The sequence below is a fragment of the Pelophylax lessonae genome (genome assembly GCF_965119305.1).
Source record: "Pelophylax lessonae genome assembly, chromosome: 7".
NCBI lineage: Eukaryota > Metazoa > Chordata > Amphibia > Anura > Ranidae > Pelophylax > Pelophylax lessonae.
This window is the reverse complement of record NC_138774.1, coordinates 115,041,724-115,113,812: the sequence shown is the minus strand read 5'-3', so window position 1 is coordinate 115,113,812 and position 72,089 is coordinate 115,041,724. Positions and strand designations below refer to the sequence as shown.

General features: G+C 45.3%; 1 pseudogene across 1 annotated transcript; it reads left to right on the top strand.

Moving 5' to 3' along the window:
• Positions 1-14,107: 14,107 nt before the first annotated feature.
• Positions 14,108-58,411, top strand: LOC309560527 (annotated as a pseudogene). Its single transcript has 3 exons — positions 14,108-14,164; positions 24,725-25,246; positions 58,302-58,411. The product of its transcript is annotated as an uncharacterized misc_RNA (transcript).
• The last annotated feature ends 13,678 nt before the right edge of the window (positions 58,412-72,089 follow it).

Genomic DNA, 72,089 nt, shown 5'->3' with positions numbered 1-72,089 from the left:
CATCAATGCACAGTGACCAGCATGTCCCCATTCAATGCACAGAGACCAGCATGATGTCCCCCATCAATGAACAGTGACCAGCATGTCCCCATTCAATGCACAGAGACCAGCATGATGTACCCCATCAATGCACAGTGTCCAGCATGTCCCCCATTCAATGCACAGTTACCAGCATGTCCCCCATCAATGCACAGTGACCAGCATGTCCCCATTCAATGCACAGTGTCCAGCATGTCCCCCATCAATGCACAGTGTCCAGCATGTCCCCCATCAATGCACAGTGACCAGCATGTCCCCCATCAATGCACAGTGTCCAGCATGCCCCCCATCAATGCACAGTGACCAGCATGTCCCCCATCAATGCACAGTGACCAGCATGTCCCCCATCAATGCACAGTGAGAAGCATGTCCCCATTCAATGCACAGTGAGCAGCATGCCCCCCATCAATGCACAGTGACCAGCATGTCCCCCATCAATGCACAGTGACCAGCATGTCCCCCATCAATGCACAGTGAGAAGCATGTCCCCATTCAATGCACAATGACCAGCATGTCCCCCATCAATGCACAGTGACCAGCATGTCCCCCAACAATGCACAGTGTCCAGCATGTCCCCATTCAATGCACAGTGACCTGACCAGTATGTCCCCCATCAATGCACAGTGACCTGACCAGCATGTCCCCCATCAATGCACAGTGACCTGACCAGCATGTCCCCATTCAATGCACAGTGACCTGACCAGCATGTCCCCCATCAATGCACAGTGACCTGACCAGCATGTCCCCCATCAATGCACAGAGACCTGACCAGCATGTCCCCCATCAATGCACAGTGACCTGACCAGCATGTCCATATTCAATGCACAGTGACTTGGCCAGCATGTCCCCCATCAATGCACAGTGTCCAGCATGTCCCTATCAATGCGTAGCCCCCCCCCCCCTGAGACTTCACTTACCTCTGGTGCCACTGACATCACCATGCCTGGCGTGCTGCACGGGACTCGGTCGGATGTCTTCTCCCTCCGAGTCCTCGTCTCGACCTGCATGCGTGCCGCCCGTCAACGTCCCGACTCCCTGGCGACTGTGCTGCTCGGGAGTCGACTTCTTCCTCCTCCATGGCGCCGCGACTCGGTCGGACCGGTGTCCTCTGACCGTACACCGGACTCTTCTTCCTCCATGCGCGCCGCCTGCTGCCTCTTCTCTGACGGCGGACGGGAAGATGACGTCAGGACGGTGCGTGACTAACGCACGCACCGCCCCCCACGCGACATTACCCGGGATGTCCGCTATGATTGGTCCAGGCTGGAGACTAGACCAATCACAGCCAGGACATCCTGAAATTGGGGAGTGTCGGGGCGCATTGCTATGCGCCCCAATGACCCCCAGGAGGCCGCCAATCAGCGGCTCTGCTGCCAACAACGTGGGGTGCATTTTTACCTAGGGATCCACTCACCAGAATCAAAAGGTTAGTGGGCCTGTAGAAATAGTTGGACTAATGATTCCTCAACGCAGTAGGTCCCCTTCTGGGGTTTAGCCAAAGGACAGATGGACCTCAAATATGAACCAATGGATCTCAAAACTTGTAACCCCTCGGGTATCACTCAAAGTAAGGAATGATGTAATATAGTGAATAACGTAAGATATCTTTATTACAATTATGGGATAAGAATACTCACAATACTGCTAAAAGACACAAGCATGTAGAAAACTTGGAAATCCACAGTAAAAGCCGATCACAAACCCCTTTCCGGGAACGCAGCAGGCATGCATTCCACGGGATACAGGAAGTGACATCGTGTGGTTGCCGTTAGGAAGTGCATCACTAACCTTTTGGTTCTGGTGAGTGGATCCCCAAAAGGGTTTTTTGAGGCACCTTCCACTGTGTGGAGCACCATAGCACTTTTTGGCTTCAGCACCTTGCCGAGTATGGCTGCACCTGATGTGGGACTGTTCACATAATTGGAATTACCATATCTTGGACATTTTTTCTATCACCTTTTGCACTTTAGCACCATTTATTGTATTTGGAAGAAGCACAATTGCACTTTATGCACTGAGTTTTTTAAGATTTGGTTCTAGCACATGTGCACTTTATGATTACCATTTTATTAATTGATGCTATTTATTTCTGAACTATTTAGTTTAGCACGATTGCACCTTATAGAGATTATTTCTTAATAATTGATGTGGTTTACACATACAGTCAGGTCCATAAATATTGGGACATCAACACAATTCTAATCTTTTTGGCTCCACACAGTGGATTTGAAATTAAACAAACACGATGTGTTTTAACTGCAGACTTTCAGCTTTAATTTGAGGGTATTTACATCCAAATCAGGTGAAAGGTGTAGGAATTACAACAGTTTGTATATGTGCCTCCCACTTTTTAAGGGACCAAAAGTAATGGGACAATTGGCTGCTCAGCTGTTCCGTGGCCAGGTGTGTGTTATTCCCTCATTATCCCATTTACAAGGAGCAGATAAAAGGTCCAGAGTTCATTTCAAGTGTGCTATTTGCATTTGGAATCTGTTGCTGTCAACTCTCAATATGATATCCAAAGAGCTGTCACTATCAGTGAAGCAAGCCATCATTAGGCTGAAAAAACAAAACAAACCCATCAGAAAGATAGCAAAAACATTAGGTGTGGCCAAATCAACTGTTTGGAACATCCTTAAAAAGAAAGAACGCATTGGTGAGCTCAGCAACACCAAAAGACCCGGAAGACCACGGAAAACAACTGGGGTGGATGACCGAAGAATTCTTTCCCTGGTGAAGAAAACACCCTTCACAACAGTTGGCCAGATCAAGAACACTCTCCAGGAGGTAGGTGTATGTGTGTCAAAGTCACCAATCAAGAGAAGACTTCACCAGAGTGAATACAGAGGGTTCACCAGAAGATATAAACCATTGGTGAGCCTCAAAAACAGGAAGGCCAGATTAGAGTTTGCCAAACAACATCTAAAAAAGCCTTCACAGTTCTGGAACAACATCCGATGGACAGATGAGACCAAGATCAACTTGTACCAGAGTGGTGGGAAGAAAAGAGTATGGAGAAGGAAAGGAACTGCTCATGATTCAAAGCATACCACCTCATCAGTGAAGCATGGTGGTGGTAGTGTCATGGTGTGGGCATGTATGGCTGCCAATAGAACTGGTTCTCTTGTATTTATTGATGATGTGACGGCTGACAAAAGCAGCAGGATGAATTCTGAAGTGTTTCGGGCAATATTATCTGCTCATATTCAGCCAAATGCTTCAGAACTCATTGGACGGCGCTTCATAGTGCAGATGGACAATGGCCCGAAGCATACTGCGAAAGCAACCAAAGAGTTTTTTAAGGGAAAGAAGTGGAATGTTATGAAATGGCCAAGTCAATCACCTGACCTGAATCCGATTGAGCTTGCATTTCACATGCTGAAGACAAAACTGAAGGGAAAATGCCCCAAGAACAAGCAGGAACTAAAGACAGTTGCAGTAGAGGCCTGGCAGAGCATCACCAGGGATAAAACTCAGCGCCTGGTGAGGTCTATGCGTTCCAGACTTCAGGCTGTAGACTGCAAAGGATTTGCAACCAAGTATTAAAAAGTGAAAGTTTGATTTATGATTGTTAATCTGTCCCATTACTTTTGGTCCCTTAAAAAGTGGGAAGCACATATACAAACTGTTGTAACTCATACACCGTTCTCCTCATTTGGATTAAGATGAAAGTCTTCAGTTAAAGCACATCTCGTTTGTTTCATTTCAAATCCATTGTGGTGGTGTATAGAGCCAAAAAGATTAGAATTGTGACGATGTCCCAATATTTATGGACCTGACTGTATTTAATTCAATTTGGATATTTGCACATTGCAAGCGCTGTTTTTTGGCATATTCTATTTTCTCTGATTTTTACCTAGTGAACAGCAGCTGCAAACACTTTTATTAACATTCATAGTTTTAATTTGAAAGCGCGGGTTATGATCTTTGCACACGGTTTGTGGATCTGACAGGCACAGTCAGATTTTTTTTTAGCAATGGTTCTTTGCAGGCAGGAACTCAAAGCCCCTTGTTGTGTAGAAATTACAGTGTTAAGCTTGCATTACTCCTCCTGTGACTAATGTTCCCAGCACAACCTCCTCATGCACTGCCAACCCACCTGACTGCAGCTGCCCCTTTCCTAGCCCTCCAGGCTAATATTCCTCCACATTCCTTCTGACTGTCTCCCACCAGCCCCCCCCGGCTGACTCTTCACCAGCCCACCCGGCTGACTCTTCACCAGCCCACCCGGCTGACTCTTCACCAGCCCACCCGGCTGACTCTCAGGAGATCTCCCAGGGAAGGGATTGAAGATTTGGCACAATATAGTCTTCAGTGAGAACTGGCTACATGTGGCAGTCTCCCCCCTTATAATTTCCCAGTAGTGCTGCTGTAATCATGCTGTCCTCACACCTGTTCCGGTGTCTCCAGGAAGGACTTCCTCCTTGTGCTATGGCTGGATCCTTCCAGCACCTAAGCCCCTGCCCAAGGTCACACCCCCCTCCCCATAAGAGGGGGAAATCTAAAGGGCCACAGCACTATATCTCTATCTTCCACTGACTGCCCCTGCTGGCATGGCTTATGCCTGTTTATGAGGCAAGCCTTGACCCCTGCCAACCCTTTACTGGGGATTGGCTGAGGCCCTCAAATATTCCAAACAGCCCCTCCTCACCTCCACCCACCAGCTGTAGAAGTTTTTACAACCTTCTTGACCAGGGGAAGCACCAGAGGAGCTCTCAGGATGAGTTATCCAACCCTGACTCATTGAACACTGACCCAGATTCACAGCTCAGGCTTAGTCCTGAGCCGAACTAAATTTTTCTATACCACAAAAAAACCCTATCCTACATCTAGAACTTACTAGAGGGTGCTAAATGTAGATAAAGTTTACCTGTTTACGGCTTTGACCAATGTTAAACAATTCCCTTGTTATAGGTATAGGCCTTTTACTTACCTTATAAAGCCTGATCGTTGCTCAGAGAGACCCAGCTGTTACTGTTCACCTTCACCATCACAGGAGTGATAAATCAGTGGTGCTCCAAATGAGTAGAGACAAGGTGGAAGACAAAAAAAGGGATTAAAAGCCACAAGAGATATCCCTCTATGGGTGGTATTCAGTTGAACGTATGGGAAAAGTAAGTCAAAATGTATAGTAAGCATATACTTACATTCAGTGGTGGCTGGTGCTCAAAATTTTTGGGTCGGCGCAAAAAGAAAAATTTGCGGCAAAAAACGTGGTAAAAAATTGCGTGACTTTGACGCCACACAAGTGTTAAAGGGGTCTTCAGTAATCAAGGAAGAGTGCCTTGATAAAGTACTAATGATCAGACATCAATGCAGACTGTGTGACCACCAGCTTGATGCTGTGCCCCCAATGATCAGACATCAATGCAGAGTACTGTGTGACCACCACCACCAGCTTGATGCTGTCCCCCCAATGATCAGACTGACATCAATGCAGAGTACTGTGTGATCACCACCACATGCTGTGCCCCTAATGATCAGACTGACATCAATGCAGAGTACTGTGTGACCACCAGTACATTCTGTGCCCCCAATGATCAGACTGACATCAATGCAGAGTACTGTGTGACCACCACCACATGCTGTGCCCCCAATGATCAGACTGACATCAATGCAGAGTACTGTGTGACCACCACCACATGCTGTGCCCCCAATGATCAGACTGACATCAATGCAGAGTACTGTGTGACCACCACCACATGCTGTGCCCCCAATGATCAGACTGACATCAATGCAGAGTACTGTGTGACCACCACCACATGCTGTGCCCCCAATGATCAGACTGACATCGATGCAGAGTACTGTGTGACCACCACCATGTGCTGTGCCCCCAATGATCAGACTGACATCAATGTAGAGTACTGTGTGACCACCACCACATGCTGTGCCCCCAATGATCAGACTGACATCAATGCAGAGTACTGTGTGACCACCACCACATGCTGTGCCCCCAATGATCAGACTGACATCAATGCAGAGTACTGTGTGACCACCACCACGTGCTGTGCCCCCAATGATCAGACTGACATCAATGCAGAGTACTGTGTGACCACCACCACGTGCTGTGCCCCCAATGATCAGACTGACATCAATGCAGAGTACTGTGTGACCACCACCACATGCTGTGCCCCCAATGATCAGACTAACATCAATGCAGAGTACTGTGTGACCACCACCACATGATGTGCCCCCAATGATCAGACTGACATCAATGCAGAGTACTGTGTGACCACCACCACATGCTGTGCCCCCAATGATCAGACTGACATCAATGCAGAGTACTGTGTGACCACCACCACATGCTGTGCCCCCAATGATCAGACTGACATCAATGCAGAGTACTGTGTGACCACCACCACATGCTGTGCCCCCAATGATCAGACTGACATCAATGCAGAGTACTGTGTGACCACCACCACATGATGTGCCCCCAATGATCAGACTGACATCAATGCAGAGTACTGTGTGACCAGCACCACATGCTGTGCCCCCAATGATCAGACTGACATCAATGCAGAGTACTGTGTGACCACCACCACATGCTGTGCCCCCAATGATCAGACTGACATCAATGCAGAGTACTGTGTGACCACCACCACATGCTGTGCCCCCAATGATCAGACTGACATCAATGCAGAGTACTGTGTGACCACCACCACATGATGTGCCCCCAATGATCAGACTGACATCAATGCAGAGTACTGTGTGACCAGCACCACATGCTGTGCCCCCAATGATCAGACTGACATCAATGCAGAGTACTGTGTGACCACCACCACGTGCTGTGCCCCCAATGATCAGACTGACTGACATCAATGCAGAATCATGCCCCCCCACCTTCCCTATCAATGCAGAGAGACTGAGACCTGAGAGGCATCATTATGAATTCAATCACATTCACAATAATCAGAATCACGAGTTGTCAGTGAGTCATCACTGACTGACACTTACCGCCGGGCCCGGGCTGCTGCTGCCTGCTGTGCAGTGCTGGACTGGACTGGTCTGACTCTGTGTGGTGGAGTGAAGACTCTGAGTGACCTCACGCTGCGGCCTGCGGGTGCGGAGTACTCTCTGCACGGCTGCGCTGCGCCTGTGGCCTGCCTGGGCCTGGCTGCGATGATGCGGGGAGAGGCTGAGCAACGGACTGGTCTGGTGGACTGACTCGGCTGTCTGGGAGTGACTCACCACCGCACTGATTACTGTAGTAATGTCACTGTTAGGGGTCCGATCTGTCTGCTGCAATGTCGCAGTCCCGGAAAAAATTGCAGATCGCCGCCATTTCTAGTAAAAAGAAAAACAATAAAAATTACATAAATCTTTCCCGTAGTTAGTAGACGCGATAACTTTTGCGCAAACCAATCAAAATATGCTTATTGCGATTTTTTTTACCAAAAATATGTAGTAGAAAACAAATTGGCCTAAGATGTTAAAAAAAATTGATTGTTAATTTTTTTTTTTTTGGGAATGTCCTATAGCAGAATGTGAAAAATATTGTTTTTTTTTTCAAAATTGTCGCTCTTTTTTTATTTATAGCGCAAAAAATAAAAATCGCACAGGTGATCAAATACCACCAAAAGAAAGCCCTATTTGTGCGGGAGTGAGGTCATTGTGACTCCGGCCACTCACAGAGCTGGAGCCCACAAACCCGGAAGTAACACCTGGGAAGATGTCAGCTGTCTCAGCAGTGTACAGGCACCGTTGAGACAGCTTCACTCTACGGTAAGTATTTTATAATAAGCTAGTATGCGATGCATACTAGCTTATTATGCCTTTTTCTTACAGGGTTTTTTTTTTTCCACCCAGGTTTACAACCTCTTTAACCACTTAAGGATAAAGCTTATTTCTGACACATGTTGTTTACAAGATAAAATCTGTATTTTTTGCTAGAAAATTACTTATAACCCCCAAAAATGATATATATATATATATATATATATACAGTAAAACCTTGGATTGCAAGCATAATTCGTTCCGGAAGCATGCCTGTAATCCAAAGCACTCTTATATCAAAGCAAATTTCCCCATAAGAAATAATGGAAACTCAGACGATTCGTTCCACAACCATTTATTCATAAGTGCTTCAGTTTATAGTCCATATAAAAAGATAATAGCATTGCGATAGGTTATATAACCATAAAATGTCCATCGACAAATAGCCGCTTCCACAAGGGGATTAGAAGCAAAATCCAGCAGGAGCTACAGAGTATTAAAGGGAAGAGAGGCGCCTCTAAGTGTAGCAATATGGCTCCATTTAATGAAGGTACAACATTTAGCAACTCACATGGTTGATGAATAAAACAGGCACATCTAAGTATGCAGGCATCCAGGGTAAAGCTGTCCACATAGACTATCTTCTGCACCGCCGGCTGCCAGTCTGTAATCCTGACCGGGAAGACCACCCTGCAGTAAAGCGATCTGAAAGCGAGGGGCAGCATGGAAGGGATGATGTAGATGGCGGTGCGGAGGATGGACTATGTGGACAGCTTTAGCCTGGATGCCTGCATCCTTAGATGTGCCTGTTCCAATCATCAACCATGTGAGTTGCTAAGTGTTGTACCTTCACTAAATTTAACCATATTGCTACACTTAGAGGCCCCTGGAGAGGTTTTTTTTGGGTTGATCTCTGGAGAGTTTGTAGTTGTGTTTTGCCTCCGTCCCTTAGAGTCTGGTGTGGGGTATGGGTTGGTTTCTCAGGCCAAGAGGTGGGACTTTTACGGGCAAGTGAAGGATACACAGTTGTATAAAATAGATGATTGCAATTTATTGCGAATGCAATTGTATATTCAATAAAGATATTTTAAAAGACATTTGTGGTGATGTGAGGTGTTTGGGTTACAGACCCAAGGTGCATAGAAAAATGCTAGGTTTGGAAAAAGAGTTTCCGTGACAGTGGTGCAGTATGTGTGACTTTATTTTTGATGAAAGAGACTCTGTTTCTCCAGGCTGGATTGCTTGGATGTGTCACAGAGAATTCATCAAAAAGTTGACCCGACGCGTTTCGGCTAACAGAGTAGCCTTTGTCAAGGGTTTTGTGTCACCAAGTCTGTAGAAATAGTGACAGATTTAATTATCATCTGTATATATCATAAATATTCGCATATAATGGGTTACATAATGTCGGTAAGGAAAAACAACTGAAAGTACATACGTTTGACCTGTTTTGGTGATACTTATTCAAAGTCTTAGAAGATCCGCAGCGAGAACCAATTGTGAGCAACCTGCAGGTGCACACTTAGAGGCCCCTCTCTACTCAGCTGTGACTTGAGGCTACTTGTATATCAAGACATCGCTTGTATACAGAGATGTATAGTAACGAAGTAGAACTACTTAAGTACTGTACTTAAGTACCAAAATGCGGTATCTGTACTTTCCTAGAGTAGAATTTTTTTCTCCTACTTCTACTTTTACTTCACTACATTTTTTCGATGATTTCGATACTTCTACTCAAGTATTTTTTTTTTGTGCTGCATAGTTACTCGTTACTTTTAAAAAAATTACCACTGCCAGAACAGTAGATGGCAGGTTGCATAAAGCTCAAAAAAATGTGTATAATGTCATTTGTAAATCAGCGCATACGAAAATAAAGGCTGTGTATAATAAAAGCTGCTATACCAAATATTTCCAATAAAAAGAAAATATGAAACAAACAAATAAATGGTGCTACAGCGCTTAAAGTGCATTAAGAAACTACTAACAAACACAGGTTAATCATTTGAATAAATCATTTGAAATAATAAAAACCAATATGATGTTCAAACTTTTGACTTCTTTCTTTAATAACTACATAACACAGTACTTGTACTTCTACTTTCAGTACTTGAGTAGAAATTTTTTTTCAAAACTACTGGTACTTTTTACTTTTAGTACTTAAGTAGCAAATTTTTTGAAAAAACTACTTGCAATACTTAAGTAAAAAAAATGTTGAATACTTTAGTACTTCTACTTAAGTAACTTTTTCTGCGAGCACTTCCACTTCTACTCAAGTCACTTTTTGATCGAGCACTTGTACTTTTACTCAAGTAGAAATTTTGAGTACTTTATACAAGTCTGCTTGTATATCAAGTCAAAATTTATTTAAAAATTTTGCTTGTCTTGCAAAGCGCTCTTAAACCAAGTTACTCTCAAACCAAGGTTTTACTGTATATATATATATTTATTTTTTTTTTAGCAAAGACTCTGCAGAATAAAATGGGGGTTGTTGCAATGTTGCAATATTACATGTCACGCGATAATTGTGCAGTGGTCTTTCAAACGCAATTTTTTGGAAAAAATACACTTCACTGAATTTAAAAAGACTAAACAGTAAAACTAGCACAATTTTTATGTCATGCCAAGTAAATAGAAATAGATGTTACGGTTTAAAATTGCATTGTGGAATGGCGACAAATTGCGGTACATAAAAATCTCCATATGCGACGCTTTAAACAATTCTAACGGTTACCAGTTTAGAGTTACAGAGGAGGTCTTTTGCTAGAATTATTGCTCCCACTCTGACAATTGCGGCGATACCTCACATGTGTGATTTGAACACTGTGTACATTTGCGGGCGTGACTAACGTATGCACTTTCTTTGGTGCATGAGCACAGGGGGGCGCTTTAAAAACATTTTTTTCCCCTATTTTATATAAATATATATTTATTTTTCCTATCCTTTAAAAAAAAAAATCTGATCACTTATTGCTGTCACAAGGTGTCAGGAAAGAGCTCACCTGCTGGTGGCACTGTAGCTCCCAGATCCATAGGCTGCAGTTCCAGTGTCCACCAGCTGGTGTCTCCCAGCAGTCAGAGGCTGACCTCTAATGCAATCAGTCATCACCTGATACTGGTTGCAGGAAGTGTATTTAAACCCTGTGCATGGCTGCTCCTCCTCACTGCCTTGGTGTTGTCTCCATGTGCTCCTGACCTGGGTTTCTGTGACCCTGCAACCTGATCCTGGACTCTGATCTTGACCCTGCAGCCTGATTCCTTCCTTCCTGCTTGCTTATTCCGTCTCCTGTAACCCTCTCTCTGTTCTGTCTTGTTCCCAGCTCCCTCTGCTTGATCTCCCGTGTATGACCCTGGCTCTGTTACAATTACTATTCATTTATCCTGTTTTCTATATATATTTGGTTTGAGCAGTTGTTTGCTGTGTGTCACTATTGTTTGGTTATCTGGTTGGATTTACACAGTTGTAGTTTCAGACATCCCAACCTGCAAAAACTCATTTCAGGGAGGTGCCCCCCCCCCACGCACGCCGCCGCTGCCGCGCCCCCCACGCAAGCCGACGCCACCGCACCCCCCCCCCTTTTCCAATTTAATACAACCAGAGAATAATGAAATTAAATGAAATGTAATCAGTATACCTGGTCACTGATGCTGGTGCTGGTACTGGCCTGGTAACTGGTGCTGGTACTGGCCTGGTCACTGGTGCTGGTACTGGCCTGGTCACTGGGGCTGGTACTTGGCTGGTCACTGGTGCTGGTACTGGCCTGGTCACTGGTGCTGGTACTGGCCTGGTAACTGGTGCTGGTACTGGCCTGGTAACTGGTGCTGGTACTGGCCTGGTCACTGGTGCTGGTACTGGCTTTGTCACTGGTGCTGGTACTGGCCTGGTAACTGGTGCTGGCCTGGTCCCTGGTGCTGGTACTGGCCTGGTCCCTGGTGCTGGTACTGGCCTGGTAACTGGTGCTGGCCTGGTCCCTGGTGCTGGTACTGGCCTGGTCACTGGTGCTGGTACTGGCCTGGTAACTGGTGCTGGCCTGGTCCCTGGTGCTGGTACTGGCCTGGTCACTGGTGCTGGTACTGGCCTGGTCACTGGTGCTGGTACTGGCCTGGTCACTGGTGCTGGTGCTGGCCTGGTCACTATTGCTGGTACTGGCCTGGTAACTGATGCTGGTACTGGCTTTGTCACTGGTGCTGGTACTGGCCTGGTCACTGGTGCTGGTACTGGCCTGGTAACTGGTGCTGGCCTGGTCCCTGGTGCTGGTACTGGCCTGGTCACTGGTGCTGGTACTGGCCTGGTCACTGGTGCTGGTACTGGCCTGGTAACTGGTGCTGGCCTGGTCCCTGGTGCTGGTACTGGCCTGGTCACTGGTGCTGGTACTGGCCTGGTCACTGGTGCTGGTACTGACCTGGTCACTGGTGCTGGTGCTGGCCTGGTCACTGGTGCTGGTACTGGCCTGGTAACTGGTGCTGGTACTGGTTTTGTCACTGGTGCTGGTACTGGCCTGGTCGCTGGTGCTGGTACTGGCCTGGTAACTGGTGCTGGCCTAGTCCCTGGTGCTGGTACTGGCCTGGTCACTGGTGCTGGTACTGGCCTGGTCACTGGTGCTGGTACTGGCCTGGTCGCTGGTGCTGGCCTGGTCATTGGTGCTGGTACTGGCCTGGTAACTGGTGCTGGTACTGGCTTTGTCACTGGTGCTGGCCTGGTCCCTGGTGCTGGTACTGATCCTGGTGCTGGCTCTCTGGTGCTGCTCTCTAGTCTGTGCTGGCCTCTGGGCTTAGGTTAGGTCAGAGTTGGTCAATGTTGTGGCCGATGATCCAGCGCGCACCAAAATGCCTCTGAAGTGGAAGATGCGGCTGAAGTTGAGAGCAAAGCGGCTGCTTCCTCTCTGCCGCTCCTCCCACAGGCGGAGTGCATGTGATCATATCACTCCGCCTGTGAGCCGGATCTACAGCGGCTCCGCCGGCCGTTCTTACTGTAATACTCTCACTGCACAGGCGCTGACACTCTGCATCGACATCTCCTGACTGTGACCGGGATATTGGCCTGAGCTCGCGGGTGTCCGTGAGCTCAGGGTGGAAAGCGGGAGTCTCCCGTGACTTGCGGGAGACTTGAGATGTCTGTAGTTTTCTGGAGGTGCGTTTACATTTGTGTTATTCACTTATTTTTAAATAAATTATATTCTTTACACTTTCATCATGCCTGATATTCTCTGTGTCAGTCCACACATTTCTGGTCACACCTGTTGCTGACACAAGGAATGCAAACATCCCTTGCTACGGTAATAGGCAGTGACAGGTACTCATTATGGAGGGATCTGGGATCTAGTAGACCCCAAACCCTCCACTGCACTTAAAAGTAGTGATCGACCAATATCGTTTTTTTGATACCGATACCAATATTTTGGTCATCGGATATCGGTATCGGCCAATATTTTCGGACACTATTTTGGAAGAAAAAAAAACATTTTTTTTTTTAATTTTTTTTTTCTAAAGGTACTCCTTGTGGAGGGATCTGGGGGTCTAGAAGACCCCAATACCCTCCTCGGCACCGAAAAGCATTCAAAACGCCAAGTTTGGCTGTTTTGAATTCTGTCAGTTTTTTTAGTTCGGCGCCGAGTACCCAGAAGTGATGTCATGTTTTTTACATGGAGACCCGGGTCTTCTCTGCAGTGGCGTTGGAGGTAGGAGGCCCGGGTCTCCCGGGGGGACGGTAGACCCGGGCGAGCCGTGGAAGGCGGTGGGGGGCGTCCCCTCCCGCTCCTTGTAATGACAGCCGAGCTGCTTCTCAGCCGCATCGGTTGTCATTACAAGTCAGCCATCCGTAGGCTATGGACACCGGTACCGGGGTGATGCCTCTAGCTGCAGGCATCACCACGGTACAAGCACTTTCCCTAAATATTGGCCATATCGGTAACCTCAGGGGCTGATTCCGATATATCGGGGAAAGTGCATATCGGCCCCCCATATATCGGTGTTGCCAATAATCGGTCGATCCCTACTTAAAAGTATTCAAAACGCCAAAATTTGCATTTTTAAATACTGTAAATTTTTTAAAATCAGCGCCATTGGCAGCCGAGTAAACCGGAAGTGATGTTGTGACGTCTCTTCTGGGTTACTTCATTGGAGACCTGATCGAAGCTGAATCCGGTTTCATACAGGACTCTGACCAGCTGGCCAACGTGCTGGCTGGTCGCTCGGGTCTCCCGGTGGAATGGGAGAACCGGGTAGAGTGGTGGAAGGCGGCAGGAGGGGGGGGACGTCCCCTCCCGCTCCCTAGGATAATGGCTGAGCGGCTGCTGAGCCACATCAGTTGTTTTCATCAGAAAGCCGACCGCCGGCTCCAAAAAATGGTACCAGGGTGATGCTTCTAGCTGCAGGGATCACCCTGGTACAACAACTTCCTCAAGCTGACATACAGGTATGTCGGTTTGCGGGAAGTTAAAGTGGTTGCAAAGGCTAGAATATTTTTTTCAGAAAATAACAAACATATGCAATGGTGTTGCACAGAGCGGCCCCAAATCTTCTCTTCGGGAATCCCACACTGGCATGCTCGGATTCTCCTCTGCTGTGTCTGCCATCATAGCAAACCACTTGCTATGGGGGCAGATATGTGGGGCTCGCTCCTGTGCTGGCTTGTGTGTGTCCATAGACACACACTACGTAGTTCGGCTCCACCCCCGGCTCAGCAGGAGCCAATAACTCCCGCTGAAAATTTAATCCGCCCAAGTCATACTGCTTGAAGGAAACAGAACTTTTGATAGCTAGTAGAATGCCCTTTTTTTTCAGCCTCGTTAGCTAAGAATACGTGAGGATAGTCCTTGTTGGTGCATTTAGCCACCTTTTGAATATGAAAGTGGGTCCCCCATAGGGTTACACCAATACCGGTATCGGTATTTGCGTCGATACTAAGCATTTGTGTCAAGGTCTTACCTTGCCCTCCTGTGGGCAGCCATCTTGGACATGTGCAGACTGCTGCCTCTTATAGACTCTGATTGCATCATCACTTGCCTGCTGCCTGGGAGTCGCACAGTGATGATGCTGCACTCCTGACTATATCTATCACCTTATGGGTTTCAGTCCTTGCTCTTGCATTTGTACTCCAAGGTGCATCTCTGCTAGCAGTCTTCTGTTCTTCGTTTTCCTCTGTGTATGACCTGGCTTGGCTGACGACCCTCCTGGCTCTCGACCCCACATTGACAGACAACCTGGCATCGGTAGACTACCCGCTTCTGGATTTGACCAGTTGGGGTACACTCCCACATTCACAAGTCTACTTCTCCAGTGGGTGCCTGTTTTTTCTTTGTAAAGGAAAAGGGAGGTGAGTTTAGACCTTGCATTGATTATAGGGGCCCCAATCGCATCACGGTCAAGAATTCTGTTGATTACTGAATTGTTCGACCGCCTCAAGGGAGCAACAGTCTTTACCAAGCTTGACCTAAGGGCCGCGTATAACCTCGCAAGGATCAAGGAGGGCGACAAGTGGAAGAACCGATCATTACGAATCTTTGGTTATGCCTTTTGGCTTGTACAAATGCGCCCGCTGTCTTCCAGAAGTTAATCAATGATGTATTTCGTGATATGTTTTTCAGCAATGCGTGGTCGTCTATTTGGACGACATCTTGATTTACTCGCACTCCACTGAATCACACTGCCTGGATGTCAGACGGGTGTTGCAAGGGTTACGTGCGAATGGGCTTTTCTGTAAGCTTGAGAAATGTGAATTTCGCCTGTCTCAGTTTGCCTTCTTGGGCTACATCATTTCTGCTGAAGGGTTCTCCATGGACCCTCAGAAGGTTTCAGCTGCTCTACAATGGCCTCATCCCAGTGATCTCCATTCCATTCAGAGTTTCCTTGGGTTTGCCAACTACTATCGGAAATTTATCAGGAAGTTTTCCTCTTTGGCCAAACCTCAGATCTGACCAAGAGGGGTATCGTTTCCCACAATTGGACGCCTGCTGCCATCCAAACCTTTGAGGCCCTCAAGTCTGCTTTCGCTTCGGCCCCCATTCTGTCTCATCCCAACCCTGGTTTGCCCTTTGTTCTAGAGGTGGAGTCATCTGAGAAGGCGCCCTCCTGTCTCAGCGTTGGACACCTGATGGACTCTTACTTCCTTGTGGGTTCTACTCCAAGAAGCTGTCTCCAGCTGAATGCTACTACGAGATTGGAGACAGAGAGCTTTTGGCCATTATCCTGGCTTTCAAAGAGTAGAGACACTTGCTTGAAGGTTCTGTGGTTCCAGTTCTCATTCCCATCGATCATAAGAATCTGACGTATCTCTCAGAGGCCAAGAGGCTCACACCCCGTCAGGCCAGATGGGCCTTATTCTTGTCTCGTTTTAACTATGTGGTCTCCTATTTGCCCGGCTCCAAGAATGTTAAAGCTGATGCTTTGTCTCGCCAGTATTTTGAGTTGCCCAGGGAGGACTCCGTGCCGACACCAGTCATACCATCAGATCATATCCTGGCTGCCATCCGCACCAACTTAACTCTCCTCTTGGGGAACAGATCTTGGCTGCCCAACCTGTTGCTCCCACTGAGAGACCTGCTGGCAAATGTGTTGTACTTGAGGGGTTGTGCACGTACAACAATTCCAAGACTGCCGGTCATCCTGGTAAGAACCAGATGTCCTGGGCTATTTCCCATCAGTTCTGGTGGCCATCTCTCCACACTGATGTTTCTGCATTTGTGGCTGCTTGTTCGGTCTGTGCCCAGAACAAATCTCTGTGGCACCTTCCCTTGGGCCTACTGCTCTTCCCAGTGGGAAGCATCCCTGTTCTCACCTGGCCATGGATTTTATTGTGGAACTTCCCACGTCTTGAGGTTACACGGTTATCCTCATGGTTGTCGACCGGTTTTCCAAACTGTGTCACTGTTTTCCTTTTAAGCAACTGACTACGGCTCGGAGCTTGCCTCGGAGTTTGCCAGGGAGGTTTTTCGCCTACACGGGTTGCCTAAGGAGATTGTCTTGGACCATGGGAGTCAGTTTGTCTGCAGGTTCTGGCGTGCCTTTTGCTCTCTGTTGGGTATTCCACTCGAATCAAATGGTGCCGCTGAACGTTCCAACCAAGCTCTGGAGCAATTTCTCCACTGCTATATCTCTGACTATCAGGACAATTGGGTTGATCTGCTACCCTGGCAAGAGTTTGCCGGGAACTCTGTCGTCAACTCCTCCTCCGGAATGTCTCCATTCATGGCCAATTATGGGTTCCAACCGGTTGTGTTGCCCGAGTCGTTCTCGCCACAGGACATTCCTGCTGTGGAGGATCACCTTCATGCCCTCCGTTCCTCTTCAGTACAGATTCAAGAGTCTTTACGGGTCTCTGCACAGCATCAGAAGCTCCAGGCAGACCGGAGACATTTATCTGCTCCTTCGTACCAGGTTGGGGAGAGGGTGTGGTTGCCGGCCCGTAATCTCAACCTCATGGTGCCCACTCCAAAACTGGCACCTCATTTTGCTGGCCCTTTTCGTAAGGTGAATCTGGGGGCCTATGCCCTTGATCTTCCTTCTGGCATGTGTATCTCCAGTATCTTTCACGTGTTACTTTTGAAGCCACTGGTTTTCAATCGCTATACTTCTTTACTTTATCACCCTCATCCCGTTCCTGTGGGCAATCATGAGGAGTATGAGGCAGAGGCGTAACTAGAGCCTTCAGGGCCCCGATGCAAGAAACCATGAAGGGCCCCCCCAGATCCCTGGCCGGGGCCCTTCCCTTCAAGCCCAGGGCTCTTCCCACTAATCCTGGGGCTCTTTACTCTCGTTGCATGGCCTTTTATTACGGTCCCGCAGCAGGATCCTTTCACAAGTTCTGCAGTGGGCTCCCTTCCTGCAATCTTTGGGCCTCCCCACAGTGGTGCAATGCCAGGGCCCGGTCGCAAGTGTGACTTTTGCAATCCTGGAAGTTCACCCACTGGTTTGCTACTGGGCCCCCTGGAGCATGGGGCCCGGTAGCAATCGCAACCCCTACAACCCCTGTAGTTACGCCCCTGGTATGAGGCTAGCAACATCTTGGATTCTCGTTTGTTCCGAGGTCAGGTTCAATAACTGGTTCACTGGAAAGGTTATGGACCTGAGGAGCGCTCCTGGGTTCCCTCCACTGATGTTCATGCTCCCGCTCTTCTCTGCGCTTTCCATGCTTGCTTTCCTCAGAAACCGTTTTTTGCTCCGTGGAGGAGGGGCCGTTGAGGGGAGGGTACTGTCTTGGACATGTGCAGACTGCTGTCTCTTATAAACTCTGTTTGCATCATCACTTGTCTGCTGCCTGGGCGTCGCTCAGTGATGATGTTGCACACCTGACTATATATATATCACCTGATGGCTGTCAGACCTTGCCCTTGCGTTTGTGCTCCAAGGTGCATCACTGCTAGCAGTCCTCTGGTCTCTGTCGTTTCTCCATGCATGACTTGGCTTGGCTGATGACCTTCCTGGCTCTGGATTCCGCATCGGCAGACAACCCCCCATCAGTCGACGACCCGGCTTCGGCAGACTACCTGCTTCTGGACTCTATCTCGGCTTGGATGACTACCTGTTCCTGAACTCAATCCCAACTTGGATGACTACCCGCTTCCAAACTTGACCCCGGCTGTTCTTGATTTGTGCGATTATTATCGTTGCATAAATAAATCGCTTTATTTAACTTGCATCTTTGTGTGGTCTGGTTTCCTGGCACCCTGACACTTTTGGGCTTACCTACTCCTTTGTCATACCTTATTTTAAATGCATTTGCTGATGTCTGAAAATATATTGCGCTGCACTTATTTAAATTGTTGTATGTTAAGGCTGATGCCTTGTCTCGCCAGTATTCTGTGTTGTCCAGGGAGGACTCCGTGCCGACACAGGTCATACCTTCAGATCATATCCTGGCTGCCATCCGCACCAACTTAACCTCTCCTCTTGGGGAACAGATCATGCCCAACCTGATGTTCCCACAGGGAGACCTGCTGGCAAATGTTTTGTACCTGAGGGGTTGCGCATCAGACTGTTGCATACCACAATTCCAAGACTGCCGGTCATCCTGATAAGAACCAGATGTCCTGGGCTATTTTCTGTCAGTTCTGGTGCCCATCCCTCCACACTGATGTTGCTGCATATGTGGCTGCTTGTTCCGTCTGTACCAAGAACAAATCTCCTCGGCACGTTCCCTTGGGCCTACTGCATCCCATTCCCAATGGAGAGCATCCCTGGTCTCACCTGGCCATGGATTTTATTGTGGAACTTCCTGCATCTCGAGGTTACACGGTTAGCCTGATGGTTGTCGACCAGTTCTCCAAAATGTGCCACTGTGTTCTATTTTTAAGAGGCTGCCTAATTCTCAGGAGCGTGTCTCAGTGTTTGCCAGGGAGGTCTTCCGTTTACATGGGTTGCCTAAGGAGATTGTCTCGGACCATGGGAGCCAGTTTGTTCTGGCGCTCCTTTTGCTCCCAGTTGAGTATTCGACTCTTCTTCTCCTTGGCCTACCATCCTCAGTCCATTGCTGCTGCTGAGCGTTCCAACCAAGCTCTGGAGCAATTTCTCCGCTGCTATATCTCTAACCATCAGGACAATTGGGTTGATCTGTTACCCTGGGCGGAGTTTTCTAGGAACTCTGCCATCAACTTGTCTTCCAGAATGTCTCCATTCATGACCAATTATGGGTTCCAACCCGCTGTGTTGCCCGAGTCATTCTCGCCACAGGACATCTCGGCTGTGGAGGATCATCTTTGTGCCCTCTGTTCCTCTTGGGTGCAGATTCAAGAGTCTTTACGTGTCTCTGCACAGCGTCAGAAGCTCCAGGCAGACCGGAGACGTTTATCTGCTCCTTCGTACCAGGTCAGGGAGGGGGTGTGGTTGTCGAGCTGTAATCTCAACCTCAGGGTGCCCACTCCAAAGCTGGCACCCCATTTTGTTGGGTCTGTTCGTATCCTCTGTAAGGTGAACCCGGTGGTCTATGCCTTTGGTCTTCCCCCTGGCATGCGTATCTCCAATGTCTTTCACGTTTAACTTTTGAAGCAACTGGTTTGCAATCACTATACTACTTCACTTCCTCACCCTCGTCCTATTCCTGTGGGCAATCATGAGGAGTATGAGGTTAGCAGCATTTTGGATTCTGGTCTGTTCCGAGGTCAGGTTCAATACCTGGTGCACTGGAAAGGTCATGGTCCTGAAGAGCGCTCCTGTGTTCCCTCCGCTGATGTTCATGCTCCCAGCCTTCTCCATGCTTTTCATGCTCCCTTTCCTCAGAAACTGTTTTTGCTCCGCGGAGGAGGGGCCGTCGAGGGGAGGGTACTATCAAGGTCTTACCTCGCCCTCCTGTTGGCAGCCATCTTGGACATGTGCAGACTGCTGCCTCTTATAGACTCTGATTGCATCATCACTTGCCTACTTCCTGGGCGTCCCACAGTGATGATGCTGCACACCTGACCATATCTATCACCTAAAGGGTTGCAGTCCTTGCCCTTGCGTTTGTACTCCAAGGTGCATCTCTGCTAGCAGTCTTCTATTCTCTGTGTTCCACTGCGTATGACCTTGCTCGGAGGACTACTCTCCTAGCTCTCGACCCCGCAACGGCAGATGACCCAGCAACGGTAGATACCCGCTTTTGGACTCAACCCCGACTTGGATGACTACCCGCTTCTGGACTTGACCCTGGCTTGTTCCTGCTCTCACTTCCTCACTCTTGCTGTGCCTTTATTGTTGTTTGATCCAATAAACTGCTTTATTTTACCTGCATGCCCATGTGGTCTGGTATCCTGGCACCCTGACAATTTGCACGAGTACCAATACTTATGCAAATGCTTAGTATTAGCACAACTACCGGTACCGGTGCTCGTGCAAATGCACTGATACCTGAAACAAATACTTTCAGGCTCGGTTCTTTCAGCTGTCAGCGGGATTCCCCCACTGACAGCTGAAATATAAGAAAAATTTTTAAAAAGCTGGTAACTATCGGTTGTTAAGGAGCGAGTCTTCCTTGTCCTTAACAACCGATTACTCAGTCAGCTGTCAGTGGGGTTCCCCTGTTGACAGCATGAAGTGTTAAAGGAGTTGTAAAGTCAGAAGGTTTCTTATCTTAATGCATTTTACGCATTAGTATAAAAAGCCTTCTGTGTGCAAAAGCCTCCCCAGCACCCCTAATACTTACCTGATTCCCATCTCTGTCCGGCGATGTCCCCGAGTCCCTCGGTTGTCCGTTACTCTTGATTGGCTGAGACACAGCCGTGGCGCCATTGGCTCCCACAGCTGTCAATCAAAGCCAGTTAGCCAATCAGGACAGATAGGGGGCGGGGCCAAACCACAGCTCCGTGTCTGAATGGACACACGGAGCTGCAGCTCAGCTCGGGTGCCCCCATAGCAAGCTGCTTGCTGTGGGGGCACTTAACAGTAGGGAGGGGCCAGAACAGCGAAAAGGGACCTGAGAAGAGGAGAATCCAGGCAGCTCTGTGCAAAACCAACTTTTTTGTATATATTTGTTTCTTCATTTACAGATCAAAGGGATGAACTTCGATCTGCAGATGAAGTCAGTTTAAAGCAAACTGTCAAGTAAAAAAAAAAAAACAACTTTTTTGTGTTTTTATGAAATGGTTCTCTGTTTAACCCCTTATTAACCCTTAATTTAGTCTAATCAGCCTTAATTAACTCCCTATTCTTCTCCATTTAATTTTTATTTTATTGCTGATTTTTTTTTGTTTACTTCTATTTTATAAACTATTAATAATTAAAACTTTTTTTTTTGTTTGCTTTGTTCGTTAATATTTTTACACCTTTACCATATATTTACACATTTCACATGGAAAAAAGCGCGCAATTTAAAAAAAAAATGTATTTCATTTGTAAATAACTTTTCAATGCTTTGTGCCATTCCTGACAGCTGAAGTGTAAACAAACCAGTTGCGGTAGATATCAGTTATTCAACGTTAGCGAGTACTATGAAAAAAAGTAGCGGTACTCAAACGCGTTGTAAAAAAAATGGTATTGGTGCATCCCTAGTCCCCAGTATGCATAAGACATCTGCTTTTAAATGTTTAGTTTCAATCCACATCACTCTCCACTTATACAGACTGCCTAAACTGTGTACATTCAGTGATACAATCTGAAGAACCATGAAGATAACGAGAAAAGATAGGGAGTGGCAAACGAAGTGAGCACCACTTGAAGACTTGCCTGAGAGATCCTCAGCTGCCAGACTAAAATCCTGGGTGGCTACCTGGGTCTGCGAACCCCGTCAATGCAAATGGAAAACAAGAAGATAGTGGCAACTTCCAGAAGGTAAAAAACTGCTTCTTTGTTGAAAAATTTTAAAAATGAAAGAGATGCCACACACTCTCAACCCGTGGAGGGTCAGCAGACGCATTTCACACTTCTGTGCTTAATCATTGCTGATTGCTCAGAGTGTGGGTGCTTGCTTATGGCTTCTAAATAACATGTGAAACCAAATAGTCTAAAACTGATGGTCCATCAAACGTGACTACAAAGCCAGGAAAAATAACACACCGCATTACACTTTGCCATATACTGTACATCTATATAAAACAATGCACATACATTAGAAATAATTGTATCAAAGAAGTACTATAATGATCACTGAAAAAGAGTGCATCGAAAAGTACTGGACAAAAAAAACAAACAGATGAATTATAAATACATACAAAAAACACATTCTTCATAAAAAAATACAGTGGGTACGGAAAGTATTCAGACCCCCTTAAATTTTTCACTCTTTGTTATATTGCAGCCATTTGCTAAAATCATTTAAGTTCATTCTTCTTCCTCATGAATGTACACACAGCACCCCATACTGACAGAAAAACACAGAATTGTTGACATTGTTGCAGATTTATTAAAAAAGAAAAACTGAAATATCACATGGTCCTAAGTATTCAGACCCTTTGCTCAGTATTTAGTAGAAGCCCCCTTTTGATCTAATACAGCCAGGAGTCTTTTTGGGAAAGATGCAACAAGTCTTTCACACCTGGATTTGGGGATCCTCTGCCATTCCTCCTTGCAGATCCTCTCCAGTTCTGTCAGGTTGGATGGTAAACGTTGTTGGACAGCCATTTTAGGTCTCTCCAGAGATGCTCAATTGGGTTTAAGTCAGGGCTCTGGCTGGGCCATTCAAGAACAGTCACGGAGTTGTTGTGAAGCCACTCCTTCGTTATTTTAGCTGTGTGCTTAGGGTCATTGTCTTGTTGGAAGGTAAACCTTCGGCCCAGTCTGAGGTCCAGAGCACTCTGGAGAAGGTTTTTGTCCAGGATATCCCTGTACTTGGCCGCATTTATCTTTCCCTCGATTGCAACCAGTCGTCCTGTCCCTGCAGCTGAAAAACACCCCCACAGCATGATGCTGCCACCACCATGCTTCACTGTTGGGACTGTATTGGACAGGTGATGAGCAGTGCCTGGTTTTCTCCACACATACCGCTTAGAATTAAGGCCAAAAAGATCTATTTTGGTCTCATCAGACCAGAGAATCTTATTTCTCACCATCTTGGAGTCCTTCAGGTGTTTTTTAGCAAACTCCATGCGGGCTTTCATGTGTCTTACACTGAGGAGAGGCTTCCGTCGGGCCACTCTGCCATAAAGCCCCGACTGGTGGAGGGCTGCAGTGATGGTTGACTTTCTACAACTTTCTCCCATCTCCTGACTGCATCTCTGTAGCTCAGCCACAGTGATCTTTGGGTTCTTCTTTACCTCTCTCACGAAGGCTCTTCTCCCCCGATAGCTCAGTTTGGCCGGACGGCCAGCTCTAGGAAGGGTTCTGGTCGTCCCAAACGTCTTCCATTTGAGGATTATGGAGGCCACTGTGCTCTTAGGAACCTTAAGTGCAGCAGAAATCTTTTTGTAACCTTGGCCAGATCTGTGCCTTGCCACAATTCTGTCTCTGAGCTCTTCAGGCAGTTCCTTTGACCTCATGATTCTCATTTGCTCTGACATGCATTGTGATCTGGAAGGTCTTATATAGACAGGTGTGTGGCTTTCCTAATCAAGTCCAATTAGTATAATCAAACACAGCTGGACTCAAATGAAGGTGTAGAACCATCTCAAGGATGATCAGAAGAAATGGAAAGCACCTGAGTTAAATATATGAGTGTCACAGCAAAGGGTCTGAATACTTAGGACCATGTGATATTTCAGTTTTTCTTTTTTAATAAATCTGCAACAATGTCAACAATTCTGTGTTTTTCTGTCAGTATGGGGTGCTATGTGTACATTCATGAGGAAGAAGAATGAACTTAAATGATTTTAGCAAATGGCTGCAATATAACAAAGAGTGAAAAATTTAAGGGGGTCTGAATACTTTCCGTACCCACTGTATATATATATATATATATATATATATATATATATATATATATATATATATATATATATACACAGTATCTCACAAAAGTGAGTACACCCCTCACATTTTTGTAAAAATGTTATTATATCTTTTCATCTGACAACACTGAAGAAATGACACTTTGCTGCAATGTAAAGTAGTAATTGAGGAGATACTGAAAGAGATTGGCTTGGAGTTTGCAACCAACTCATCTGTGTTTCTTTTTGCTGACCATTGCTTGAGAAGAGGAAAGGAATTTGGTCAGGTGTCTGCTATTGTGCATTTGCTAATGAGACCAGCTCATTAAGGTGTTACATTTGTTGCTGGGGGAGGAGCTGTGAAGGAGTGAGTGTATATATATAGACATACTCATTAGCTGGCCTAATTCATTAGCTGCAAGTACTTCATTCAAGTACAACATTTTAAGTACAGTGAAGAGATATTGCAGGAGATAGTCAGGAGGTAGGCTGGAAGGTGGAAAAAAGAAAAAAAAAAAGGTAAGATTTGTTTGACTTAAATTTACAAATTTTCTTATTTTTTTTTCTCCTCTTTAAAATGGCAGACTTGGTTCAGAGCAGGAATTGTTGTGCATTTATTTCATGTTCCACTCTTTGGAGATTCGGATGCTGTCAGATCTGTAGACAATTTTCCTTACTGCAGCAGGAAATTGCATTTTTGAAATCAGATATATTTAAATTACATGTTAAACAAACTCCAGCTGGGACTGCTGCAATGCCACTGCCACAGAGGACCCCCAGAAATGGCAGATGGGTTACTGTAGGTTCTGGAAGACTTAAAGTGGTGGATAGAAGACATGTCCCACAGTCGGTGGTTCTCCATAATTCATTTGCAGCACTCTCAGAATGTAAGGACAACATGGATATGGACTCAAGCACAGAGGGTGAGAAACCATTGACTCCTATGTCTAATGTATGCAAGACTGCAGCCAAGGACAAAAAAGATAAAGTGAAGTCTCAAAGGAAGCAGCTGTTGCTGGGTGATTCAATCATAGGAAGTGTGGAGCTTAAAGAAAATGGTTTTGTGAGATGTCTCCCTGGTGCTACTGCTAGACGAGATAGAAGACGTATTATTAATATTGTTAAGCAAGCAAAGCAGGAAGGGGACGTGGATGTTCTTGTCCATCTAGGGACAAATGACCTGGCTTGCAATGAAGTGTCAGAGGTGAAAAAATCTTTTATCACACTTGGTAATGACGTACAGGATTTTGCATCCACCATTTCATTTTCTGAAGTTCTGCCTGTGCATAATGTTCAGAATGATAGGCAGAGGCGCATAAAGGAGTTCAACATATGGCTTAGTAAATGGTGTCAAGAGCAAGGATTTGGCTTTGTTTCTCATGATAGCTCTACTTGGAATAGAAAGGAACTGTACAAAAAAGATGGTTTGCATCTTTCTCTCAAAGGAACAAATTTACTTAGTGAACAACTCCAAGAATTTGCGAAAGAGTATTTAAACTAGGAGGGGGGGGGGGCAAAAGAGTGGAATTACAAGAGTCCAATTGCCCCCCGAAACAATGCCAGAACAGGTCAGAAGCACAGAGGTTAAGAAATGATAAGCTCAGAGTCCTGTCTACAAATGCTCGCAGTTTAGGTAAAAAAATCAATGAACTTGGGTCAATAATGGCATCTGAGAATGTAGATTTAGTGGCTGTTACGGAGACATGGTTTAATGAAAGAAATGACTGGGACATAACCATACCAGGGTACTCTTTATACAGAAGAGACAGAGAAGGCAAGAAGGAGGAGGAGTGGCCCTGTATGTGAAAGATAGCATTAAATCTAACTTAATACAAGTTGGTGAGGCCAACATAGAGTCAGTTTGGGTTACGTTGCAGTTTGCTAATCATGCAGTAACTCGTGTAGGTGTGATATATAGACCACCTGGTCAAGTCAAAGAACTAGATGATCTACTAGTTGAAGAAATAGCTAAAATGACAATGAAAGGAGAAGTTATCATTATGGGAGATTTCAATCTTCCAGATATAAGCTAGAAAACCAAAATAGCAAGTTCTACCAGGAGTACAGATATTCTAAATTCCCTACTGGGGTTGTCTCTGCAACAAGTGGTTGAGGAGCCAACCCGGAGGGAGGCCATTTTGGATTTGGTATTCACAAATGGGGATTCGGTATATGATGTCATTGTAGGCGAAACCTTGGGATCCAGTGATCACCAGTCAGTGTGGTTTAATATAAGAACAGTGAAAGAGTCACACCACACAAAAACAAAAGTTTTAGATTTTAGAAAAACAGACTTTTCAAAAATGAAATTAGTCATAAATGAGTCCTTATCAGACTGGTACGGATTACATGGAGTCCAGGAGAAATGGGACTACTTAAAAGGTGCATTATTGAAGGCAACAGAAAATTGCATTAGACTTGTCAGTAAAAGCAAAAAAAAGGAAGAGACCACTGTGGTACTCAGCAGAAGTGGCCCAAATCATAAAAATAAAAAGCTAGCATTTTGTAATTATAAAAAAACCCAGAGCAATGAAGATAAGGAAATCTACAAGATTAGGCAGAAAGAGGCCAAGCAAGTTATAAGAACTTCTAAAGCGCAGGCAGAAGAAAAACTAGCTCAGTCTATGAAAAAGGGGGATAAGACATTCTTCAGATATATAAATGAAAAAAGGAAATTAAAACAAGGAATAACTAAATTAAAAACAAAGGACGGAAGGTATGTAGAAGAGAATAAAGGGCTAGCCGACTGCCTTAATGAATACTTCTGTTCAGTTTTTACAGTAGAAAAAGAAGGAGAAGGACCTCCACTTGAAAGGATGACTAATGAATCATTTGATGCATGTGTCTTTACAGAGGAAGACGTTCTAAGATTGCTGTCTAAAGTGAAGACAAATAAGTCACAGGGTCCTGATGAGATACACCCAAAATTATTAAAAGAGCTTAGTGGTGAGCTGGCAAAACCATTAACAGATTTATTTAACCAATCATTAGTAACAGGAGTCATCCCGGAAGATTGGAAATTGGCAAATGTCGTGCCCATTCACAAGAAAGGTAGTAGGGAGGAATCGAGCAACTATAGACCAGTGAGTCTAACATCAATAGTAGGCAAATTAATGGAAACCCTATTAAAGGATAGGATTGTGGAACATCTTAAATCCCATGGATTGCAAGATGAAAAACAACATGGGTTTACTTCAGGGAGATCATGTCAAACAAATCTTATAGATTTTTTTGACTGGGTGACTAAAATAATAGACGGTGGAGGTGCAGTAGACATTGCATATCTAGATTTTAGTAAGGCTTTTGACACTGTCCCACATAGAAGACTTATCAATAAACTGCAGTCATTGAGCATGGACTCCCATATTGTTGAGTGGATTAGGCAGTGGCTGAGTGACAGACAACAGAGGGTTGTAGTCAATGGAGAACATTCAGAACAAGGTCATGTTACCAGTGGGGTACCTCAGGGATCTGTACTGGGACCAATTTTGTTTAATATCTTCATAAGTGATATTGCAAAAGGCCTCGATGGTAAGGTTTGTCTTTTTGCTCATGACACAAAGATATGTAACAGGGTTGATGTTCCTGGAGGGAAACGCCAAATGGAAAAGGATTTAGGAAAACTAGAAGAATGGTCAGAACTCTGGCAACTGAAATTTAATGTGGATAAGTGCAAGATAATGCACCTGGGGCGTAAAAACCCAAGGGTAGAATATAGAATATTTGACACAGTCCTGACCTCAGTATCTGAGGAAAGGGATTTAGGAGTAATTATTTCAGAAGACTTAAAGGTGGGAAGACAATGTAATAGAGCAGCACGAAATGCCAGTAGAATGCTTGGATGTATAGGGAGAGGTATAAGCAGTAGAAAGAGAGAAGTGCTTATGCCGCTGTACAGAACACCGGTGAGACCTCACTTGGAGTATTGTGCGCAGTACTGGAGGCCATATCTCCAGAAGGATATAGATACTCTAGAGAGAGTTCAGAGAAGAGCTACTAAACTAGTACATGGATTGCAGGAAAAAACTTACCAGGAAAGGTTAAAGGACCTTAACATGTATAGCTTGGAAGAAAGAAGAGACAGAGGGGATATGATAGAAACTTTTAAATACATAAAGGGAATCAACTCGGTAAAGGAGGAGAGCATATTTAAAAGAAGAAAAACTACCACAAGAAGACACAGTTTTAAATTAGAGGGGCAAAGGTTTAAAAGTAATATGAGGAAGTATTACTTTACTGAGAGAGTAGTGGATGCATGGAATAACCTTCCTGCAGAAGTGGTAGCTGCAAATACAGTGAAGGAGTTTAAGCATGCATGGGATAGGCATAAGGCTATCCTTCATATAAGATAGGGCCAGGGACTATTCATAGGATTCAGATATATTGGGCAGACTAGATGGGCCAAATGGTTCTTATCTGCCGACACATTCTATGCTTCTATGTTTCTATGTAAGTGTACAGCTTGTATAACAGTGTAAATTTGCTGTCCCCTCAAAATAACTCAACACATAGCCATTAATGTCTAAACCGCTGGCAACAAAAGTGAGTACACCCCAATTGAAAATGTCCAAGTTGGGGCCAAATTAGCCATTTTCCCTCCCCGGTGATGTGACTCATTAGTGTTACAAGGTCTCAGGTGTGAATGGGGAGCAGGTGTGTTAAATTTGGTGTTATCGCTCTCACTTTCTCATACTGGTCACTGGAAGTTCAACATGGCACCTCATGGCAAGGAACTCTCTGAGGATCTAAAAAAAAATAATTGTTGCTCTACATAAAGATGGCTAGGCTATAAGAAGATTGCCAAGAGCCTGAAACTGAGCTTCAGCACGGTGGTCAAGACCATACAGCGGTTTAACAGGACAGGTTCCACTTAGAACAGGCCTTGCCTTGGTCAACAAAAGAAGTGGAGTGCATGTGCTCAGCGTCATATTGTAACGCTCCTGCGTTTTTATTGTAAGCTGGATTTGCAGCTGCAGAATCTCCACTCAGTAGTCATGTAGAGATGTGTTGGAATACCAGATCCAACTCTCCAGACTCATCACTGTGGGCCTGTCTGCTTCAGCATACAGATATACACACACTCAATAAGATGTTCCTGGAGTGATAGGATTTATATGATAGTATGGAGGTGATGTGCTGAAGGGACAGGTGTGAGCAGTGACAGTAATGGTAAGCACTTGATAGTAATGTTCAGGAGAGTAGTAGATGGTAATAGGTAGAATGCAGATAGGTTAGTAATCATGTATGGTAACAGGTGGTAAGGACAGCAGATGACATATACAGGATAGACTAACCCAGTGCAAGGATAGATGGTAGTAGACTCAAGAGCTAGCAATCTATGTAACAGTGCAGATGGTAGAATTAGTATGCATAGATAGTAACAGTCCTTAATGTGCAGAAGATGATAGTGTAAGTTAGTTATGGAGGATTCCCCTGTGGGGTACTTATCACTAGTAAGGTTTAGTAAGTAGAGGGGTCCAGTAGTGAGGGAGTGATCCGGTAGCGAGATACGGGATCAGTAGCGAGGTTCCGGTCTGTTCCAGGTAAAGGCAAATAGCTGGAGGTTCCGACAGTAAGACAAGGCTTGTAAGCATGTAGGCACACATTGAACGAACAACGTGAGAGAGAACACCGGCGATTGAAATAGCAGCTCAGCGGCGCTCAGCGATGACGTCATCCGTCTTAAAGGTGTATGCGTTCCACCTAACTAGAAAGGTGGGACGCAATGTTGAAAGGAAAATGGTAAATAAGGGTACCAAAGGTACCAGAATCTTACATATATCCAGAGGTTGTTTTTGGGAAATAGACGTATGAGTGCTGCCAGCATTGCTGCAGAGGTTAAAGGGGTGGGGGGTCAGCCTGTCAGTGCTCAGAGCATGCGCTGCACACTAAATCAAATTGGTCTGCATTGCTGGCATACCAGAAGGAAGCCTCTTCTAAAAATTATGCACAAGAAAGGCCGCAAACAGTTTAATGAAGACAAGCAGACTAAGGACATGAATTACTGGAACCATGTCCTGTGGTCTGAGACCAAGATAAACATATTTTGTTCAGATCGTGTCAAGCGTGTGTGGCTGCAACCAGGTAAGGAGTGCAAAGACAGGTGTGTCTTGCCTACAGTCAGGCATGGTGGTGGGAGTGTCATGATCTGAGGATGCATGAGTGCTGCCGGCACTGGGGAGCTACAGTTCATTGAGGGAAATCATGAATGCAAACGTGTACTGTGACATACTGAAGCAGATTATGATCCCCTCCCTTTGGAGACTGAGCCGCTGGGCAGTATTCCGACATGATAACGACCCCAAACATACCTCCAACACGACCACTGCCTTGCTAAAGAAGCTGAGGGTAAAGGTGATGCACTGGCCAAGCATGTCTCCAGACCTAAACCCTATTGAGCATCTGTGGGGCATCCTCAAATGGAAGATAGAGGAGCGCAAGGTCTCTAACATCCACCAGCTTCATGATGTCGTCATGGAGGAATGGAAAAGGACTCCAGTGGCAACCTGTGAAGCTCTGGTGAACTCCATGCCCAAGAGGGTTAAAGCAGTGCTGGAAAATAATGGCGGCCACACAAAATATTGACACTTTGGGCCCAATTTGGACATATTCACGTAGAGGTGTTGCCAGAGGTTTAGACATTAATGGCTGTGTGTTGATTTATTTTGAGGGGACAGCTAATTTACACTGTTATACAAGCTGTACACTCACTACTTTACATTGTAGCAAAGTGTAATTTCTTCAGTGTTGTCACATGAAAAGATATAATAAAATATTTACAAGAATGTGAGGGGTGTACTCAGTTTTGCGTGATACTGTATATATACACTATATTACAAAAAGTACTGGGACGCCTGTCTTTACACGCACATTAACTTTAATGGCATCTCAGTCTTAGTCCATAGGGTTCAATATTGAGTTAGCCCACCCTTTGCAGCTATAACAGCTTCAAGTCTTCTGGTAAGGCTGTCCACAAGGTTTAGGAGTTTGTCTATGGCAAAGTTTGACCATTCTTCCAGAAGTAAATTTGTGAGGTCAGGCACTGATGTGGACAAGAAGGCCTGGCTCACAGTCTCCACTCTAATTCACCCCAAAAGTGTTCTATCGGGTTGTGGTCAGGATTCTGTGCAGGCCAGTAAAGTTCCTCCACCCCAAACTCGCTAATCCATGTCTTTATTGACTTTGCTTTATGCACTGGTCCAAATCATTTGGAAAAGGGGGGGTTATGGTATGGGGTTTTTCAGAGGTTGGTCTTGGCTTCTAAGTTCTATAGAAGGGAACTCTTAAGGTGTCAGCATACCAAGACATTTTGGAGAATTTCATGCTCCTAACATTGCGGAGACAGTTTGGGGAGGGCCCCTTCCTGTTCCAACATGAGCAAGTTTGCGGTGGAGGTATTTGACTGGCCTGCACAGAGTCCTGATCTCAACTCGATATAACACCTTTGGGATGAATTCGAGTGGAGACTGCAAGCCAGGCCTTCTCGTCCACATGGGTGCCTGACCTCACAAATGCGTTTCTGGAAGGTTGGTCAAACATTACCATAGACACACTCCTAAACCTTGTGGACAGCCTTCCCAGGTGTGCTGAAGCAGTTATAGCTTCAAAGGGTGGGCCAACTCAATATTGAACCCTACGACTAGACCATAGGTCTGCAACCCGCGGCTCCGGAGCCGAATGCGGCTCTTTTGAACCTTTGCCGCGGCTACGGGGCGGATGATAGCGAGGGGAGGAGGCGCCCTGTGCGCCCGACGCTCCCCCAACACTCCCCACGCACCGTCTCGACGTCACCTTCAAGCCTGCTGTCGGAGGGCAGCGGCGCGCATGCAGGGCGAAGAAGACATCCGCAGCAGCACGCCAGGCACCAGTGTGAGGCAAGTGAAGTGATGCCTCGGGGGGGCACACACACTGCTTTGAAGGGGGCACGCACGCTGGTCTCTGCATTGAAAGAGGGCATGTATGCTGGTCACTGCATTGAAAGGGGCATGTATGTTGGTCACTACATTGTAAGGGGGCATGTATGCTGGTCACTACATTGAAAGGGGCATGTATGCTGGTCACTACATTGAAAGGGGCATGTATGCTGGTCACTACATTGTAAGGGGGCATGTATGCTGGTCACTACATTGAAAGGGGCATGTATGCTGGTCACTACATTGAAAGGGGCATGTATGCTGGTCACTATATTGTAAGGGGGCATGTATGCTGGTCACTACATGGAAAGGGGCATGTATGCTGGTCACTACATTGAAAGGGGCATGTACGCTGGTCTCTGCATTGGGGTATGATCATTGGGCATAGCAAATTTTGCTATGGGGCCCTGTGATTTCTAATTACGTCCCTGTTTTCGACCCCCCGGTAGGTTTCTGTAGGTTTTGCGACTCCCAGTTTTTTTTTTTTTTCCCTTCGGAAACGGGTCCAAGTGGCTCTTTATGTCTTAAAGGTTGCAGATCCCTGGACTAGACTGAGATGCCATTAAAGTTGATGTGTGTGTAAAGGTAGGCGTCCCAATACTTTTGGTAATATAGTATATATATATATATATATATATATATATATATATATATATAGATATATATATAAATATATATATATATATATATATATATATTACAAATAATATGATTATTGCTATTGATATATTATTTGTATTTCCTTTGATTTATGCATATGTGCTATAGCATCATATAAAAATAGCATGAGCATATGAAAGCTTCTGCCTGTTCATTATATGCCTGCTAAAAAGTGAGGCACAGATCCAGGCTAAAAAGCCGCTTGTGAACAGATTGAGTGATACGTGGGAGAGAAAAATGCCTCTGTGGAAAAATCTAGCAGATGCCTAAAGGAACAGGAGTAAAAAAGTAAATGCTGGCTATATCACTGAGACTAGAATATGAAAAATTATCGCTTCCACCACACCTTGGGTTTTATTTATTAACACAGCACAAAGAGAAAGGAAATGAAGAGGCAATGTAGCAACATTAATACAAAGCCCTCTGGCTCTATAAGTAAAGCAGTCCTATCAATGAGTCACTGAGAAATGCAGCCAGAATTAAAAAGGCCAACATTTAAAACAGACAAGTAAACTGAATATCAGGTAATGTCCAGTTACTGTGTATGTAAACTCTCATACACACATGCATTAATATACAGTATGTGTAGTGTATGGTATCATTACATCATGGTTCAAATATTTTGGAATTGGAATGCTCTTAAATACTTAGATGTTTATTACAGCAGAACAATGGGCAATTTTATTTAATTTTGGATAGAGTAAGGGAAGGTTATAATCCTTGTCAGATTTTTTTGTGCCATTGCAGAGATTTCTCTTAACTTCCTGTCCCATAGCCAAACAGGAAGTAAGAGAAAATCCCTGTAAATAAAGGAAATTCCTTCGGGACCCCCAGGTCACCAGAACTAGTGTCCCCATTGGAACATTTCCCTCCTATTACTTTCCTGGGGACAACCCAAAATGTGGGATTTTCTTTTACTTTCAATGATAATGATAAACAGGACAAACAGAGAGGGTGAATCTTCCTAACGGGGACACAGACAGCGATAAAAACTGACACTAATCTCTCTCAGCGCTATCCAAAATGGGAAAAAAAAAGTTTTGCCTTTAGTTATACTTTAAGTCAATAATGTGATGTTTATTCAGAACTTCTGTAAGGTAATGGGAAATATGTGTGCAGGGCATATATTTCCATGCACACGTCACTGCAGTGTGTTGTGTCCTTTGCCCTGTTCTGCACAGAACCCATGATGCGCTGGCAGTCACGTGACCTAGATCTATAGTAAATACAAATACTATTGTTTCAAAAACACACATAAAAGCAATGCTTAGTTTGATTTATTGACATTACTTAAAAAATACATTTTTTACATCTTTCTCAGATGCCCCCTGTGACACCCCTGCATGTCATGCAGGGTGGCTCAATGATCATGATTGACAGGGAAGTGTAAAGGAAGAGCTGCGCTGCCAATCATAATCTTTGAACCCTACAAGACATGCATGGATAGCTGGGGAGGAAAGAAGATGTTTATGGCTTCCTTACACTGAAATTGGAGCATGCACTACAGAGTGGCAATGGAGAAGACAGTGGATTAGCTGCAATAGCGTTGCTGCTCTGAATAGGGAACTCTAAAGACCTGGCAGGATCCCCAGGTAATTACAACCTAATACTACTTTTTTATTATAAAAACAATAGCACACGCAGTCAAATCACATACTTTTGGAGCTTAACCACTTGCCGACCGCCGCACGACTATCTACGTCGGCGGTCAGCCCCTCACAGGCAAAGTGACGTAGGGCTACGTCGCTTGCTTGTGAGGGTCTAGGGAGCGAGCGCGCGCCCCCGGAGGCGCGCTCCCGCTCCCGCGTGGTCACGGACCCCCCCGCGCGTGTGACCGGCGGACCCGATGTCCGCCAGCCACTCTGCGATCGGCGGGGGAGAGGGAGAAAGTCAGGCAGCTTGTGTAAACAAGCCACCTGTCATTCTCCCCGGGGTAAAAACACTGATCACACGGATCTACTATGTAGATCCGTTGATCAGTGTCCTTACAGCTCAAGCCACAGCCAATCACAGTAGAAAGCACGCCCCTAGGGACACACACAGCCCCTCCCTCTCAAATAAAGTTAACCCCTTCACTACCAGTGTATTTTTACAGTAACAGTGCATATGTATAGCACTGATTACTGTAGAAATGTCACTGGTAACCCCAAAAGTGTCAAAAATGTCAGTCAAAAATCGCAGATCGCCGCCATTACGCGTTAAAAAAAAAACAACAAAAATGACATAAATCTTTCCCTTTGTTAGTAAACACGATAACTTTTGCGCAAACCAATCAAAATACGCTTTTTGCGATTTTTTTTACCAAACATAGGTAGCATAAAACAAATTGGCCGAAAATGTTAAAAAATTTTGATTTTTACATTTTTTTGGGGGGAATTTCATATAAAAAAATGTGAAAAATATTGCTATTTTTGCAAAATTGACGCTATTTTTTTGTTTATAGCGCGTGATCAAAAAATCGCACAGGTGATCAAATACCACCAAAAGAAAGCTCTGTTTGTGGGAAAAAAAGGACGCCAAATTCGTTTAGGTACAGTGTCGCACGACCGCGCAATTGTCCGTTAAATTCACGCAGTGCCGAATTGCAAAATACCCCCTGGTCAGGAAGGGGGTAAAATCTTCCGGGGCTTAAGTGGTTAAGAATACTCACACTTTAAATACCATGATTGGATAAAGTGGACCGCTCAGTATCTGTTTTGTATGAAAACATTTCTTGCATATCACATATACAAAGCAGTATAATTTGCTGACAAATCAGTACCTTTTGCTATTAAAACTTTGAGTCACTGTGCCCAGCAACCAGCAGCTGCAAACAATAGGAGTAGTGCGTAGCACTGATGAAGAAGGGTCTTGGCACCTCTACTCTCACATCCAATTAAATGTTGCCGCAGCAGTGCTATTGGGGAGTGAGGTGCGATGGTACAGCAAGCTGGTGGGTGCTCTAGCAGTGTTATCCCAGCTGGGAGAGGAATTCTTCCCCTTTGATGCTAAGAAGTAGTTGTAACGGAACCCTGAGTCGAGGTTCCGTTACAGTAGTCTGTTGGCAACAGTGTGTTCATGGATCCCATAGGACGAAGGAGAGTGGTGAGAAAACAGAAATGTGTGGCCAAGGCACACCAAAAAGTGCATGTGAAACACACATAAAAAAGTGCACTTATGGGCGTGTCTCTTGTCCACCCCCTGAAGGAGTATGATGTTACCCTGACCCCCCAGGGTGCAAGGCTCCTGACAGGTGCTAGGCTGAAACATGGTCCACCTAGCCAAAAGGCCTGGAGGACCCCCCTCCTCGAGGCCTGCCACAGCAGACCTCTGAGTACTAGGTGAGGGTTGAGTACTAGGTCTCTAATGAAGAGAAACCCCTGGTTCAGGGGAGAAACAGGAATGAACCTAATGGCCATACATCCTACTCCTAGACTTCAGGGTATGCCTGAGGACCCACACCCTTCATCCAAGTGAAAAAACTCAAACAAAAGTGCAAAGTGATAAAACTGTGGAGAAAAATAAATAGTGGCGGTGCACTTAGTCAAAAAGCCTAGCCAATTGAGGTGCTATGCGGAAAAAAAGCAAGTGACATGGCCAAGTGCCTTTTCACACCGTGGGGTTCCCAAACCCAAGAGCTACTAAGAGCACACCTGGGGTGACCAACTCCCTGGGGCCCAGACACAGCAGATGCTCTTCCTTTGCTGCCCATTGAGGATGCACTGGGCCCCTTCAGTCTTCCTGGAGGATTTACTCTCGTTTCTCACATCTCATTGCCATCCTGATTTCTGTTCCAGCCAGTACTAGCCTTCAGAGCCCCCATCAAAACAGGCAGGGATACTATACAGCCAGTAGTTCCTATCAAAAGGCTGGCATGATAACAGGGTACCCCTAATGGACACGAAGAACAGATAAGAACAGATACTACACTTGATCTTAGCCAAAAGGCCCCGATTTTTTTTCTGTTATGGATAAGTGTGATATCAAATCCTCAATACCTTAGTCATCATATTAATGTCATTCTATTGCTCCCTCCCCCAGGGGGTTGGTTCACTGAGGTGCAGGTTTCCAATGCTTGAGCAGCTTATGCATGTGTTTGCAAATGTGTGCTAACTAAACCCCTGTTTTTAACACATACTGTTGGACAGTCTAATTCGGTTGGTAAGCAGACTGATTGGTGAGTTGAGCTTGGAATTTTCTCTGGTTTTGTCTTTCATGCATTTGACCTTCCATGTGCTCTTTGCTGTGAAGGCCAGTTATAGATGGGAGCATGGGCCATTTCTTTGTTACTGGTGTAAATGTTGGTGAGGGGACACACTGGACACCTTTGCTGCCATTGTGCTATCTGCTGGGTGTCCAGGGTGCCCCTGCACCTTTAAGGAGGATTGGGCTACCTCCAGGCCCACCTGCCCCTTATCTATCTATTAGAATGCATGTGCTCCCACTGTGGAGACTCTTACAAATGTAGAAGGGTTAGGACTGCAAGTAATACAGGGTGCCGTGAAGGGGCCTCGCAGCTTACGCATGTGTTTACCAATGTGTGCTAACTAAACCCCTGTTTTTAACGCATATTGTTGGACAGGTTATTTTGGTTGGTAAGCAGACTGGTTGTGAGTTGAGCTGGGAATTTTCTCTGGTTTTGTCTTCCAACGCTTGATCCATTACTTTATACTATAATATACTACTACAATATAGTCTTCACAGTTACATGATTGGGCTTAATCATATAGTTTTCTATTGATGATATAATTTCTTTGCATTACAAAAAGTAGGTGGCCTTTGCATTAGTTTATTCAAGAATTTGTGAACTTTTATAACTTCTGGATAGTAGCTCCAATAGAACAAGGACTGATGTCAATTACTCTGGACTATGAACAAGGGGAATGAGTGGAGTATCATTGATTGAAAACACTGCACATAGGTGTTGCTGGCATTTACCTTGTTTGGAAAGACAGCAATGCTAGTTTGATTTGTTGCCAATAGCCTATCACCAGATTTATTGGCTTAGTATATGCATATGTTGCAAATGCAGAAGCACATGCAGTACTTTAAACTCCATGTGCATGCTGTCAAACTCCAAAATAAAACTCCCACCACCTCCTTTTGGATTGTGCCATGGTGGTTGTCCAGCAACTATTAATGCCACTTATAATGCCCAGAGGAAACAGACTAGCCAGAGTGGAGCTAATCTGTAGGGATCTGTGAAAGACACATTTCCAGGTAACTCAGGTAATTACACCTAAGTAAATATCAATGAAAATGAAGAAATCTGATTAACACAACATGTAAACCTGAGTTCAACTAATACTGCAGTTATAATGTTATATTAATTTATTAAAATGTATTAATTTAAACCAGCATGCTTTTCTAAGGGTTGTTTAAGGCTAAAAACAAGCAGATTTTACCAAGGGCTGGAAGAAAGGCAGGGGAAACCCAGATCTCTTGTGAATTAACTTATCTCTGACATGTTGAGATCTCTTGAGCCTTCTTTTCCAGTACATAATGTGCACAATGATGAAACAATCATTCTAAAGGGCACTGCACCGTGCCAATATTAAATAATCATTTGGTTAAACACACAAAGTATGGTAATTCTTAAGGAGCACCGATCTGTAACTCTCCAAGTCTGTATTAGTGATGAGGTTAGGGTTTGCTGCCACCATGGGTTCACAGCAGATCCAGCAGGTTTAAATGTGCTGTCCCAGCAAATTAAAGCAGACCTTGCACCTCAGGGACAAAACTTACATACTCAAGATGCCAACCCCTGTCCTCAAAACCCTGGATGAAAAAGCAAAGAAATGTAGATAATACACTAACCTTTTCTCAGTTTCCTCTTGTAGCACCTAGGTGAGGGTGAAATCATCCTCCTTCTGGCCACATTAAAGCCTGAAGTGAATGCACTACTTTGCCTATGACCTTAGGTCAAATGGCCAGCCCCCTCACTGTACAAGGAGGTATAAATGAGGAGTAAGACACGCCATTTTATTTATTTTTCTGCTGCTGTCTGTAATTCCTCAGCATAAAATATGATGCCGATGTAAACTGTGACCCCTTTATGTCCCTAAAAACTATTTTGGTTCTGAAATATAAAGTACAGATTTAGGGCATTTCTCAAACCTGTTATTTGAAATGTTTTTCCTATTTTTCATGTCACCCTCAAAGCTGCCTGAACAGGACTTTGAGACTTTGTACCCATTGTAAAAATAAAAATACACGTGTGAATTGGTTCAGGTGAGTGATTCCAATCACATCTAGTAAAAGAGGTAGACTTTGAAGGATGTGAGGATGTAATATTTGTAGTAAGGCAGTCAACACAGAATATACATAAAAAGTATAATATTTTATTAATTAAACATTAAAAAGTTCACTGATCAAAATGATCAGGCAATATCGACATACATACAAACATTTTTGTTGCAGATGAAAATTCTCTGTAAACAAAGTCAGGCAGGTTTAGTCACATTGAAAAAGGGCTGACGCATTTCGCTTGAACAATTGAGTTCAGAGATCTGCTTCCTCAGAGACCCTTATTCAGAACCAGACGACAATGTGATACAAATAGATTGACACACTCATGCAAGTCAGGCCGACAACTGCCCCTATGGATCGCTGCAGATAGTCACAGGCAACCAATATTAGAGGATTCCCAGGAGTCCAAGGTACCTCAAAATGGGGGGGTGCTGAGTCCCCTTCACATAGATTGGAAAAACTGCGTCAACACTTACAGCAAGGATAGCTGAAGGGTTAGGTAAAGGCCACTGTGACATATAATGACCAAAAGGTCACTTGATGGGATCTTTACATGTGCTTCTGCAGGACAGCCAGTTCTACAGCATCTCCCCGGGGATTGGCGTCCCCACTGTACTTTTTTTTTGGCATTGGTACAGCTAGGCTCCATATGGTGGTGTCCAATTTCCTATGCCTTTTTATTACAATAGCTTTCCTATTAGCATTCAATAAAAATGTCCAGAATTTAGCATCTAGGCACTCCCCCCCCCCCAATACCATTAAATAATATTTGCTGCGGAGTTTGAGTTTAGCACACTTCAAGCAGAATTTGTGGAATCCCTGCAAACGGAACTTGGGCAGATTTGGCCATCCCTAGCTCGAATAGATGCATTGCTGACATTTCTCAGTGTACGGCAACAGTATTATGTTAAAAAAAGTTTCTGAAGTTTCTGTTATCATTACAAAGCGACAACTAGTTGTGTCGCTACAGCAGAAAGGAGCATCCCCAAAGAATACTATTAGTCTGTGCAGGCAATAGGAAGTATTTCCTTGCCAAGACAGTGATCACGCATCGGGACTGTTATAACATTGTAACTTTCTTTGAGCTCACAAGGGAATTTATAGCTGTTCTGTTGTTGTTGGTCAGGTGAATATAAATTATATATAAATTTCATATATTTAACACACACACACCGCTTAGGGGAATGATTCATTTGCATTTACTTCTTTATCTAAAGTTTGTATCAGAAGCTGAATGTCTGAATTTAGTCTACTGCTGTCTTTTCGAAAACCCATAGTGCTCTGTAAATTCTTTGTCCTGTATTCGATGTGTATTTAAAAAACAAAGATTATATACACATTGTAAAATAACTGATATAAAAGAGTTTTACCCCTTTTCCACTGGGGTACATTTCTGAAGAGTTTTTAAAAATGGTACTGAATAAATAGCCTTCAAGTGGTTGTTCTGCCTGCTAATCGCTGAGTACCAACCCCTGCTCCACTGATTACAAAGGAGCTAAACAAAATTTACCTAGCAACGTACTGTATACTAGAAGGGTCCTACATCCACCCCCATTAAAAAGAGACCCTGTCCTCATGGGCCGAGGCACAAAAATAGCTCCTGATCCCAGGAGCATGTGTATCCCATGCTAAAAAGAAGATGAAAAGGAAGGTAACAAATAGGGAAACATGTGACGTTTCACATGGCATCAAAGACACTCCAGCATAACAATAACAGTCATTCCTGGGACAAGGTCATATAGAGCCCGGAGCGAACATGCCAAATTGCATGCACCCCCCCTAAGATGTATGAGCATTATTGTGACAAGACCCTTGCTCGCTCGCTTCCGCTCTCCCGACACTCCTCTGTTTCTAGTGAGTCAGCTTGCAGCTCGCAACGTCTGATGGCTCGGTCAACCAAGGATCCGGGATCCGAACTACAGCTATGTGCCGTCCGGAATCCATTAGAACAAACACCAAGCAGGCTGTATGTAAGTTCAAACAGGAAGACAATTTATTGGAAGAACACAGCACACTTTTATACAGAATTTGGAATATCCTGCTCCCAACAACTGCCCTCCCATTGGTCAATTGCAAAGTACCTGCAGTTCCCCTTCAGGTCCTCTCCAGCCATGCAAATGAGGACTTGAAAATGAATCAACAGGGATTGGTCCAGCTTGGATAGCTTGACCAGAAGGACTGTTATGTGCAATGAGACAGAAGCCCCAGGGGGCAATCAATGTACACAATAGCCAGACACAGAACAAGGGTTCCCTAACGAGCCCCCAATACACATTACTCTGAGTGTCAATACATCCCTTAGCAGACAGCAGGTGAGTTCATTAGCACACCCAACAATAGGTGAATGGAAAGCCACCTCAGACAAAAGCAACATTGTTTAGACAGTCCGTCTCCACATTGAACTTCCTGGAATGACCATATTAGGAGTTGTACTTCCTGGCCAGAGACTTCATGGCAAATGGGAACAAATGACCTTGCTGAAAATATGAAGCAATTCAAACCATCACCCATCTGTCCTTAAATTCCTGTGACAGTGAACACCGTCACAATTATGTATGAGAAAAAATCCCCCCCCCCCCCCACAAAAACAAAAATCGAGCACTAATCTGCCTGCTTACCCCCAAAACATAATTCCCCATACTCCAAATACAAATCTACCCCCTTGCAGAAATCCCCTTCCCAGCACGATCTTTGCTCCTCCCCAACACCCCAGCTCAGACCCTCTCATTCCTCATATGCCCCCAGCATAAATCGACCCCCCCTGAAAACATTTTCCCCGTCCTTGTACAAATCTCCTACCCCCAAAAATTTCCCCTGTGAGCACAAACCCTCTCCCCTCCCACTCCAAATCCCCCCTCCCAGCCCAAACTTTCCCCAGTCCCCTATCCTAGCAAAAATCCCCCCCCAAAAAAAAAAAAATTCCTCTTGTAGCACAAACCTCCAATCATCCCTGCTAGCAAAAATCCACCCCTCCAATAGAAAAATCCCCCCTCACCTACCATATTACTTTTTCTAGAATAACCCCCCCCCCAAGCACACATCTTTTTCCTCCATCCCCCTCCCAACACAAATCCCCTCAAATCCCTACTCCTAGCACACCTCCCCAAATGTCCCCTCCTTGAACATTTCTTATCCCCTTCTGCCCCCCAAAATCCCCCTCTGAACATAAACCCCCTCCCCCCAACCTCCTTGTGGTGCCCCCCCCCCCATCTCACATGATACCACAGTGCCCAGGTGTAGAACTCCAAATGCAAATAATAATGGTAATATTATTTATTTAAATATTATGCCTCCTTAGAGGAAATTGATAACCAGCTACAAGCACGTCAGAGCCGACTCTGACAATCGTACCATATATACATAAATACATCCTGCCTAGATAGAGCCCTACCATTAGCTAGGCGAACCAATAATCCATAAACTTTACAGGACTGAATATCTTAAGGTTTCGGGACCTGAAAAAAAAAAAACGTTAGCAAACAAATTAATCAATACATCTTAAGAGATGATTCTCCACCCACAACAACATTGTCCAAGCTAAATAAGACTGGAAAGCCGTTGAACCCTTTGGCTAAATGTAGGACCACCTAGTGGCCAGCTCTTGATATGCCGTTCTCTTCCAGGTCCCTGGAAATAAACAGAAAGACACATCTTATCTAAACTACAATCCTGTCTGCAGTATATACTCATGCCATGCACAACAGTGTTTTCCTGCTGTACCCAGTACAAATTTTCCATTTTCTTTGATAAAGAGGATAGACTTTGCAGGCCAAGAGTCCCAAATCTGGTAAACACATAGCTATAATAATAATAAAATAAAAAATCAGAGGGCACTAGAGATAAACATATCCCTCCTTTTAGCTATCAACAAGGCCAAAAGGGCCCACCTTCTTAATTTGTCAACAATGGAAATTTTCCTCCAATTAAGGGCTGAGCAACAATCGTGCAATTGTCCAAAGAAGAACAAAGCATAGGGTCCCCTCGTCAACAGGGGTGAATCTTCTTTAGAAGGTGTCACGCACCTGGTAGTGAGCCTGACATGAAGAGGAAGGCTTCTCGTAGCCTTTCTGACAGCAGCCACAGGAGCATGGTGGGGTATAAGTGCCTGAGATCAGTCCAGTAGTCTACGTGAGTAGCAGTGGTCAGCAGTTGGATGTGGCAGCAGAACAGGCTGTGGCCAAAGAGCTGGCATGGAGCTTTCGCTGGCGGCAGACTGTGGATGTGTAGCAGGAAGCTAGGGCCAGATGTAAGCTTGCTGGACTAATGACCTAAAGCAGGCTGGATGAGCAGGATGCATGGTCAGACAAGCTGGGTCAGTAACAGTCGGGCAGATCAGGCATAAATGGCAGGCAGCAGGATACTCAGGGTAACAAGCCAGTTGTCAGGAACCATGAATCAGACTGAGACAGAAAATGCAGTAAAAATAACACCTTTAATGTAATGGTAAAAACAGTACAGACCAGGAACGTAGTCAAAACATAAGCCAGGGTTCAGAAGCCAAAACAGGAATCAGACAAGCCAGTGATCAGGGAGCCAGAAATCAGCATAGTCAGAAGCATACGTTTGGGATCAGGAACCAGAAGAGATGTCAGTTGGACAAAGTCTTTAACAGGAACACAGCAGAGACACTCAGGATATCTTGACCAGGTGAAGGCAGGAAATGAATGAACAAGGCAGCTTAAATAGCCAGTAGGAGCTGGCTGTAGGTGGGACTGATGAGCAGATAATGATAACCAGGTGAGCAACTGAGGAAACAATGAGTGCTGACAGTTATCCGAGAGCTGAGCAGCCTGAGCATAGAGAACAGAGCTGCTGCGAGCTCAGCCCTTACACCATTATCAGCAACAGTGAAGGAGATCAGGCAAGAACAGGAGGCAGAAGCAGAATCTGGAGACAAGCTGGGGTCAGGGCAGGTAGTGGACAAGCATGGATGGTAGCAAGCCAGGTCAGGCTCAGAGGTCAAACACAGCTATCAGGAACAAAGCACACAGAAGCTTGAAGCGATGAGCCAATGCTGCAGCCTTATTTAAACAGCCCGTCTAGTACCAGTATTGGTGCGCCTGGTTGAGAGCACGCACGTGTCTATATCCACATCTGTGCATATCTGCTCGGTCTGTTGCCACTCTGCGCATGTGCATATGTATGCACTTGGAAACTCCCACACTCCCCGACTGGCTCCCTCCTGCTGCACAGTACCTGGTTCACTGTGTTCCTCCTGCTGCCCTCTGGCCCACTGGGATGACTCTGCGACTATATAACCCCATGAGTGGATTAATGTTGTATGTCACAGATTGTAGATGACTCGACACAAGCTCTATGAGTTGTTAGCTGCAGTTTCTGCACCTGACCCATTGCCTTACCACTGCAGTGGGTTTCTGGCAGTTTGCACAGACAAAGCACAGCCGCTTTGCTCCTCTGACCATTGCCAGCACAAATCTGCCTCGGTGGACCATTAGGATACTGGTATCCACCTTCTGCTCACGCCTTTCTGCCAACCATTCCCGCTCCACGGCCATATTTGCTTTATAGCCAAATTACCATATGTGAGCTACAGCTTCCTCCACTCACACATGTGCAGGGTGTACTGTCTCTTCCAGGACCTACAGTTCAGTCCCTCTCTGACACTCACTGGTGCCAGCCTCCCCAATTGTAAAGCAGGATCTTCCCGCTCTACTGTTAACCCTTGCTGAGAAATCCCCCTTAGCAACAGTACTGTATTGACCTCTCTCCTGCCCAGACTGGCTTGGGCCCACTGTAGCCTCCCAATTCTCTGCTCATTCCTGGTTGCTACTGGCAACAGCTATGTAAATTGGGGGAGATATCCTGGGTTAAGCCTCCACATGTAGCGCACCCCCCAAAGCGCTGCTGGTGAATGTGGTCCTATTTCCCCCTTAGGGCAAAAACAACCAAGCACAAAGCATTTTCTTTATTGTTATACTGACTCAGGAAACAGTCTAGAGGTTATTTTCAGGGTTTTTGTTGAAACATGAATTTGGATGGGGAAAAGGAACATGGGATACCTCCAGTGAGCTTCCTCCTGAGCCTAGCTTGATCCTGAGACAATGGACCTGTAAATAGGCCCCCCAGATAAGCCTAGCAGGAACCTCAGTGTCTTCACAAAGGCTTCTCTAGCAAAGGGGTCTTCTCATGTAGGACTGGACCAAGGAACACTGCACCCTGCTGCTCAGGCCTCAGACCAATTTTGAGCACTTCCTCCACCTTCTGGGCACACCTCCCCATGGCAGTACTGCATATGGGTCATTCGGGCTTAGGGTCCGGTACTGGTTAGCAGGGCCGGACTGGGAATAAAATTCAGCCCTGGAAATAATTTCATACCAGCCCCATAGCATTATTATACCGACCCAACAGCATAACGTCATTATTTTCTTGTTCATAAAAGGGAAAACCATGCATTTTAAAGCACATTTGAAGAGTGTATTATATATAGATAAGACAGATATGAAAGCACATATGGCTTTATATATATAAGCGCAAATTCTGGTTAAAAGTGGTAAAAGTGCGGATATGGTATAGGAGGTGGTCATAGGCTGTGTGGACATGGTAATGGATGACAAGTCAGAGGCTACGGACATGGTACCAGAGATGCAGGGGCTGCGGGCATGGTACAGGAGGACACGTCAGAGGCTGTGGACATGGTACAGGAGATGCAGGGGCTGCGGATATGGTACAGGAGATGCAGAGGCTGCGGATATGGTACAGGAGATGCAGAGGCTGCGGATATGGTACAGGAGATGCAGAGGCTGCGGGCATGGTACAGGAGATGCAGAGGCTGCGGATATGGTACAGGAGATGCAGAGGCTGCGGATATGGTACAGGAGATGCAGAGGCTGCAGATATGGTACAGGAGATGCAGAGGCTGTGGACATGGCACAAGAGATTTTAGAGACTGCAGGCATGGTACAAGAGATGCAGAGGCTGCGGATATGGTACAGGAGATGCAGAGGTGGTGGGCATGGTACAGGAGATGCAGAGGTGGTGGGCATGGTACAGGAGATGCAGAGGCTGTGGATATGGTACAGTAGATGCAGTGCTGCAGGCATGGTACAAGATATGCAGAGGCTGCAGGCAAGGTACAGGAGATACAGGGGCTGTGCGGACATGGTACAGGGGGTGCAGAAGCTGCGGGCATGGTACAGGAGGTACAGAGGCTGCTGACATAGTACAGGAGGTGCAGAGGCTGCGGGCATGGTACAGGAGGTGCAGAGGCTGCGGGCATGGTACAGGAGGTGCAGAGGCTGTGGATATGGTACAGTAGATGCAGTGCTGCAGGCATGGTACAAGATATGCAGAGGCTGCAGGCAAGGTACAGGAGATACAGGGGCTGTGCGGACATGGTACAGGGGGTGCAGAAGCTGCGGGCATGGTACAGGAGGTACAGAGGCTGCTGACATAGTACAGGAGGTGCAGAGGCTGCGGGCAAGTTACAGGAGGTGCAGAGGCTGCGGGCATGGTACAGGAGGTGCAGAGGTGGTGGGCATGGTACAGGAGGTGCAGAGGCTGCGGGTATGGTACAGGAGGTGCAGAGGCTGCGGGCATGGTACAGGGGGTGCAGAAGCTGCGGGCATGGTGCAGGAGGTACAGAGGCTGCTGACATAGTACAGGAGGTGCAGAGGCTGCGGGCATGGTACAGGAGGTGCAGAGGCTGTGGGCATGGTACAGGAGGTGCAGAGGTGGTGGGCATGGTACAGGAGGTGCAGAGGCTGTGGGCATGGTACAGGAGGTGCAGAGGTGGTGGGCTTGGTACAGGAGGTGCAGAGGCTGCGGGCATGGTACAGGAGGTGCAGAGGCTGCGGGCATGGTACAGGGGGTGCAGAAGCTGCGGGCATGGTACAGGAGGTACAGAGGCTGCTGACATAGTACAGGAGGTGCAGAGGCTGCGGGCATGGTACAGGAGGTGCAGAGGCGGTGGGCATGGTACAGGAGGTGCAGAGGCTGTGGGCATGGTACAGGAGGTGCAGAGGCAGGGGGCATGGTACAGGGGGTGCAGAAGCTGCGGGCATGGTACAGGAGGTGCAGAGGCGGTGGGCATGGTACAGGAGGTGCAGAGGCTGTGGGCATGGTACAGGAGGTGCAGAGGCGGTGGGCATGGTACAGGGGGTGCAGAAGCTGCGGGCATGGTACAGGAGGTACAGAGGCTGCTGACATAGAACAGGAGGTGCAGAGGCTGCGGGCATGGTACAGGAGGTGCAGAGGCTGCGGGCATGGTACAGGGGGTGCAGAAGCTGCGGGCATGGTACAGGAGGTACAGAGGCTGCTGACATAGTACAGGAGGTGCAGAGGCTGCGGGCATGGTACAGGAGGTGCAGAGGCGGTGGGCATGGTACAGGAGGTGCAGAGGCTGTGGGCATGGTACAGGAGGTGCAGAGGCGGTGGGCATGGTACAGGAGGTGCAGAGGCTGCGGGCATGGTACAGGAGGTGCAGAGGCGGTGGGCATGGTACAGGAGGTGCAGAGGCTGTGGGCATGGTACAGGAGGTGCAGAGGCGGTGGGCATGGTACAGGAGGTGCAGAGGCTGCGGGCATGGTACAGGAGGTGCAGATGTGGTGGGCATGGTACAGGAGGTGCAGATGTGGTGGGCATGGTACAGGAGGTGCAGATGTGGTGGGCATGGTACAGGAGGTGCAGATGTGGTGGGCATGGTACAAGTTGCATCAATACTTTTAATAGATGTGTCAACTCTCCAAAGATTTAAAACTATGCTAACCTCTTGCTGCAGTGACTGAAGCCTCTTTGCTGTTGTTCCTCCACCCCGGCACCCCCCCCCCTCTCACTCTCTCTCATCTTCTTCACATCTTCTTCACTCTTCAGGCTCACCTGCTGGCTGCTGGCGCGGCGCGGCGCGTGACGTCAGTGTTGTGTCGGGACAGTGGGAGGGATCGGCGTCTGCGCGCCCGTGACAGCCACAGCCAGTCAGTTCCACGGTCCACCCCGCCGCGCAGCCGCCCCGTGATGTCATGCCGCTCACAGCGGCTGACGAGTAGGATGGACCCTCCGGCTCCGTCACTCCCTGTCTGGAGCGCAGTGGGGGCCGGGGGCGGGGCTGCAGCGGCCATCATCAGAGCGGCCGGCCCCAATACTTAAAGCGGCGCTGCCGGCTGCCCTATCTTAAAGCGGCGCTGCCGCGATGCCCTATCTTAAAGCGGCGCTGCCGCGATGCCCTGTCTTAAAGCGGCCCCAGGGCCGGCGGCCCACCGGGGAATTTCCCGGTATCCCGCTACGCCAGTCCGGCCCTGCTGGTTAGCCTGGTGGGCACTTAGTTCCTGATCCCCCCAGCGGTAGATGGACTTGGCGTAGATATCCCCAGTGTAAATAAATTCATAAATGGCAGAAAAGAGAAAACTCCATATCGTAATCCCATTAAAGTCGTTTTATTAAAACAGCAGAAATGCACTTACATTTAGTAGCTGCAAAAAACGCTAGTAGTATGTCAGGGGTATCCGGTGTTCCTGTGGCGGCTACGGATGTGCACTTCCCTGTTTGCATTCTACCTGGTTACCGGAAGTGACACCGTTGGTTCTGCCATCAGCCGGAAATTGCATCAACGCGTTTTGCTCCTCCCCGTGACGATACCTCTATGATAACACCCACGGGGAGGGGTGAAACGCGTCAACGCAATTTCCGGCTGACGGCTGAACCAAGAAGAGGGACAGAAGAGGGACCGAGAAGAGAAGGATCCAGGCTGCCCTGTGCAAAACCAACTGCACAGAGGAGGTAAATATAACATGTTTGTTATTAAAAAAAAAACAAAAAACGAACTATCCAAATGACCGAATTCTGGACGATTTTTCGTATAGTGTATGGCTACCATAAATCTGCTGTAACATTTGAAAAATTTTAAAATCCAGTTGTTATATAAGTAACTGTTATTCATTTCATTGTCATTCACCTCTCACTAAAAGGTACTGAAAAATTAGTTTTTGTCTGTTTTGTTTTTGTTTTTTTGCCATGTGCACAGTTTTTTGTTATCATAAGCAGCACCTAGAGTTGTATGCAAAGCCAGACTTTCTCGTAAAAAAATACATATATGTGAACTATCTTATCTGTGAAAATTATCTGCGAAATGATTTGTACCTAAGTGCAGGAACATTTTTCGTTGTGTTACTGCTTAGCCCAGAGGGGGACAACACACATACAGTGGTGCCAGCTCTCCTCCCACAGCCTGCTGATTAAACAAGAAAGGAGTAGCAGCATACTGATAAGTCATACATTATGCTCTCTCCTCCTGCCAGCATGTTCCCTATTTCTGGTGGAGCCGTCTGTGATAACTTCTGGGACTCTATTAACCACTTCCATACTTCAGTATGTCATATGACGTCCTGGGCTTTGAGTGGGGATATCTGAATGATGCCTGTAGGGCCCGGGCATGGTACAGGAGGTGCAGAGGCGGTGGGCATGTTTTTTTTCTCAGGCTTTCCAGCCTAGAGGTGAGATCTGGGGTCTTATAGATTAGTGTAGTGACATTACTACACTAATAAGTGCTAAAAATATGCACTGATACTGAAAAAATGACACTGGCAAGGAAGGGGTTAACATTACTGGTGATCAGTGAGTTAAATGTGTCCCTAGGGGCGTGATTCTAACTGTCAGGAGGCGTGGCTTGTGAAGTAATCACAGAGACATGCGATCCTATATAGCAGGATCACATAGCCTCTGTGATCACTTCAGGGAGAATGACAGATGGCTGTGTTTACTTCAGCCGTCTGTTCTTCTCTCTCAGCTGCGGGAGATCACGAGTGGCCGGCTGCCATCGGAGCTGCCGGTCACGCGCACTGGCTCCCCACCTAACGAGTGGGGGCGGGAGCGTGCCGCCGGTGGCACGCGCTCGCCCCTTAGAGTCTCCTGAGCGAGTGGCGTAGTATAACGTTGCTTTGCCCAGGAGCGCTGCCTGCCACAGTAAAACTGCGGCGGGCAGAGCTAAAGTGGTTAAGACAGGCCTGCTGATTGCACACTTGTGGGCTGGGTTCATATTATTCCCAGGGTTAGCACTCAGGGCTCCCAGTTGGAGACAGCTGCACCCGGGCAGACAGGAGGTCTGGCCCAGGAGTCAGGAGGACTCCAACCGACAGACACGAGGTCTGTGTATGGGAGTCAGGAGGGCTCCCACTTTCCCTGAGAGAGAGAGAAGGCAGTTGGCAGCCAGAGCGTACAGGTCTGTAGGAGGCAGATGTATTCCCCAACAGCGCAGTATGAAACTGATCCCAAGGAAGCTTCAAGGGAGCTTGGCCAAAAGATACTCGTGTTGGTCTGAGGATCAGACCTTAGGCCTAGGGGGAGACCTGAAGCAGCCGTGTGGCATATGAGTAAGCCAGGAGGCTGAACTAACCATATACAGTAATGGTGGAACCCCCTGCGAGGGAAATTGCTGTGGTTTTGTGAATTTTCCGCTCTCTAAATAAAAATGGGCTGCCATGCCCTTAAAATAACGCAGTTTGGACTGACACTACTTCTTCAAATCGCATGCACTACTTGAGATTAATCGTCCCGAATCGTTACTATATACAGTATATATATATATATATATATATATATATATATATATATATATATATATATATATATATATATATATACAGTATCTCACAAAAGTGAGTACACCCCTGACATCATTTTTGCAAACATTTTATTATATCTTTTCATGTGACAACACTGAAGAAATGACACTTTGCTACAATGTAAAGTAGTAAGTGTACAACTTGTATAACAGTGCAAATTTGCTGTCCCCTCAAAACATCTCAACACATATTCATTAATGTCTAAACTGCTGGCAACAAAAGTGAGTACACCCCTAATGAAAATGTCCAAATTGGGCCCAATTAGCCATTTTCCCTGCCCAGTGTCATGTGACTCATTAGTGTTACAAGGTCTCGGGTGTGAATGGGGAGCAGGTGTGTTAAATTTGGTGTTATCGCTCTCATTCTCTCATACTGGTCACTGGAAGCTCAACATGGCACCTCATGCCAAAGAACTCTCGGAGGAACTGAAAAAAAGAATTGTTGCACTACATAAAGATGGCCTTGGCTATAAGAAGATTGCCAAGACCCTGAAACTGAGCTGCAGCACGGTGGCCAAGACCATATAGCAGTTTAACAGGACAGGTTCCACTCAAAACAGTCCTTGCCATGGTCAACCAAAGAAGTTGAGTGCACATGCTCAGTGTCATATTCATAGCATGTCTTGGGTGTTCGAAATTCTGCCGAATTCTGAACTTTTTGCGGTAAAAGTTCGGAATTCGGTCACCAAAATGCAATGGGTCAGGAACTGGGCTTTAAAAGCCTGTGATTGGCCCAGAAATGTCAGTAAAAGCCAATGAGGGGGCAGGAGTCTGCTAGGAACGTGATTGGAGTGACTACGGGTCCAGAGGCCAATCAGGAGTGAATACGCCCCCTAGTATATAACATAGCCCCGCCTAACCTCTAGCACTGTAATACAGAGGCTTTTGAAGAGAGTGGAAGCATTTGTGTTTCTCCTGCTGCTTGTAAAGAAAGCTCCAGTGTCATTTTGCAATTATCTTCTTCTGTATGTAGCTGTTCTTTTATTGTGAGGAAAGGGATATGCAGTGTGTAGTTAGGGTACTATATACCACTATAGTTAGATTCAATAATCTAGTTTTTGTAGGGATACTTTTAAGTGTCAGGGTTCCATCTAGGGAGCACGTTGCACTGCTGATATATCTACAGCAGGTATATGTGCTTGCTAGTCAGCTAGCAAACTCACCAAAGCCCCCACTCTGCCATGTCAGGGTGACCGGAGTTTAGGGTGACCTGACTCTGCCATCCCAGGGTGACCCCACTCTGTCATGTCAGGGTGACCGGAGTTTAGGGTGACCTGACTCTGCCATGCCAGGGTGACCCCACTCTGCCATATCAGGGTGACCGAAGTTTAGGGTGACCTGACTCTGATAAAGCCTCAGTGACAACTATACATAAATTAAAATTCATCACAAAAAAAAGATTATCTTTCTTAGAATTTCAGTAACGCAGGGATGGTGTTACCCTCCTTTCATAAAGTGCAAATAAATAAAGTGCATAAATTGCATAAATAATCCAAAACATCCAACTAAGCAAGAACAGAGTCCTTCAAAAGTCTTTGTTTATGTAGTGCATTTATTTGCACTTTATGAAAGGAGGGTAACACCATCCCTGCGCTACTGAAATTCTAAGAAAAAAATCTTTTTTTTTCTGGTTCTGGACATGCTAAAGAGCTGAAACTTCACAGGTACACTTTTTAGACCCCACAGACACTAAATCCAAAGAAATCTCATTTTTTTTCAATAACTTTTTCAATAATTGTCTCTCTATCAAAAACGACAATTTTTAAGAACTTTTTTTTGCCTGATTCATAGTTTCTGGGGCATAACCCAGAACCCTAGGCACTTTTAGGGGCATTTATTAGGTTTTAGGGCTTCAAAATTGTGTTTTTTGATTCCCGAAGTTCGGGTCCCATTGATTTCAATGGGGTTCTGGAATCCGAACCGAACTTTCGGGAAATTCGGGTGTTCTGGTCGAACCGAACTTTTCAAAAGTTCGATCATCCCTACTAAAGAGGTTGAAGAGGGGGAATTCAGCCTGTCAGTGCTCAGACCATACGCTGCACACTGCATCAAATTGGTCTTCATGACTCTCGTCCCAGAAGGAAGCCTCTTCTAAAGATGATGCACAAGAAAGCCCGCAAACAGTTTGCTGAAGACAAGCAGACTAAGGACATGGATTACTGGAACCATGTCCTGTGGTCTGATGAGACCAAGATAAACTGATTTGGTTCAGATGGTGCCAAGCATGTGTGGCAGCAACCAGGTGGGGAGTACAAAATGCCTACAGACAAGCACGGTGGTGGAAGTGTCATGGTCTGGGGCTGCATGAGTGCTGCCGGCACTGGGGAGCTACAGTTCATTGAGGGAACCCCAAATACCAACATGTACTGGGACATACTGAAGCAGAGCATGATCCCCTCCCTTTGGAGACTGGGCCACAGGGCAGTATTCCAACATGATAACAACCCCAAACACACCTCCAGGATGACCACTGCCTTGTTAAGGAAGCTGAGGGTAAAGGTGATGGACTGGCCAAGCATGTCTCTAAACCTAAACCCTATTGAGCATCTATGGGGCATGCTCAAACAGAAGATGGAGGAGCGCAAGGTCTCTAACATCCACCAGCTCCATGATGTCATCATGGAGGAGTGGAAGAGGACTCCAGTGGCAACCTGTGAAGCTCTGGTGAACTCCATACCCAAGAGGGTTAAAGCAGTACTGGAAAAAATGGTGGTCACTCAAAATATTGACACTTTGGGCCCAATTTGGACATTACCACTTAGGGGTGTACTCACTTTTGTTGCCAGCGGTTTAGACATTAATGGTTGTGTGTTGAGTAATTTTGAGGGGACAGCAAATTTACACTGTTATACAAACTGTACACTCACTACTTAACATTGTAGCAAAGGGTCATTTATTCAGTGTTGTCACATGAAAAGATAGAATAAAATATTTAAAAAATGTGAGGGGTGTACTCACTTTTGTGAGATGCTGTATATATATATGCCAGTACCACATGACCCCTTGATAACGTCCCAGTGGACGAAACACATCAGGCAGAGATTTTGGTGCTGATGTCACACCGCTGCTTGATTCCAGGTCAACAGCGGCTTTCAGATGTAACTATATTGACTCACTGTCTCTGACTCTTGGTGAGTTTCATTAATCCAAAGTTGGAGGGTTTCTGAAGGAGAGGTCCTTGGAGTTGCTATGCTGCAATGTTCCTTGCAGGATCAATATGCTGTTTTGAGCGTTTATTCTACTGTGATGGCAGCTACTTGCTTTGGTGAGTTTGAAATTCGCTGGTGGAAGATCACTGAATCTCTTCTAAGAAGAATTGCTGTAGCAACACTGGCATTTTTTCTTCTATATCTGTCACTATATTGGACATTACACCATGATTTCAGCCTTATTACTTGGACTTTATTGTATTATTCATTTATGCTTTATGTTTTTCATTGCATATGCTTTTGAGGCGCTGCACTATAATTTTGTATATGTTCCCTATCAGCACATGCACGTGCAACAGAGACTGATTGGCTCCTAGTGATTTTCCTCCCACTTCTAGTTTGAGTGCTCATGTGCAGGAATGACAGAAATACCTGAAAATGAATTGAAGGCAAAACTTGTTTTAGCTGTAGAAAGGGTTAAGATGGACTAGAACACCTGTCAGGTTTTTAAAGCGGTCTGTGTCCCTGTTTGGTCAATTCACCTTCTCTGTTTCTCTTTGTGATCATTATCACATCAAGTGATAGGGAAAGAAAATCGCAAATTTTGAGTGGTCTCCAGAACCGAAATAGAGGGGAAATCTTCAAATGGGAGCAAAAGTTCTGGCGACCCCAGTGACTACCAGGGATTCCCTCACTAAGGGATTTACTCTCACTTCCAGTTGTGGCCTTTGGAAAGGAAGTAAAGGGAAATCTCCCCAATGGAACATAGATGGCAAAAAATAGACAGGGGTTTATTCCTCCCTTTCCAAAATTTAGAAACAAAAGTTTAAACTTCAGTCCCAATTTAAAATACTGTATACCTATCCTATCCCCTACATTGTCAGTCTTTACTCTTTTAAACAGCTAAAGCCTGCTAAACAGCATCTAATACTTCTGAGTTTGTTACAGTATATACTTAGTCCCCCTTCGATCTGCCAGTGCCTACCTCAATACAGTTCACTGTAGTGACATAAAGGTTAGTGGATTGAACCACAAGGCTCAGTAGCAGTTCATTCATTCCACATATCCAGAAGTGTAAGTTCTGCAACCCCTGGAGATCTTAAAGAGAGCAAAGAATAGCAGCATAGGCGACGGGACAGGTGAGAAATGTATTTTTTACTGAATTTTTAACATTTTTTATTCTAGAGACAAAGTCCCTTTAACTAGGAATGATAATCAAATTTTATAATATACAGCTAGCTGTAAATTAGGAACAGCTGCTAAAAATTTGTATGTCAATTACAATATTTATATTTAGTTTAAATAGGAATTTTTGGTATCATCGAGACATTTTGTTTAAATAGTTTATTAATGAGGAACATTTTTAGGGAGCAAATTATGGGTTTCACACTCATTCTGTTTTAAATTCCTACCAAATTGTGTGTTGCAGTTCTCACAGAAACATAGAAACGTGATGGCAGAAAAAACAAGTAGCCCATCTAGCCTGCCCATTTTTTTTTGTTTTCGTTTTTTTTTTATTTTCATTTGACAACTGCACGTTCATTGAATTATCCTGTTTTGCCACACATTTGGATTTCCCATGCTATAAAAAATCAGGTTATACTAATATTTTAATACTTATACTACAGTGAATGTTACAAGCTGCAATGCACATTTTGTTCTGTACATTAGGTCAGGCCCATTTGTACCCACTCATAAACCAATGCTATCTAACTTTAAAATTCTCATTTGCATTTACCCTCTACACTCAGGATGAGGGTAGTGATGTTGGTGAAATTGATTTCACTTTAAAATGACCTGTTTCACCATAGGCAATTATTTGGAAAGGCAGAAACTTTCAATTTGGCTTCATAAAGTATTCAGTGAACTTGTAACTTCTTGTACACTGACATTGCTGTTATCAGTTGGCATTGTTATCAGCCCTGCTGAGTACTCTCTATGGACTACAGAACACTCCTCCCCAGCGTTATGGAGACAGGAAGAGGGAGAAGTGTTCTGTAGCCCGAACATACTTCTTGTGCTAGGGTGACAAAGCTGCTTCTTCATAGATACAGTACACATCACCCTAGAACAAGAAAGTGTGTTACTGGCAAAGTCACCAGGTAAAAAAAACTGTTAAAAAATGCAGATACCACACCTAAGGACTATATTAAGTTTATGTTAAATTTAAATATACCTTTTGAACCACAAAAAAACATGTCGTTTTATCTTCCCCTTTGGCTCCAATGCTAAAGTGGCATTTTCACCATTTTAGCCAAAAATATTAAGGAAATCAAAACTCTTGTAGCCCTTTTAACTAAAGTGTAAGCACATTCAAACGGCTGGCCCAGGCTGGGGAAGTGGTTGGGGTCCACGATGTCCAAGTTGCAGATTCCGGTGGTTCCAGCATCACCTGTAAAGTGCAATCGTTTGGTGCTGCTGAAGGAACCAGTGGTTTTCAGAATACATCCAAGCCATGGACAATGCCATAATGGACTCTAACCTGGAGGTATGCCAGGGTGGCTACTACACAGATATATAAATAATGCAGCGCCAAAGGTACAATAAATAGTGAATAAAATCAATCACACACAATTGATAAGTGAGTGAAAGACAGTGACAATCTCATGACCAAAACAAAAAGTGAATAGATCAATTTCAAACATGAAGGTATATCAATTACTAAATATTAAATACTGTAATACTCGTGCACCTTATTCTCATAAATAACCATAAATAAATAGTTCATATCTTGTGCACATTAGCTATTAAGAAAAAAGTCCATAGTGAGATAAATAAAAAAAATATATAAAAAATCTTGTCAAAAGGATCCTTCTGTGCCATGCAATATAAAATACAAAGTGCTGGTGCTTCAATCCACACACGAGTGCTCCGTGTGTTTCAAATCTGTGCTCATTAGCAGCTCACCTTACTTTCTGACTCATATATTTCAATGAGTCAGATATGCGGTTACACCCATTGGTGTCAAAGGTATAATGGGATGACCTTCTCCTCCTTCCTTCTTTAGGACTCAGGGTGATACAGCCCAGGATACCGTATTTATGTAAAACAGAAAAGACTCCTCTAGTGCTCTCTGAATCAATTTATTAAATAACGATCAAGCAATTGACAAACTTACAATTCCATGCACTTCAGCAGTGCGGGCTTTCATAGGCTCGTCTGTCTAAGTGTATGGATGATCGACCTGGATACGGCGTCCGTGTGCAGGCTCTGCCCCTGTACACGTTACGTCACTCAAACGGCTTCATCAACAGGGGTGGCCTAGGGGTAATTCTAGTTATGATTAGGGGAAGGACGTTGCTCATATTGAACTGTTTTGCTGCATTTTTTTAAGTTCTGCCCTTTATTACTGCACACAGTGAATGCTCATCTCTAAGTCTGGGAACTGCCTTAATGTTAGATTCCTTATATGACTGTAGTCCCTGCCTGGCTCAGGGATATTGATGAGCGCTCTCCGCATGAAAGGTAACCCCAGGTGTACAGGCGCAGATGACCCCGCGCACAAATGGGAGCCATACAACTTTATGGTCATGCCGCCAAATTTTCTTATTTTCCTTTTTTGGCTTTTGACCGGCGGGAGAAGGTGTGGTTGGAGGGGAACAGTTATTAGCAGAAATCATGGCTGGGAACTTTCCACCTGACCTGGTGGTGGAAGCAAAGCCCAGGGGAAAGAGAGACAGGGCATGCTGGAAAGCCAGGGAGAGTGGTGGGGGGTGCAGGGTAGTGTTGCCTGCCAGCTGAGTAAAAGAGGTAAGGAGGGGGCCTACTGGCCAATGGGAGATAACTAGGGACACAAGCCAGAAGTGAGTGAGCAAGGAGAAAACTAACCTACAGCAGGGGTAGAGACTGAGCCCAGAGAGATCCATGAAGTCACCAGGCAAGAAGGAGCAGGCACGAGAAGATAGGCACAAGGCATTTTGGACCACTTATAGCCTGATCCACCAGAAATATGCCAACAGCTCAGAAACCACTAGGGATAGTGTGGCCCACCTCCCAACCACCATCATTAGGCTAGAATGATGCAGCCTACCTTCCATCTGTCTCCATCCACCCTATAGGTATGGCCATTAGTGGACTGACTGCTGACCAGAGGACCTCTACACAGTGTGGTGAGAGTCCTTTGGCCACCCCTGTAAGTTTTGGACTTGTTGTTAAATCTGGAGCTCTGGAGCTTTGCTGCCATCAACAGAGTTCTGGCTGAAGGTTGATTACCCTAGCTTGGAGGGTGAATGCTTTAACAGATTAGACAGGGCCTGTAGACAGTAGTTAGGCTGCACTTTTAATTGCATTCTGCTGTGTCCTCATTTAGGGATCTGTAATGTTGTGGTTATTTCATTGCTTCAGCTGGGTTGTTCCCCTCTTATCTGCCTAGTGCATTTTGGCAGGGCTTTCAAATACTTTGTTGTAAATGATTCTGTGAATGGTAAGGGATTCACCCTGTCTTTGTTGAAACTGTTTAATCAGCACTTCCCTCAAGGGTTTATTCACACTTAAATAAAGCCCATCTTATCACTACTAGTGTGTACATGAGTTGCTAGGTCCAGTTAGGAGCGGCGCACCACTGGGAAAGGCATCCATTTCTCTCATCCCTAATCTAAATGACTGAATGTGCAGGGCAGATGCAGGCAAATCTAGACAAGCCAAATGTGCAGAACTTGATCTGCTTTAAAAATGAAACCCCATGTTTTGGTTCCTTTTTGGATGTACTGCTTGACAAAAATTTAATAATTCTGTTTCTTATCTGTCAACTTGCCTTTTACAGATCGTGCTGCTGGATTTAGCATGAAGCCAACCGCCTACTATCATCAAATACTGCAGTTGGAAACAAGCACTTATAGCTGTGAGCAACTTTTGCTGCAGGTGTCGCTATGACTCACAATAAAACAATATAAAACCCCAACATACTATATTCTGAAATGGTATATATTTATTTCTGATCTTTATCCTGACTGTAGTTCTGTTTTAATTTCTAGAACTAAAAAACGATTTCCCTGTTTATGGCCAGGCGTAAAATACAGATTCTGCTAGGGTATAAAAGATGAATGTTATCTGTGTGTTAATGATTCATAACTACAGAATGTGATCTCAGTAATTTTTCAGAGCACGGCATTTTCACTACATAGAACAGGAAGCCTCTTTTACCTACTAGTAATATATAGGTATTTTTATACCTCTACAGAGGTCATAGAAATTGAGACTTCTAAAATATCTGATAATCCTTATCGCTGCAGAGAATGTTTGGAAATACGCACTACAGCAGTCTACCTTGTGCACATATTCCCATATAAACATACAGCTCCCTAGAGCTCTATTTTCATTTATCTGAAGGAACAGGCACAGTCATGAAGGTCTCAGTAGGGTTTTCAATCTGTTTTTTCATCTGCTCGGAGAGAACATACACAGGGCTGTTATTATGACCTGTTTAGATGTAAACCACAGACGCTATAAATGGAGACAGATAAATGTAGTCAGGTCAGTTTAAAGGTACATAACAACATACAGGAAGATGAGACAATTTACAATAGTCTTTAAAAGGTAATTTTAATGATTTTCATATATTCACTTGCTTGCACTGTATTTTTGTTGCTCAAATTCCATATATTGCACAATTTTTAATATTACATTGGTTTTTGCTTTAAAAAAACATGTGCTCCCAAATTTCCTGAACTCCAACTTTTTCCTAATCCTTTAGCTAACCCCTGTACATTAATTTCCCCCCACTTGAGTCATAAATAAAGCCTAACCTAAACCCTAATTTTTATGCTGAATCTTTCCATTACCCCTAACCTAACCCAAAAATGTAAAGCAACCCTGTTGCTACCTGTATCCTGTAGCGGTTGGTGGACAATACCAAAGTAAGCAGAGACTTTATACAAAAATGTCAGATAACAGAGGTGGCCTTAGCACTGCAAGGGAGTCAGGATTAGAGTCACGGCCCCCCAGACAGGCAAGTGTACTTCTTGTTTTACAGGCTGCTGCTAGTTTTATTATTTCTAGTAAACAACCAGGCCACTTTAACTGTTGACCTAATCTCGCCCACACCTTTACCTAACCTTCAGTACTGACCATTAGCACTTCTCTTTAACAAAAGCTGAATCCATCACTTAACCCCCTAAATCCTATCTTAAACCCTTTCTCCTAAACCCTAACCTTAAAGAACAACTTTAGGATTTTTTTATCTCCTTCCAAATGCTTCCTTCCCTTCCCATAACTCCCTTTTTGATGACAGTGAGGACTGACGAACACCAAACTGCATAGTAGAGTAGAAGTGAACACTTTGCCTCCCGCCAGCAGAACACAATAGCACTGTGGGAAGGATTCCCCCATCAGCACTGACTATGTTGGTGGGGTAATCAAGTGATTTCCTTCCCTTCCATCCATGACGGAAGGAAAGAAAATTCCATAATCAATGGGCTGCTTTAAACCAAACATGCCTATATTACATAGTCCAGAAGACTAATGTGGCGCATTAGACTCCTTAGAAACAAACATCAAGAATATATCATATTTGATTTCTAACAAATTGACATTTCTTTCTGCTAAATATGTTGGTTTTTGTGTTGTAAAATCTCCTCAGTATTCAAGATGTATTCAGGATAGTTGGCATTAAAGTAGAATTAAGCCTTCAGCGTTTTTTAGAAAAATGGCAACCAATCATCACACACAGGACGCAAACTCAGTGTGACCAAAACTAAATCTGGCAATGTAAGATGGCTTCAACTGTGCTCTACACCTGCAGGAAATGTCCCTCAGATGCATACCTCTGCTGCAGGTGGAGAGCAGAGCTGAAGCCATCTTACATTAGTTTAGTTCTCGTCACAGTAAGTATGTGTCCTGTGTGTGATTGGTTGCCATTTTTCTGTAGCATATTGTAACCTGACAAGCTGTTTTATTCGATGTTCACCAGTTCATTACATGTCATGTTGGCTGATATCAGTGATAGGTGCATTAGAGCGGTGCTTTTTTTTTTTGTCCTCAGCGTTTTTTAGCCTAACACATTAAGCACATTAAAATACACATTCCACGGTAAACTATTTATTAAAATTTTTGCCCCAGCACTTGCATTTCACAACTTTTAATGCTGCTGGCTTCTGTTCTCTTAATGCTACTTACCTGAACTTCCAAACTTCACAGGAAAGAGTTAACAGTGGATAGTGTGGTCTGTTTGCTTGGAGAAAAGAGGAGCAGGGGAATATCTTGTCATCCTAGACTACAGGGCTGTGTGTTTATATTAATGAGCATAGCATAGAGAAATAAAACTCTATACCCTGCATGCAGGAGGGACTCCACAGAATGCTACAAGATAAAGTGATTACATCAGCTGCTGAAAGTGCCTAAAAATCTGAGGCTTTATTAGCACTTTATTAGCACTTTAAGGGCTTGTTCACAAAATGTGTTGGGTAGTGATAAAACCCTGTAATTGTGCCATGCTTTTACTGCAACCCCCCCCCCCCCCTCCCCCTCCAACTGCTACCCCCATGGCCATGATGCTATGCTTAATAGATACAGCAGGAATTATACCCCCTGCCACTTTTTCACAGATGTAGCCCCCCTGAACACTACCCATTCAAGGAAATAAGGCCACTCTGCAAGCACCTCACAACCGCAAACAATGCACATGGTTGCCATGCACTATTGTAGGGATTAAGAGGTTAAAACAGGTGGAGAAGAGGCAATACAACGCCTCCTCACTGCCTGTCAAATATTCTCTGAAGAGGGATTTAAACATGCTAAAGCTCTTGTGAACAAGCCCTAAAGGCTCGTACACACTATAAGAAAATCGGACATATTCGTATAGTATAGTGTGTACACAACTTTTGACAGCTGATTCTGACTTTTCGTATGAAAATTCCCGAAGGGACAAATTCCAAAAAAGATTTTTTGTATGGGCACAGAACAAACGATTTTCGTTTAATGTGTACCATATTATTTTCATACAAGAAAAATCAGAAAAGAAAGACTGCGCATGATCATAAACAACAAATAAAAGCCTTTGTCATACAAGAATTTTTGTACGAATTTGTGGTCATTTCGATTTGCTTTGAAACAACAATCATTCACCTGATTTTCTTACAGTGTGTACCCCACTTAAGGTTATATTGGAGCATAATAAAAAAAAAAAACACTCCAGCACAACTTTATCACACCCCCTCCCTCCTTTTGGTTAGGAATGTTCTGCAACACCCATTGATGGAACAAGAAACAATGGCTGCCCCAGCAGCTCTGAGCTCTTGTTTACTATTAAAACTATGACGGAAAGTGTAATTTATATCGAACATTGACTCTAACTTTACTTAAATATTTATCACTTTTAATTATCTTTAATTTTCCTGTTGTCTGTGTTTGTTTTGCAATATATTTTCAGTTATTATTTCATTTTCCATTTTTTTAAATTTAAATTATAGTTTTTAAATTGTTAGGTTAAGTCTCTAAATCCTCGTATTAGAAATAAAATAATTTTTGCCTCTACGAAGAATCTACTGTAGTGTATAAATTTCTGTTTGTGCATGACAGATATTGATACAGAAATCCTCTTTAAAAAGTCAGAGGATGTGAACGATACATATTTCTGTTGAAACGCATGGTGTGTGTGTCTGATCAGTTAATAATCATTCTCAGTGTAGCATCCTCCTAGGTAGGTGCTAGAGCGAGTGTATATACTTTTTGGTTTCTCTGCTTAACAGGGAGACAGTCAGGCAAATCTAAGTGCTGTCTGCTTAACCACTTGCCGACCGCCGCACGCCGATCTACGTCGGCGGTCAGCCCCTCACAGGCAAAGTGACGTAGGGCTACGTCACTAGCTTGTGAGGGTCTAGGGAGCGAGCGCGCGCCGCCGGAGGCGCGCTCCCGCTCCCGCGTGGTCACGGACCCCCCCGCGCGTGTGACCGGCGGACCCGATGTCCGCCGGCCACTCTGCGATCGGCGGGGGAGAGGGAGAAAGTCAGGCAGCTTGTGTAAACAAGCTGCCTGTCATTCTCCCCTCTGTATGAGAGCTGATCATATGGATCTACTATGTAGATCCGTTGATCACTCTGCATACAGATGAAGCCACAGCCAATCACAGTAAGAATCACGCCCCTAGGGACACACACAGCCCCTCCCTCTCAAATAAAGTTAACCCCTTCAATACCAGTGTATTTTTACAGTAACAGTGCATATATATAGCACTGATTACTGTAGAAATGTCACTGGTAACCCCAAAAGTGTCAAAAATGTCAGTCAAGGGTCCGATCTGTCCGCCGCAATGTCTCAGTACCGCAAAAAAATCGCAGATCGCCGCCATTACGCGCTAAAAAAAAAACAACAAAAATGACAAAAATCTTTCCCTTAGTCAGTAAACGCAATAACTTTTGCACAAACCAATCAAAATACGCTTTTTGCGATTTTTTTTACCAAACATAGGTAGCATAAAACTAATTGGTCGAAAATATTAAAAAAATTTGATTTTTACATTTTTTTGGGGGGGAATTTCATATAAAAAAAAGGTAAAAATATTGCTATTTTTGCAAAATTGACGCTCTTTTTTTGTTTATAGCGCGTGATCAAAAAATCGCACAGGTGATCAAATACCGCCAAAAGAAAGCTCTGTTTGTGGGAAAAAAAGGACGCCAAATTAGTTTAGGTACAGCGTCGCACGACCGCGCAATTGTCCGTTAAAGTCACGCAGTGCCGAATCTCAAAATACCCCCTGGTCGTTTAGCAGCCAAATACTCCGGGGCTTAAGTGGTTAACAGAGAGCTGTGATCGTTTAGTGAGGTCTGCTCAGTGTGCTCAGGTGCTGCTCATGCCGTCTTGATGTTTCACACTGATCCAATACCTATGGAGTATATTGGACAGTGGGTGGAAACTTAGCAGGTGAGAGCATGGATGTCTGTACAGTCCTGACCAATTAAAAGGGCATGTGCCCCAAGGCATGCTAGGTACCTGTATTTATATCTGAAGAGCACATGGGCTCGTGGTCCAGTCTACCTATAGAGAGAGGTCCAGGAGGGGAGGGGGCTTCTGACTCTCCCCAGCGCAGGCTGCAAAGCGGCTTCAGGTGGTTGACCTGAGGGCCTGAAACATTGAAGTTGGAACCCATGTTCCTTATAAAAGACTGACTGAGGGAGGATGTCTGCAGATCCTGTCTGGTACTCCTGAGGAAGGCTGCCATGTGTGCTTCAGGAGCCTTGTGAGTACAGGGGATCACTGGGACTTTGGGTGCTAGAAATCAGCTACTGGGTGCAAGCTAAAGAAGACACTGGCTAGTGTCTTGAAGAGGCAAGGTTTACTGAGTTCCTTCAGCTGCAAAGGGCTTGTTCATTCCATACATGCGCTGTATGGTTCTGCATATGATCTGCTATACAGTTCTGTTGAGAGAGTTGTCCTCACCTTTGAATAGTTAATTTGGAGTATCCTCCTAAATTCCTTCTCCTATCCAAGTTCTCCAAATAAAACATACAGTAAAAACGAATCCCATAGACTGGTTATTGGAAGAGCGTGTGCATCTGGCAGTGTGAAAATAACCTGTAACTGGCTGTGGATTAATCAGTGAGAGACCTGGGCACAATTATTCAAGCAGCTCCTGCGGGGGGAGCGCTACATCAGTCTTCTGGCACTTAGCTTTTCGTCCCATGGGCTGGAACATCTTTGTGCAGGGTAAGGCAGAGTGTTTAATAACGCACATTCTGGTTTCAGCAGTGGGATCTAAGATTGTAATTGTCACACCCTCCACACTAGATTGTTTTAGGATTTCTCATAATAAACCCCTAATTCAGGAGTCATCTTTCCTTCAAATGTGTGTTGTCCTCAATGTTGCAAAGAACATGTGCAATGTGAGCACTTTTCCTGATATTATACTCCTGTGTCCCCAGAGGGCATGTGTCAGGAATCTGCAGTAATCTTTTATGCCCCGACTGTCTGCTTACCTCTCTGGTCTGTGTATCATCAGCATTTAGGGACCATGCTCTCACACCTGTGTGTTTAAGTAATCTTCTCTCAGCATGGCTTCACCCCAGCCTCTAACAGGAAACACTATTTTAACCGTCGCACTGCAAGCCAGCCTTGCCCAAGAAACAATTGTGTGAAGGCTTTCCTGGGTGATTCTTGCACTGTGTTATACGTCTGATTCCCGTGTACCCACTTTGCATGCGTATCGACTTTGCATGCATAAGCCGCCTTCGCTACAGCCAGGAGACAAAGTCTGGCTTTCCATCAGGAACATCAAGCTCCAGGTTCCTTCTCTGAAATTTGCCCCAAGATTCATTTGCCTGTACACTATCATTTCTAAGTTTAATCTGGTTCATTTTAAACTTCAGATCCCTAAAAGCTTCAAGATCCCAAACTCCTTTCATGTTTCCCTTTTGAAGCCTTTAGTCCTTGAGAAGTTATCTTGTCCTCCCCCTACATCAGTTCCAGTCTCTGAGGATAATCAAAAATACGAGGTTAGTCAAATTCTTAATTCTCGGCTCTGTAAAGGCATTCTTCTGTATATCGTGCATTGGAAAGGTTTTGGTTCTGAGAAGAGGTCTTGGATCCCTGCAGTTGATGTCTTTGCGCCTCGTCTTTTGAGTAGGTTTCCTTTGAGGTTCCCCTCCAAGCCTGGGTCCAAGCGGGGGGAGGCCTCATAAGAAGAGGGGTATTGTCATAAATCTGCAGTAATGTTTCATGCCGCGACTGTCTGCTTACCTTTCTGGTCTATGTATCAGCTTTTAGGGATCATGCTCTCACACGTGTGTGTTAAATAATCTTCTCTCAGCATGGCTCCACCCCAGCCTTTAGCAGGAAACACTATTTTAACCGTCACACTGCAAGCCAGCCTTGCCTGAGCAACATTTGTGTGAAGGCTTCCCTGGGTGATTCTTGCCTCGTGCTCTACGTCTGTATAGACCTGTCTGCTTGCAGCCTTGACCTTCAGCTCGTTCTTCTGACCATCCCTGTCTGCTTGTTGCTCCGACATTTGGCTTGTTCTCCTGATTATCTCTTATTGCCCTGGACTGCTGCTTTTGTCTCCATCCACCAGAGCCAGCTGTGAGCGTGAGCTGGGAGACTGTGGGAGTCAGCTGCAGCCAAGTCCATTGTAACCATCGAAGGCCCTGATGAAAACCTGCTGGCTCTTAGACTCTATGCCCTGGGGAATCTTATGTTTTAGCTCCCTGTCCTGTGTTGGCTGCGAACCTGTGTAGCTCCTTCTCCGAGCCATCTACCCTCAGCAGTCAACTGTTGGGTCCACAACCTCCGCAGTGTGCTACCTGTCACTTGGTCCCGCAGGTGACCTGATAGTATATCAGTGGTTGCTCCAGCTCATAGGAAGTAGGTTCAATGACAATGGGCAGAAAAGTGTAGGAACAGAAGGAACAGAAGGACAGACTTGTTTCATTTTTGTCAGGAACCATAAACCAGGCAGAGACAGAAAATGCAGTTAAAATCACACATAATAGCAAAAATAAAACAGATCAGAGACTTAGTCAAAAACAGAATGCAGGCTTTGGAACCCAGAGCAGGTAATCAGACAAGCTGGAAACAGGAAGCCAGAAGTCAGTGTTGTCAGAAGCCAAAAATCAGGATCAGGAGTCAGAAAAAGATGTCAATCAGGCAAAGTCATATATAGGAACACAGCAGAGACACACTGGAGATGTTAACCACGCAAAGGTACAAACGGAATGAGCAAGGCAGTTTAAATAGCAAAAAGGGGCTGGCTGTGGGCTGGACTAATGAGGCAGGTTATAGTAACCAGGTGAGTCACAATGGAAACAATGAATGTCTTGTAATAGCCGACAGCTGAGCTCCCTATAGAGTAGAGAGCTGTTAGTTATGGCAGAAGCCCAGCTCTGACAATTCTAAAAGCTAGAATTGTGCTTTAACATAACGCCACTTCAGATCATACCTATTTTGTATGAATCAAAAGCTAGTCCCTGTGCCAAGGCTTGGCATTAACTGATATGAAATAGATGGAAAGTAGATGGAAAGTCAGAATATCACCAGCAGTCAAAATGGTACCTCTTTATCATGCTATGGTTTTGCTATGATTTCTTCTAAATTTAAAATCACCATGAAATTGCTACTAACCCTTTGTATGTGTCCTTTTCCTGAAGATCGTCAGGTGCAAATTCCCCTGGTGCCAGGACAGGAAATGACTTCACATCCTCAGACTCCACTTCCTCTGCTTCTCCTGTCAAAGTGAGTGAAGGAGGAAGGAAGGAGCTGTATGTGCACACTGAGTGCAGCACATGCTCATTGGAAGAAGTCGCTGCCAGGTAAACTATCTGAATAGCGGCTAAATAGTGTTTTAAGGCCCTAAACTATTCTCAGAATCATGGAAAGAGCTGAATTACTGGAGTTTTCCCTACAGTAACTTAAGGTAAGGAAAAGCAACATATTGTGAATGGCCATATTTTGTGCATAATACAACTTTTTACTCTTGTCCTCCCTATAGAGACATTTTAGATACAAGCAAGTGTACTTTTAGCAATGTTGCTAATAGTAAACTTATTATTTTACCAAAATCCATCAACCACTACAAGGTTGGTCACCTAAAGCCAATTTCAGCCCTTGCTATTTATTATTGTACCTCGTACAGCTATAAATATGCAGCTCTATTTGTTTTTCTTGGTCACAATTCACCCCATACAGTGTTCAATGAGGTATGTCATACTACTGAAGATACGGATCACAGCTTGTTTGGGAAGGCAGCGGTCCAATCCTCAAATTTGCTGTAAGCACATTGGATTTAAACCCTGGGCGCAGCACTAGATGTTAAAAAAATGAGCATACATACATGCCAAAATATTTATTGCTGTACAGTATATGCAGCCTGACTGTATTACAATATTACAGTGAGGGTTCAATCGGTATTAAAGCCGCAGCAGTGACATCTTACCAGAGGCAGAACAATACTATGCAAAAATGGTAATCACCCCAATCAACTACTATAACTATCTTTAGAGCAGGGGATTCCAAGCTATGGCCTGCTAACATTTTTTTGGCCTGCAACAACTGTCCATAAAAATAACCTGACTGGCTGGCAGAAGAAGCACCAGTCTATGTATTGTAGGACTCTGCTGGACATTCCTGAATGTGCGTGGGGACTATGTTAAGCACTCCTGAATGTAAGGGAGGACCTTGCTTGGCACAAATGGTTGTAATGGGGACTTTGATGGGCACTTCTGGATGTAAGTGGTTACTCTACTGTAGGGATTCCCAAACTATGGCCCTGCAGTTGTTCAAGAATTACAATTCCCATCATGCCTAGCCATGTCTGTGAATGTCAGAGTTTTACAATGCCTAGTGGGATGTGTAGTCCTGCAACAGCTGCAGGGCCGTAGTTTGGGAATCCCTGCTCTACTGGACACTCCTGGATGTAGAGGGGAACTCTGTTGGGCACTCCTGGATGTAAGCGGGAACTACGTTGCAAACTCCATGTAAGGGTGGACTCTAATGGGTGCTCCTGGATGTAAGGGGGGACGCTGATTAGCAATCCTGGATGAAAAGGGGGATTCTATACAAAAAAAAATTGTTTTCAGCCCTCCAATATTTGCAAAATATACAATGTGGCTCTTGTACAGCAAAGCTTTTAGATGCCTGTTTTAGATTAATAAAAAGGGCTTTTCACAGAGAAAACAAAATGTTTTTCCCAGCACACTTACCAAATAGCCAGAAAAAAAGAATACACACATTGAAAATAAATGGATTTTTAATTCATACTTACCTGTAAAATCCATTTTTGGAGGACATCACGGGACACAGAGACATACAGTGGGTACGGAAAGTATTCAGACCCCCTTAAATTTTTCACTCTTTGTTATATTGCAGCCATTTGCTAAAATCATTTAGGTTCATTCTTCTTCCTCATGAATGTACACATAGCACCCCATACTGACAGAAAAACACAGAATTGTTGACATTGTTGCAGATTTATTAAAAAAGAAAAACTGAAATATCACATGGTCCTAAGTATTCAGACCCTTTGCTCAGTATTTAGTAGAAGTCCCCTTTTGATCTAATACAGCCAGGAGTCTTTTTGGGAAAGATGCAACAAGTCTTTCACACCTGGATTTGGGGATCCTCTGCCATTCCTCCTTGCAGATCCTCTCCAGTTCTGTCAGGTTGGATGGTAAACGTTGGTGGACAGACATTTTTAGGTCTCTCCAGAGATGCTCAATTGGGTTTAAGTCAGGGCTCTGGCTGGGCCATTCAAGAACAGTCATGGAGTTGTTGTGAAGCCACTCCTTCGTTATTTTAGCGGTGTGCTTAGGGTCATTGTCTTGTTGGAAGGTAAACCTTCGGCCCAGTCTGAGGTCCAGAGCACTCTGGAGAAGGTTTTTGTCCAGGATATCCCTGTACTTGGCCGCATTCATCTTTCCCTCGATTGCAACCAGTCGTCCTGTCCCTGCAGCTGAAAAACACCCCCACAGCATGATGCTGCCACCACCATGCTTCACCGTTGGGACTGTATTGGACAGGTGATGAGCAGTGCCTGGTTTTCTCCACACATACTGCTTAGAATTAAGGCCAAAAAGTTCTATTTTGGTCTCATCAGACCAGAGTATCTTATTTCTCACCATCTTGGAGTCCTTCAGGTGTTTTTTAGCAAACTCCATGCGGGCTTTCATGTGTCTTACACTGAGGAGAGGCTTCTGTCGGGCCACTCTGCCATAAAGCCCCGACTGGTGGAGGGCTGCAGTGATGGTTGACTTTCTACAACTTTCTCCCATCTCCTGACTGAATCTCTGGAGCTCAGCCACAGTGATCTTTGGGTTCTTCTTTACCTCTCTCACCAAGGCTCTTCTCCCCCGATAGCTCAGTTTGGCCGGACGGCCAGCTCTAGGAAGGGTTCTGGTCGTCCCAAACGTCTTCCATTTGAGAATTATGGAGGCCACTGTGCTCTTAGGAACCTTAAGTGCAGCAGAAATCTTTTTGTAACCTTGGCCAGATCTGTGCCTTGCCACAATTTTGTCTCTGAACTCTTCAGGCAGTTCCTTTGACCTCATGATTTTTATTTGCTCTGACATGCATTGTGATCTGGAAGGTCTTGTATAGACAGGTGTGTGGCTTTCCTAATCAAGTCCAATCAGTATAATCAAACACAGCTGGACTCAAATGAAGGTGTAGAACCATCTCAAGGATGATCAGAAGAAATGGAAAGCACCTGAGTTAAATATATGAGTGTCACAGCAAAGGGTCTGAATAGAGAGAATGCAATAACTTTTCGGATCTGGAAAAAAAGAAGGTAGTGTAATGTCCTGATTCAAATGAAAGGACACTTCCTTGGGCAAAAAGTCTAGATGAGGATGTAAAATCACCCTATCTTGATAAAATATCAAGAATGGCTCTTTACAAGAAAGAGTTGCTAGTTCTGATACCCTTATTGCCGAAGTTATCACAATCAAAAAGACCAGTTTCTCGGGCAAAAGAGCCAGGGGAACCTGCCCAAGTGGTTCAAAAGGCTGTTTTTGCACCTCTATTTCGGCCATGGCATTGTCGAATTACACCCTGACAGGGTGACCCTGAAGTCTGGGTGTCCAGAATTTCAGAGCCCAACTGACTGCACGAATTTCCAAAATGTTAATGGGGAGACAACTCTCTGCCCAAAACCATTTCCCCTGGACAGTGGCTTCCTCCAGAACTGCTCCCGTCGGAGAGACTGACATCTGTAGTCACTACCTTCCAGGTCACTGGAAGAAAGGATTTCCCCTTCTCCAGATTTCTGGTCAACAACCAGGGCCGGCCCTACCATGGGTCCCGCTGGGTCCATTGGACCCAGGCGGCACTTTGGGAGGGGCGGCCGCGGCAACAGGGTGGACTGACGCTTTGTCCAGGAGAGTGCAGCGTAAGGATCACTCTCTTCTCTTGGCTTTGTTGTGGGGCGGGCACATCAGTATTGAAAACACCTCCGGCTCCCTCCCTCTACTGTGCAGTGTCATCCTACTTGCATGTTGTACTGGTAGGGGACGGGGCTGGGGAGCGGAGCAGGGTGGAGCAGCTCTCACGAAAAAAGCACGGAAGCATGAGCTTGTGCGTTTCCAGTCTGAACAGGACAGAAAAAGGGGAGGAGAGTATGTGAGAGAAAGGGGAGGAGAATCAGCATAGTATGGAGCGCAGTAGACGGTGGTAGTTGGAGTCTCCTATCAGCCAGACACAGCGCCTGCAGTGATCAGTGTACAGCCTGGACACCGAGTACACCACCGACCGAGCCATGATCTGTTCACCAATTTCTCCTGTGTATGGGGTTGAGTCCAATCAGCTTCTAGGTTTGGTTACGATTCACAGCAGCTACTACACATCCCCCCCTTTCCAGATGGGGAAAATTGTAAACCGGGAACATCATGATAAATCCTAGAATACCTTCACTCAGGGCCGGCCCTACCATGGGACCCAGGCGGCACTTACAGAGGGGCAGCCCCCAGCCGCCTCTTCTCTTCTTCGGCTATTACTCCAATATAAAAAAAAAGGTCCGCGGCCGGCCTGACATGCGCATGCGCCGCAGCTCAGGAAAGCCCGTAAACGTTCGGCTATTTCCGGGAATAGCCGAACATGTACGGGCTTTCCCGGGCGGCGGATGTGTGGTGATGTGTTGGCGCCGGGCGGCGCCATTTTTACATCCTAAGGCGCCTTTAGGAACAGGTAAGTGAGACTGCTCCACACACAGCCACACTACCTGCCATTATGCAGGGCAGCAGGCATACTACATAAGATGCAGTGCTGCGGGCATGGTACATGCCTGCAGCACTGCATCTCCTGTAGTATGCCCGCAGCCCCGCATTCTCCTCTACCATGCCCGCAGACCTGCATTCTCCTCTACCATGCCCGCAGCACTGCATTCTCTTGCACCATGCCCGCAGCCCTGCATTCTCATGCACCATGCCCGCAGTCCCGCATTCTCCTGTACCATGCCCGCAGCCCTGCATTCTCCTGCACCATGCCCGCAGCCCCGCATTCTCATGCACCATGCCTGCAGCCCCGCATTCTCCTGTACCATGCCGCAGCCCCGCATTCTCCTGTACCATGTCCGCAGCCCCGCATTCTCCTGTACCATGCCCGCAGCCCCACATTCTCCTGTACCATGCCTGCAGCACTGCATTCTCCTGTACCATGCCCGCAGCACTACATTCTCCTGTACCATGCCCGCAGCACTGCATTCTCCTGTACCATGCCCGCAGCACTGCAGGGCACTGTGGCACTATAGACAGTAGAAAGCCTGGTGCTCTCATCTGACCAGTGTCTACTGCTCTGTCCTGCTCCTGCTGTCACTACGTACACACTCACACTCCTGTGACTGCTTTCATAGTCCTATAGAATGTGGGGGCCCCTTGGAGGGTGTGAATTTTTTGGGGGGGGCAGCATTTCATTCTTGGACCCAGGCAGCACAATGTCTTGGGCCAGCCCTGTCAACAACCACCAATTCAGACTTTGTCGTACTCTTGGTAGCAGAGATATGGACCAGTCCCAGGACTGAATTTTTCCATTCCATGCAGACAGAATGTTGTGCCACAAGAGTCAGGCATGGAATTGAGCATAGGGAATTGCCTCGAATGTGGACGCCATCTTCCCCAGTAACATCATGCAAAGATTT